Consider the following 72,089-nt stretch of genomic DNA (forward strand, 5'->3'; position numbering starts at 1 on the left):
CAGGCTGAGAAAGAAATTAGGGAAATGACCCCCTTCACAATAGCCACAAACAGTATAAAGTATCTTGGGGTGACTCTTACCAAACATGTGAAAGATCTGTATGACAAGAACTTCAAGACTCTGAAGAAGGAAATGGAAGAAGACCTCAAAAAATGGGAAAACCTCCCATGCTCATGGATCGGTAGAATCAATATAGTTAAAATGGCCATTTTGCCTAAAGCACTATACAGATTCAATGCAATACCCATCAAAATCCCAACTCAATTCTTCACAGAGTTAGAAAGAGCAATTATCAAATTCATCTGGAACAACAAAAAACCCAGGATAGCTAAAACTATTCTCAGCAACAAAAGAAATTCTGGGGGAATCAGTATCCCTGACCTCAAGCAATACTACAGAGCAATAGTGTTAAAAACTGCATGGTATTGGTACAGTGACAGGCAGGAGGATCAATGGAACAGGATTGAAGATCCAGAAATGAACCCACACACCTATGGCCACTTGATCCTCGACAAAGAGGCTGAAAACATCCAATGGAAAAAAGATAGCCTTTTCAACAAATGGTGCTGGTTCAACTGGAGGTCAGCATGCAGAAGAATGCGAATTGATCCATTCTTGTCTCCTTGTACTAAGCTCAAATCCAAATGGATCAAGGACCTCCACATAAAGCCAGACACTCTGAAGCTAATAGAAAAGAAACTGGGGAAGACCCTTGAGGACATCGGTACAGGGAGAAAGTTTCTGAACAGAACACCAATAGCGTATGCTCTAAGAGCAAGAATTGACAAATGGGACCTCATAAGGTTACAGAGTTTCTGTAAGGCAAAGGACACCATCAAGAGGACAGATTGGCAACCAACAAATTGGGAAAAGATCTTCACCAATCCTACATCAGATAGAGGGCTAATATCCAATATATATAAAGAACTCAAGAAGTTAGACTCCAGAAAACCGAACAACCCTATTTAAAAATGGGGGTACAGAGTTAAACAAAGAATTCTCACCTGAAGAACTTCGGATGGCGGAGAAGCATCTTAAAAAATGCTCAACTTCATTAGTCATTAGGGAAATGCAAATCAAAACAACCCTAAGATTTCATCTTACACCAGTCAGAATGGCTAAGATTAAAAATTCAGGAGACAGCAGGTGTTGGAGAGGGTGCGGAGAAAGAGGAACACTCCTCCACTGCTGGTGGGGTTGCAAATGGGTACAACCACTCTGGAAAGCAGTCTGGCGGTTCCTCCGAAAACTGGGCACCTCACTTCCAGAAGATCCTGCTATACCACTCCTGGGCATATACCCAGAGGATTCCCCACCATGTAATAAGGATACATGCTCTACTATGTTCATAGCAGCCCTATTTATAATTGCCAGATGCTGGAAAGAACCCAGGTATCCCTCAACAGAAGAGTGGATGCAAAAAATGTGGTATATCTACACAATGGAGTACTATTCAGCCATTAGAAACAATGAATTCATGAAATTCTTAGGCAAATGGATGGAGCTAGAGAACATCATACTAAGTGAGGTAACCCAGACTCAAAAGGTGAATCATGGTATGCAGTCACTAATAAGTGGTTATTAACCTAGAAAACTGGAATACCCAAAACATAATCCACACATCAAATGAGATACAAGAAGAAAGCAGGAGTGGTCCCTGGTTCTGGAAAGACTCAGTGAAACAGTATTTGGCAAAACCAGAACGGTGAACTGGGAAGGGGTGGGAGGGAGGACAGGGGAAGAGAAGGGGGCTTACGGGACTTTAGGGGAGGGGGGGGCTAGAAAAGGGGAAATCATTTGAAATGTAAATAAATTATATCGAATAAAAAAAAATCAGTGTACAAAAAAAAAATAAAAAAAAAATAAAAAAAAAAAGAATGGACATTGTCAACCAGATCTTCTCTGTCTCGGTGTTTCAAGAAGGATTCTTTCTGCTTTCTTAGATTTTTCTCCCAGGCTTCATGGGTTGCTACACTCTTGCTTCAGCAGTGACTTCAAGTTGGGGAAATCCTTTCATTTGAGCTTATACCTTATCACTACATGCATTTTTATAAACATTCCACTTCAAAGCTGAAGAGGTAGAATTATCAGTCATCTTTTGCCCTGATGTTGCTGTGTTTCTACTGTTTGAATGAGTTTTAGAATATATTTTTAAAATTTAAAAACATGGGTATTTTCTGAACCATCACTAACTCTCATTACAAAAAGAATGTTCAGTTGATAAACTGTCCTGAAACTATAATGGCCTCACTCTCTGGGGGTGCTGGAAGGGAGAACAAATGGAAGGATATGGGGAGCTGGGAGTGGGGTTTGCACAGTGTTGCCTTAAAGTAAGATGCTTTGGGTACTGGATGTTTTGAGCTGAAGGACATCCAAAGGGTCTCTTTCTGATCTCCCACCCCTTCTGCTTTTCTCCCCTCTTTCCTACAAGGCAGACCATAAAAGCTAAATTCCCTTAGGTAGACTATCATGTCGTCTGCAAATAATGATAGTTGGACTTCTTCCTTTCCAATTTCTATCCCTTTGACCTCCTTATGTTGTCGAATTGCCCGAGCTAGTACCTCAAGTACAATACTGAAAAGATAAGGAGAAAGGGGGCAGCCTTGTCTGATCCCTGATTTCAGTGGGATTGCTTCAAGTTTCTCTCCATTTAGTTTGATGCTGGCTACCGGTTTGCTGTATATTGCTTTTACTATGTTTAGGTATGGGCCTTGAATTCCTGTTCTCTCCAAGACTTTAAGCATGAAAGGATGCTGAATTTTGTCAAATGCTTTTTCAGCATCCAATGAAATGACCATGTGGTTTTTTTCTTTGAGTTTGTTTATGTAGTGGATTGCATTGATGGATTTCCGTTTATTGAACCAACCCTGCATTCACGGGATAAAGCCTACTTGATCATGGTGGATGATCGTTTTGATGTGTTCTTGGATTCGGTTGGCAAGAATTTTATTGAGTATTTTTGCATCGATGTTCATAAGGGAAATTGGTCTGAAGTTCTCTTTCTTTGTTGGATCTTTGTGTGGTTTTGGTATCAGCTTAATTGTGGCTTCGTAGAAGGAATTGGGTAGTGTTCCTTCTGTTTCTATTTTGTGGAATAGTTTGAAGAGTATTGGTGTTAACTCTTCTTTGAAGGTCTAATAGAATTCTGCACTGAAACCATCTGGTCCTGTGCTTTTTTTGGTTGGAAGACTTTCTATGACTCCTTCTATTTCTTTAGGCATTATGGGACTGTTTAGATGGTCTAGTTGGTCCTGATTTAATTTTGGTATTTGGTATCTGTCAAGGAAATTGTCCATTTCCTCCAGATTCTCCAGTTGTGTTGAGTACAGGCACTTGTAGTAGGACCTGATGATTTTTTGGATTTCCTCAGTTTCCGTTGTTATATCTCCCTTTTCATTTCTAAGTTTGTTAATTTGGATACTTTCTCTGTGCCCTTTGGTCAGTCTGGCTAAGGGTTTATCTATCTTGTTGATTTTCTCAAAGAACCAGCTCCTGGTTTTGTTGATTCTTTGTATGGTTCTCTTTGTTTCTACTTGATTGATTTCGGCCCTGAGTTTGATGATTTCCTGCCTTCTATTCCTCCTGGGTGAAATAGCTTCTTTTCTTCCAGGGCTTTCAGGTGTGTCATTAAGCTGGTAATGTATGCTCTCTCCATTTTCTTTTTGGAGGCACTCAGGGCTATGAGTTTTCCTCTTAGCACTGTTTTCATTGTGTCCCATAGATTTGGGTATGTTGTGTCTTCATTTTCATTGTGTTCTAAAAAGTCTTTAATTTCTTTCTTTATTTCTTCCTTGACCAAGGTATCATTGAGTAGAATATTGTTGAGTTTCCACGTGTATGTGGGTTTTCTGTTGTTTTTGTTGCTATTGAAGACCACTTTTACTCCAAAGTGATCTGATAGGAGGCCTGGGATTAGTTCAGTCTTCTTATATTTGTTGAGGTCTGTCTTGTGACCGATTATATGGTCGATTTTGGAGAAGGTACCATGAGGTGCTGAGAAAAAGGTAAGTGACCCAAAAAACTCCACTAGAGAGCTCCTACAGCTGATAAACAACTTCAGCAAAGTGGCAGGTTATAAAATCAACTCAAGCAAATCAGTGGCCTTCCTATACTCAAAGAATAAGCAGGCTGTGAAAGAAATTAGGGAAATGACCCCCTTCACAATAGCCACAAACAGTATAAAGTATCTTGGGGTGACTCTTACCAAACATGTGAAAGATCTGTATGACAAGAACTTCAAGACTCTGAAGAAGGAAATGGAAGAAGACCTCAAAAAATGGGGAAAACCTCCCATGCTCATGGATCGATAGAATCAATATAGTTAAAATGGCCATTTTGCCTAAAGCACTATACAGATTCAATGCAATACCCATCAAAATCCCAACTCAATTCTTCACAGAGTTAGAAAGAGCAATTATCAAATTCATCTGGAACAACAAAAAAACCCAGGATAGCTAAAACTATTCTCAGCAACAAAAGAAAGTCTGGGCGAATCAGTATCCCTGACCTCAAGCAATACTACAGAGCAATAGTGTTAAAAACTGTTGGTATTGGTACAGTGACAGGCAGGCAGATCAATGGAACAGGATTGAAGATCCAGAAATGAACCCACACACCTATGGCCACTTGATCCTCGACAAAGAGGCTGAAAACATCCAATGGAAAAAAGATAGCCTTTTCAACAAATGGTGCTGGTTCAACTGGAGGTCAGCATGCAGAAGAATGCGAATTGATCCATCCTTGTCTCCTTGTACTAAGCTCAAATCCAAATGGATCAAGGACCTCCACATAAAGCCAGAAACTCTGAAGCTAATAGAAAAGAAACTGGGGAAGACCCTTGAGGACATCGGTACAGGGAGAAAGTTTCTGAACAGAACACCAATAGCGTATGCTCTAAGAGCAAGAATTGACAAATGGGACCTCATAAAATTACAAAGTTTCTGTAAGGCAAAGGACACCATCAAGAGGACAAATCGGCAACCAACAAATTGGGAAAAGATCTTCATCAATCCTACATCAGATAGAGGGCTAATATCCAATATATATAAAGAACTCAAGAAGTTAGACTCCAGAAAACCAAACAACCCTATTCAAAAATGGGGTACAGATTTAAACAAAGAATTCTCACCTGAAGAACTTCGGATGGCAGAAGCATCTTAAAAAAATGCTCAACTTCATTAGTCATTAGGGAAATGCAAATCAAAACAACCCTGAGTTATCATCTTACACCAGTCAGAATGGCTGAGATTAAAAATTCAGGAGACAGCAGGTATTGGAGAGGGTGTGGAGAAAGAGGAACACTCCTCCTCTGCTGGTGGGGTTGCAAATTGGTACAACCACTCTGGAAATCAGTCTGGCAGTTCCTCCGAAACTGGGGCACCTCACTTCCAGAAGATCCTGCTATACCACTCCTGGGCATATACCCAGAGGATTCCCCACCATGTAATAAGGATACATGCTCTACTATGTTCATAGCAGCCCTATTTATAATTGCCAGATGCTGGAAAGAACCCAGGTATCCCTCAACAGAAGAGTGGATGCAAAAAATGTGGTATATCTACACAATGGAGTACTATTCAGCCATTAGAAACAATGAATTCATGAAATTCTTAGGCAAATGGATGGAGCTAGAGAACATCATACTAAGTGAGGTAACCCAGACTCAAAAGTTGAATCATGGTATGCACTCACTAATAAGTGGATATTAACCTAGAAATCTGGAATACCCAAAACATAATCCACACATCAAATGAGGTACAGGAAGAAAGGAGGAGTGGCCCCTTGTTCTGGAAAGACTCAGTGAAGCAGTATTTGGCAAAACCAGAAGGGGGAAGTGGGAAGGGGTGGGTGGGAGGACAGGGGAAGAGAAGGGGGCTTACGGGACTTTCAGGGAGTGGGGGGCTAGAAAAGGGGAAATCATTTGAAATGTAAATAAAAAAATTATATCGAATAAAAAAATTAAAAAAAATTTAAAAAAGCTAAATTCCATTTCTCTCAAAGTATAAAATATAAAGTAGAACCATTGTCCACCAAAGCCAGGCATAAACCCCCAGATACTACTGGTACTTTTTCCTAGCAATTTGTGTTCACAAAGAAATTTCTCCGGCAACCCTCACCTAACCAACAGACCACAGGACCTTCATTCCACAGGGGGTCCTGTCCCACACCCAAAAATATGGGTTGTTACAGTGAGTTGGCATGAGGAATCAGGGTACACCTTGCTGAGTTGCTTCTCTTTGACTGCTATCATCCTATCAGGCTCCTTTTGTCCAATCACATTTCTCTACAGCTGTCCATGGGGGAGGACAGGAATGAAAGGACCATTACCCAGATCTCTAGATCTTTCTTTATGAAGATCCCTATGTCACACAAAGCTTTGACTAAGCAGATATGCGTCATGTTTGTCTTATCAATCTACTTTTATTACATGAATGACAATCATGGTCCTATAATAGGAAAGGAAAGAAACCTTGCTGTGACCCTCTGAGTTTGATAGATTTCAAGAACAATTAATAAAAGAAATTATTACCTTCAGCAAACAGTGAGTGATATGCTCCTCTAGCCGTGTGGTGGTTACAACTCGATAAGGAGCCTTTTACTAGGTAAATGAAGACCTAGAAAAAAAGAACATTTTAGCTAGCATGTTGAGGCTTAAGGGACATCCAGAGATCAAGAGGGAGGAATAAATAATGAAGAAACCAAAGCACAAATAACTGAACCTCGCATGGTACAACTAAGTGAATAGAAAGAGAAACAAAGTCAGTGTATGTACATAGTAGACCAATGCCAATGTATAGTTGCAAGAATGGCTGAGTCTGATGCTCATTCCTCACACAAGGACCTCTTAAAAGAAGCAAAGCACCAAAGCTTGGCAACACTCCTTCATTTCAGAAGATGTAAACTTGAGCCCTCAGAGTTTCTACAGAATTGAGGGGCTCACAATCAAAGCTCACCACTCAAACACAATGAAACAAGGCTTCATGAATACGAGTCAACCAGAATCTTTGGAAATTCAAGATATTCTTGTCCATGAAATGTAAAATACAGTTACTTGGAGTCCCCATGAAAGAGAATTGAGAGAATGATGGACTTATTCCTACAAAAATAATGCTTGTAACTAGGTGTGGTGGATCAACACTTGAGAGGCTGAAGCAAGAAGATTGCTGTGAGCTTGAAGCCATCCTGGACTACACAGAGTGTTCCTGGCCAGTCTGAGTCAGTAGTGACATTACAGAAGTTGCCCATTACTGCATACAAAAGTGAATGGAGAAGAGAAGTTTACAGTGCAAGAAGAAATGACAAAGGTAACTCTAAAACTATGACTGCAGAAAACTCCACCAAGATAAAGTTCAAATTTAACAGTTATGGGGAAAGAATCATATAATAATGTCAGCATGTAAGCCACTCAGAGAGAGTGAACAGATTGTGTTCTTAGTGGGGAGTGTGTGTGTGTGTGTGTGTGTGTGTGTGTGTGTGTATGTATGTGTGTTGCTGTTGTTTATGTGTGTATTTAATTTCTGTTAGGGATTGACATGTTAATAATAGACTTAAACATCATTAGATTGTTAATATTTTAATGTAATGATTAAAAACTAAAAATAGCATGCGAACTAACAAGCAATCAAAATGGAGCTATTGAGATGGCGTAAAGGTAAAAACAGTTGCCATGCCAGGCTGACAACCTTCGTTCACTCCCTGCAACTCATATAAAAATGCTGACACACATCTGTAATCCCAACAATCCTACAGAGAGATGAGAGGCAGAGATATGAGAATCATCAAGGAAGTTTGTAAGACAGCTAACCTGTAGCATGTATTGCAACAAAAACAAGAGAGACCCTGCCTCAACAAGGCAGAAAGAACTTATTCCCCCAAACCATTCTCTGACCTCAATGTGTGTGCTGTGGAATATATACACTTGTATTCATACAAATGCACACACTGACGTATGCACACCTAGCAATGACTTTTTTAAGGAGGCCCAAACGTGATAGTATGCATGTTTAGTTCCAGCATTTAGAAACTGAAGCAGTAGGTGTACCTGTGAGTTTGAGACCATCCTAGTATACATATTGAGCTGCAGATCAGCTAGGGCTACATCATGAGACCCTGTCTTAAACAAATAAACAACAACAGCCAGGGTGGTAAGGGAAGAAAGAAGCAAAATTCACCTAAAGAAAAAAATCACTGGAAATAAAATTGACATCAGTTGATGTGCACATGATACCAAGAGAAAAACTGAGGAGGAATTTCAAATGTTGTGAGTAGGGACAGGCCAGACACGGCAGGGCCTGGAGGGACTGCAAGAGCAGCAGCACTTGACCAAAAGGAAGAACACTGGTGCTGCTGCTGCCACTGCTGCTGGTGGTGTTTGTTTGCTTGCTTGTGGGGAGACAGGGCTTTTCTGTGTAGCCCTGACTGTCCTGGAACTTGCTCTGTAGACTGGCCTCAAACTCAGAGATCCATCTGCCGCCACCTCTGCCCCTGCCTCTGCCTCTGCCCCTGCCCCTGCCCCTGCCCCTGCCCCTGCCCCTGCCCCTGCCCCTGCCCCTGCCCCTGCCCCTGCCCCTGCTCCTGCCTCTGCGCCTGTCTCTGCCTCTGCCTCTGCCTCTGCCTCTGCCTCTGCCTCTGCCTCTGCCTCTGCCTCTGCCTCTGCCTCTGCCTCTGCCTCTGCCTCTGCCTGGATTAAAGTCATGTGCCACCAAGCCTGACTAAAGTACTGCTTTTAAGACAAAGTCACTAAAGTGCTAGGAAAAAGAATTGAAGAAAGAAAAACAAGCAAGAACAACAAAAATCACTCATGAACAAGTTTTTTCTTGAGAAAGAATATCATAAATACCCATGGAAGTCTGTCCCTTTCTCTTGTTATAATCACAGAACGGGGAGCCTTCAATCGGTGATATCTACTTGAGAACTATCTACAGCCTCCTCAGAAAGTTTCTTCTCATTTAGTTCATGATAAGAAAATCCATCTCATTTTGGACAACATGCCAATCATACACAAAATTACTCTTAAAAAGATAAAAAATTAACCCCAAAATACAATACATGATTAAACAAGAAAAATATCTGTGATCTGAAAGTAGCAAAGAAAGGCAGCTATAAATATGTCCATAAGTAAAATGACAAAACAATAAGATGCAAATTTATAATACTTCTGGACATAAAAATGGAAAAACTGAATAAACCAAATACTCAGAGATGCCTATGGAATTTTGAGAAGGGAAATATCCAATAAAAAAGAAAATATAGTGAAAGAGAAAACAATAGAAAAGTATGAGAAAAAATGAAGGCAAAATAAAGGCCAGTGTGCCAGTGATTTGAGTACCCAAAATACGACTGATCAATAAAATATAAAAATGAATTAATTCAAGACATGTATGAAACAAGACTCAAAATTTCATCTAAGAATCCATTCTGCACAATCAGACAAAGCAAACCTTAATAAGTAAGTCCTAAATATTCTCTAAAAAAACCTAACTCCTACCCTACCCCTACCCCTAACCCTAACCCTACCCCTAACCCTACCCCTACCCCTACCCCTACCCCTAACCCTAACCCTAACCCTAACCCTAACTGTAACCCTAACCCTAACCCTAACCCTAACTCTAACCCTAACCCTAACCCTAACCCTAACCTTAACCCTAACCCTAACCCACAGTAGAAAATGAGGAGCCACAGTTTCTAATCAGTGCCTTCAGAATGGAAAAGGCTGACACAGGTGCTTCTAGGGTGCAGCACCCTGATGTAAGACCGTGTATTAGAAATAGAAATTGGTATGAGCAAATGAGCATGACCAGATCACAGTGACCATTTACAGCTATCCCTTGATACAGAATTATCAAGAACATTTTCCAGAGCATTCCTTGTAAATGTACACCTAGGGCCTTGAGGAGAATTCCCACAACCTACTTTACAGAGGTAAAAAACCAGAAGCTGTCTGAGCAGCTAGGAAGATGAGCAGTAAACCGTGATAATTTACATAATAGGCGATCCATTTCAGCAGGAATAAAGAACTCTTGACTAATGCAACAACATGAATAAATCATTTTAGAATCATAATATTGAGCAGGAAAGACACTTTTAAAGATCCTATTCAGTCTGATTCCAGTTTTTGTAGTGTTCAAAGCTGAACACAGAACTGCATACTGCTTAGGGAGATACTAGCTTTTTATATGAAAAATGAAAATCAAGGAAATGAAAAACATAACAACAGTCAAGAAAGTGATGACTCTTCTTGAAGGTGACAAAGAATATGAAGGAGAGGAGGAAGAGGGAGAAGGAGAAGAACAGGAAGAAGAAGAGGAAGAAGAGGACAAGGAGGAAGAAGAAAACTTCAACAGCTTTCATTTTTAAAAAGATCTCACTCTTAAGCAGGGAGTAAATTCATGGATGTTTGGCTTATTATCATGGTTTATAATACACATCTAATACATATTTGAAACTTAAAACAAGAGTTCTTTAAGGGGTTGGGTGTGTGTCCTAGCTATTCGGACTCTTGCCTTCCATGAACAGCAGCTTAAGTTTGTTCCCGTATGAACATAAAGTGATGGCACATGCCAGAAATTCCAGCACTCAAGAGGTAAACACAGGACCATCTGAAGTTCAGAGTCATCTATGTCTGCATAGCAAGCTTGAGGCCAGACTGGGACTCATAAATCTATGTCATACATAGATAGATAGATAGATAGATAGATAGATAGAAACTTTAAATTTGAAGGTACTACCTGGTCATAAAACCTACATGTAAACTAGTACTATCAAATTCAGAAAAAAAAATAATAAAATAGGCAACCTCTTCAAATAAGTAGCTGTTTCATTAGCCTTCACTAAATGAAGTGTGAGGCTTCATTTACTAATGTTAGTGCTAGACAATGTAAAATAAAGTTTGTACTTTCTAAAGACACACATCATGAGGCAGACACTGTGGTGGGTGTGTGTGGAGGGTTGTTGTCCCAAGAGCATATACACATATACAGTGTAAGGACAATCAACATTGAAAGTTGAGAATTTTAAAACCTTCTTAGCCTGGTGGTGGTGATACAGAGCTTGAATCCCAGCATTTGGGAGGCAGAGGCAGGCAGGTCTCTGTGAGTTTGAGGCCAACCTGGTCTACAGAGCAAGCTCCAAGACTGCCAGGGCTACACGGAGAAATTCTGTCTCGAAAAACAAAAGCAAACAACAACAAAATTTTGATCTCTTATGGAATAAGAAGGATTTGGCTTTAGAACTAAAATTGGCCAGATATTTGGAAGGCCAAGCCAATTGCTAAAGTTCTTGCTTTTAAATCATTCCTCAGAGGCGTGGAAAGAAGCCTGAAGCAATTGAGGGTCCCCCTTGTAACTGAGGGCAAGTACCCACACTCTTGCTCTTATACTGGCTTGGTGCCTTTCTGGTCTTTCTTGCTTGCCATCTGTAATGTCTTTTATTAGCAATATCCAATTTTTAAGTAAAAAATTAACACCATTCAAATTGATGTTTTGAGTTGTAGTAGTTACTGAATAAAACAGTGCAGCTAAAATTGCAAGTCACGTTCTTGATCTTTGGCTTCTGAGAAGGAAGAAGATAAGAAGGTGGATGAAGTACAACTCAGCTATTCAAAACAATGAATTCATGAGATTCTTAGGCAAATGGATGGAACTAGAAAATATCACCCTGAGTGAGGTAACCCAATCACAAAAGAACAAACATGGTATGCACTCACTGATAAGTGGATATTAGCCCAGAAGCTCAGAATACCCAAGATACAAATCTCAGACCACATGAAGCTCAAGAAGAAGGAAGACCAAAGAGTGAGTGCTTCCATCCTTCTTAGAAATTGGAACAAAATACTCATGGAGCAATTATGGAGTCAAAGTGTAGAGCAGAGAGTGAAGAAAAGGCCACCCAGAGACTGCCCCATCTGGGGATCCATCCCATAAACAGTTACCAAACCCAGACACTTGGGGACACCAACAAGTGCTTGCTGAAAGGAGCCTGATATGGTACTCTCCTGAGAGGCTCTGCCAGAGCCTTGCAAATACAGAGATGGATTCTTGCAGCCATCCATTGGACTGAGAGTGGGGTCCTCAATGCAGGAGTTAGAGAAAGGACTGAAGGAGCTGAAGAGATTTTCAAGCCCATCAGAAGAACAATATCAACCAACCAGACCCTCTCAGAACTCCTAGGGACCAAACCACTAACCAAGGAGTACACATGGCTCCAGATGCACATGTAGCAGAGGATGGCCTTGTCAGATATCAATGGGAGGAGAGGCCCTTGGTCCTGTGAAGGCCGGATGGTTGCCCCAGTGTAGATGATTTTGAGGGTGTGGAGGCAGGAATGGGTGGGTGGTTATGGCAACATCTTCATAGAAGCAGGGGGAGTGGGGATGGGATAGGAGGTTTCACGGGGGGGGGGCGGGAAAGGGGATAACATCTGAAAGGTAAAGAAAATATCCAATTTTTAAAAAAGGAGGTGGATGAAAAGAAGTTGGTCCTGCCTGATGCTCTGCAATTGGGGCTCATCTCTGATATTTGTCTCTGAGAGACATCAAGTGTTGCACAGCTGTCCATAAAACCTTCCATGTTTCTGACCCTGCTTGAGTAATAAGCATTCATGCTCACTCTATGGAACCACCTGCTTGCAGTCAGTTCCACAGTGGCATCAACCCATTGTGCATCAATTTCTGCAACTGCATGGCTGTTTCCTCTAATCTTGTCCTTACTGTTCATAAGATAAATAGAACACACATAAATGGAAGTTCAGATACTCCACACAAGTCTCATAAAATTAATATAATTGGCACCAACTAGGAAATCACTATGTGTACAGGAAATCCAGTTTCCTGTATCTTCAACTATAAAGACAATTAATAAAATTAAATGCATGAAATTTTGGCACTCTATAATGAAAGACAATGTCTATGAGGAAAAAGAAAAATTAGGGATTTTGTGTATCTTAACTTGTTTACAAAACAGTAGCAGTGGTGGTAGTTTACTAATACCTGGGATGTGGTATTCATTTCTTTATCCCTTTCCTTCTTCATCTTTCTTCTCTAAGATCTATGGGCATCCCTGTGGACTCCCACATCCAAAATGCACCCTGACTTTGTGTTTGGATTCCATCTTCCCTTCAAATATAGCAGAAGATTTGTTCTTCTCTTGTTTCAGACAGTTGAGGTGATCCTCAAAATGACCTTAATCACTTCCACTGTTATTCTGCTCAACTACAGAATAAGACTAGTATGAGTCCTGATCAGATTGGCCTATGCAACGTCAATGAGTTTTCAGACTCTGGGCAAGAAACTAATACGGACTTGATTGTATAGAACAAGAAGAGAGATGATCTCAACAATCAACTAAGGTCGAGCTGAGGAGCCTAAAGACCTCATCCTTTCCTGCTTACCTGCAAAGCTCCAGACTGCTTGACACATTTTGGAGGTATGTTCTCTTTTTCCTCCAGGCTACATTTTGTTTTAATGTTAAAAAGATTTCATAAAAAACAAAAGTGTGAGAGAAAATAGGTAGAAATGGGGTATACTGTATTGTTTTGTTTTCATTTTTTCCCAAATTATTTTCTTCTACAATATATCCTGATTATAGTTTCCACCCCTCTTTTCTCCTTCTACGCCCTTTCTACCCTCCCTCCCATTTGTTTCCACTTCCTTTCTGTCTCTCACTAGAAAAGAACAGGCTTCTAAAAGAAATTAACCAAGCATGATGAAATAAAATGTTGTAAGATAAAGGGAAAATCATCACATAGAGGCTGGGTAAGACAACCCAACAGAAGAAAGAGTCCCAAGAGCAGGCATGCGAACCAGAGACCCATTTGTTCATGCACTAGGGAGGGAGTCTAATAAAAGTACTAACCTGAAAGCTATAATATAAATCCAGAGGACATGGTGTAAGCCCATGTAGGCCTTTTGCTTGCTTCTTTAGTCTCTGTGAGGTCATATGTGTTGAGTTGATTCAGAGGGTCCTGTTCTCTTGGAGTCTTCCATCCTATAGGAATTTTACACTCTTTCTGCCTCCTTTTCCCTGAAGTTCCCTGAGGGGAGGGATTTGTTGGAGACATTCCATTTAGAGCTGTGTAAGGACCAACCCTCCCTCCCCCTCCCTTTCTCTCCTCCCCCTCCCCCTCTCCCTCTCTCTTTGTGATGTCTTGCTATAGATCTCTATATCTGTTTCCATCAGCTACAGGAAGAAACTTCTCTGATAATTACTGAGTAAGGAACTGATCTATGCATATAGCAAAATATCATTAGGAGTCTTTTTACTAATACTGTTTAAGGGGGGGTTATTGGTGGTGGATTTTTTTAGACCCATATGCTTGGTTTTAACCCAAGTCCCTCACCTATCTAATCTCTGGTTCTTGATTAACCAAGAGTGTCAAGTATGTGTTCTATTTCCTAAGGTGGGCTGAAAATCAAATTAGACAGTGGTTGAGTACTTCACAAATTCTGTGCTACTATTGTCCCAGCATATCTTGCAGGCAGAACAGATTATAAACCAAAGGTTTTATCACTGAGTTGGCATTTTCATTTCTCTTTTGGTAGCCTACAGAGTAACTTCCCACACAAAAGGCACTAGAATATAGGAGTAAGGGCACAATGTAGGCATCAGCCCTACTTCTCCATGTTCAGTTAGTTGTGTGGGTGTTGTCTTAACAATGGGACCCCTCTATTAGTTTGAAGAGAGCAACACATTGTCTTAGCAATAGCTAGGTTGTTTGAGGATTTCCATGGGAACCCCTTAGCCAACAACTAAATTAAATGAAACCTATTCCTGGTACTGGAAGCCTTGTTTTATGACAAGAACTGCCCAGGTGGTACTCCATAGTCGCCCATTAGGATCATCTACATGCATTTTAGGAAGTTTTGTTGTACTAGGTTTCTATATCATCCCTTATGTCCCTCAGTTCCATCTCTCTCCTTGCATTCTCTCCATCAGTCTTATGTCCCTTCCCCTTCCCACATTTAATTCCCATTGTCTTCCCCACTGCCCCCAGTCCACTAAAGTCTACCCAAGTCTCCCAGGGAGATCCACTTCCTCTCTATACCTAAGCTCTATGCATTGTACTTTTTATCATTTATTTAAAATATCTGCATAAAAATAAATATATACAATATTTATCTTTCTGGATCTGGGTTATTCCACTTGGGATGTTTTCTTTTCTAGTTTCATCCATTTGCCTACAAATTTCATGATGTCATTTTTCCAATAGCTTATTAATACCTTGTTATATAAATATATCACATTTTCTCTTTCCATTCTTCTATTGAGAGATATCAATGGTTTTTTCCAGTTTCCAGGTATTATATGGAGCAGCAGTAAACATGGTTGAGCCAGTATCTTTGTAGGATGAAGCACCCTTTGGGTATATTCCAGGAATGGAATACCTGGGTCTTGAGGTAGATAAATTCCCAAGTTTCTTAGGAAACACCATATTGATTTCCATAGTGGCTGTTCAAATTTGCACTCCCACCAGCAACAGAGGAGTATTCCCTTTACTATACATCCTTGCCAGCATGAGCTGTTACCTTTATTGTTGATCTGGAATAATATGAAATCTCAAAGTAGCCTTGATTTACATTTCTTTGACAGTTAAGAGTGTTTCTTTAAATATTTCTTGGCCTTTTGAGTTTTCTCTATTCTCCGTTTAGATCTATACTCCAATTGGATTATTTAGGATTTTAATATCTACTTTTTTAAGTTCTTTTCATGTATTTTGGATATTAGTCATCTGTCAAATGTGGGGAAGATCTTTTCCCATCCTGTGGGCTGCCCTTTTGTCCTATTGATGGTGTCTTTAGCCTTACACAAGCCTTTCAGTCTCATGAGATCCCATACATTAATTGTTGATAATAGTGATTCTACTAGAAAGGAGAGATTAACAGGAAAGGATGTATTCTGAATTTTCCTCAGTCCTCCATTCAAAGACAATCATAATCAGAAATGAAATGTCTCAAAATGCCTAGTGATGCAAGACAGAAAAGCTTCCTTCTCCCCAGGCTCAAGAAGGCATGACTGAGGCAGACTAGCACAGAGACACCCTCTATGACCAGGATGGAGCGTTTCAGCTGAAGAACAAGGATGTCATCTCAAATCATGTCATGCTGGGAGTGGAAACATCTCAATTGTCTCTCTACTCCAAGGACTCTGACAGACACCATGAATGAAAGTAATCACAAATTACCAGCCATGGTTCAAGGTTCTTTATAAACCAGAAAGAGTGGGAGCTCTGATTATTTAGGTATGGAAAGTGCTGATAAAAGCATGTGAGGTCATTGCAAAAATGAAGAGCCCAACGGTTTTTGGTCCTAAAAAGACAGAGAGCCAAGCTGGGAAGGAAGGTGACCCTGGATCAGCAACAGCAGTAATGAGGGACAAGGGGACCTAGCAAGGAGGGAAACAACTAAGAATCAGCTATTGCCCAACTTTATCTCTGACTTCTGACCCTTGTCTGAAGGAATTTACTTCTGGCCCTCCCAACTCTTCCAAGCCCCCAGCTGTCGCTGACCTGCTCTCCTTCTATGTCAATAGCCAGGCTCCTCTTTCAGGAAGAACCTGAAAAGGACATTCATTCTAAAAGCAATATTGTTGCTACGAGAAACAATCCTTCAATTGAAAAGAGAAACTTACTGGGAGGAGTTTACACATCAAGATATAAATGGAGGCCAAATTCTACATCTAAAGCAGCATCTTCCTACAGCATGAGTCCCTCCCAAGCCTTGCATCCCATTAGGACAGTGCCTGGGAAGACAGCTGGAGAATAAAAGCTATAGAACAGGCAGCGGAAAGAAGATACAAAACTGTGGATATAGTCAGGATGTGGTAATGGTGATGGTCATGGAAGTATGGTGATTGGCTGTTCTGTTTAGTTCTTCACCTTGGTAATGGTGCGTTGGTTTGGAACAGTAGTTACTGTAGTGGGAGAGCAAGTAGGTGGATATAGGGAGAGGAGAGATCTTTCCATGAATTCCTTATCTGTTTGATGGTTACACAGGACCTAAGCATATAAACTAGAAGCTATACACCTACCATCTGAGCCTTTTGCTTCGTGTCAATTACAAATAATTTTGAAAGTTAATTTTAAAAGTTAGCAGATGTTATCCAAAAGAGTTTGCCATTTTATCTAAGATCGAAAACCTACGTGCTAAATTTTTTTTTCTGGATTTTTTTTTTTTTTGATTTGGTGTTTTCAAGACAGGGTTTCTCTGTATATCCCTGGCTTTCCTGGAACTCACTCTGTAGACCAGGCTGGCCTCGAACTCAGAAATCCGCCTGCCTCTGCCTCCCAGAGTGCTGGGATTACAAGCGTGCACCACCACCGCCCGGCCTACGTGCTAAATTTTAAAGAAGTTAAAATTGAAAGCTAGCTTGCATATAATATCACATTTTCTAACTAACCAGTAACTGCTATAAAATGGCTAAACTAATTCAAAACTTCTAGATGTAAGGACTTGGGTTCAAAATAAGCATCAAAATATTAATAAGCATTCTGTTTTCATTTAATGCTAATATATCTCCTGCAGCGCTAAGCAATTTTCCCTAAAAGGCAGCTGGATATGTTTAAGAGATAGATATAAAACTCCCAAATCACCACTCCAGCCTCTCTTACCTGTAAAAATCCTGACATCTGGAATGGGGATTTGGCCATTTCCACAGTTTTTAGTATAATTTTCTGGCTTGCATAAGAAATATCTAATGTTTGACTTCAATGCTACATCTCAGTATTATCCATCTTAGAGACATTTGAACCCACAATTAAAAAAGAACTTGCAGTATGGTAGTTTGAAAAAATGGCCCCCATAGACCTATAGGGAGTAGCATTATTAAGAGGTATAGATTTGTTGCAATAAATGTTGTTAGAGGAAATTTATCTCAGTTCTCTTCCTGCTGCCTGTAGATACAATAACTCTTTTGCACCATGTCTACCTGCATGCCACCATGACAATAATGGACTAAACCTCCCAAACATAAGCCAGCCCCAATTAAAGGTTTTCTTTTATAAGAGTTGCTGAGGTCACGGTGTCTCTTCACAGCAATAAAACCCTAAGGCAGAAGTTGGCACCAGGAAGTAGAGAAGTGTGTAGATATCAGACAACAGAACTCAGTTAAGGAGGAATTAAATGAATCAGCTCTGCTGGAGGCTATACTTACACAAGCCCAAGGCCTTGGCAAGTCCTTTGCAATGCAATCCTCCACATGGTTGTTGGGAGTAGTCTAGAGAATGTCTAGGTGCTGATGTAAAAGGAAAGTTTAGCGTTAGCGTGGAGACTCAGTAAGTATAACACATAGTACCTAGTCTCACACTTTCATCAGCAACACTTCCCACTCAGTCTGCTGCCTATTGTACCTCTGAACTGTATTCAGAGAGAGCAGGAGCTCAGGAGCAGTTTGCAAACCTTTTTTGTTCTCAAAGCTTCATTTCTCTGCAGCTATTTGTCCTCACTCACCATGGTGCCCATGTTCCTGCCCATGTTCTTTGGTGATTTGTTTTCTGCCCTGTCTTACCTATTGAGATTCTTGCATATTATTTTCTCTTTTCTTTTTATCTCCCTCTTGTCCTTGGTCATCATACCTCACTCCAATGTCTAGGTTTCTAAGAATCTATACATTATGTAACAAAGAGAAAATGTGATAGGCTAATTTTCTGTTATCTCTGACAATAAGCCCTTTGTTTATAAAAGGAAGAAAGAAATGCAACTCTTGACACACACACACACACACACACATACACACACATACAGAGTTACTCACTTTGATCTAGTGATAAGATAAACACTGACCATTTCCACCCTTTGAGAGTTGTGTATAGAAATTATATATTTGAATTCCTACATAAATGATGTGTGGGAGGAAGGGTGACATGAGGAAGAAAAGAGAGAGACTTGAGCTGAGTGACAAGATTAGAGTTGATCAAAGACCTAACAGATGACAAAGTTGAAGGAAAGACTATCCAATATCTCCTGGCTGAGCCTCACCACTGCAGTTCTTTCCCAAGAATCTAGTCTAGTACACAGTTAATAAAGAGTATGGTGAAGCCCAACAAGTACTGCTCTGCACTCTGAGACAGTGTATTTATAATAGACTGCTGATACTCAAGTTAATAGTCTAATACTATAAATAACTGGTTAACCTACAGATGGTGCACATTTTATTTATTTCCCAGTAACAGGATTAGACCCACTAAACATTACTTTGTCTACAAAATGTTAAGGAAATTAATACAAATTAACTTTTTGTTGGTTTATTTGTTTGTTTGTTTGTTTTTGTTGTTGTTGTTTTTGAGATATCTTTAAGAATTCTTCTCAAATCATTTGTTTGCTGGGAGAATCAATTCTAATTTTAAAACAGAACAATGACGTATTAATTCCTTTGTCCTGGAGACAGGACCTAGAACCCATGCATACTTAGCAAGCACCCTACCTTTAAGCTATAACCCTGGACATTTGTTTTAGCTGTCCTTTTGAGATAGTCTGCTAAGTTACCTTAAACTTATGGTAAACTCATGGATCAGCCTCCTAGCAGCTGTGTTTACAGGGTGAGAGTTGTACCAGTAGGGCCCAGTGGGTTGCTATTTATTATCTGTCCTTGAGTTCCAATGTCCCACAGAAGAAATACAATGTAAAGATCGGGGTAGTGACTTAATGTAATGTCAATAACATTACTGAAGCCCTTTCATTTGTCAAAGCAGACTATCTCAATCTTCTGGAAAGACTGCTAGGAAGGGAGAAGCTGACAGGGTCTGAGACTGGACGTTCAAATTCATGAGCTTTGTCTGACCCGTGCTCCTGAAATTAAAAATGTGCAGAAGCCAAGAAGTAAAATAAATAGCAACCTGAAGATCAATCTTCCATGTAAAGCTCATTCAGTCCTCTGCCCACCATGCTCCAGGATCTCACACAGTGACAACCATGCAGGCACTGAATGGCAGCAGCTTCCCTCAGTGCCCACCATTACCCTCTTCCTCTTCTATCTAATACTCAGTGAATAACAAGGCCCAGAACCAGCAGACTATGTCAGATTCATAACACAAGAAGTCCTGGTGCTGCTGGCAAGGCAGGCACCAATGGGAGGAACTCTTCTTACAGAAATACCAACCACCCCATCCTGCATCTGATTTCCAGGAGAATGAACAGGCCACATTCCACAGTGATCCAACCATGTTTGTGTGGATTTGCCTCTAGGTGGTTTATTTTCTCATTCTTAGCTCAAATGCCTGTCAACGATAGACTCAATGTTCATACATCTAATTTTTTAAAGTGCTTCAAAGAGCAAAAATTTAGTTAGGATCTGCCTGCTTTGCAAACCCCTCAGAACTTCATCCAAAAAAATGTGACCCTGTGTTCCTGAAGCTACTGCTTCCCTTCAGAGCTGTCTGATCCAGACAAGACTGATTAGAAAAACAAAAGACATTATGGTGATGGGGAAGAAAAGAATGGGGAAGATTTGCTGTGTAGGGACTCAGAAATCACCAGGACAGAAAATGGTCTCATTAAGAGTGTGTGTTTTCTGAAAAGCAGCTCAGACAGAAATGCCAACAGGAGTAAACTTGCTGCTTCCCTGGGGCCAAGATTATCTGTAGTCTTCAGTTTCTAGCACTGCCATTTCAGTCCTAGACATTTCCCCTCATAAATCTGCCCTACAATTTTATTTACAGAGGAAATACTTTGATCTTTAAACTTTGCTGTTTAAATTTCATTCTCTGAGACATGGAACTCAACATTCCACACAGGATTGTAGAAAAATGTTGCAAACACAGTAGGTCAGGACTTTGAAAAGCCCATGCCCTGTGCAAGTGTGGCTGCTTTTCCCTGAGAATCTTTACTTTTCTCTCATCCTCCTCCTCTTCTTCTTCTGTTTAACCCTCAAGCTAAAAATCTACATTGTAATCTCTTTTAATAAACACCAACTCTGCTCCATACTGGCTTTGGCTGAAATTCTTTTCTGTGATGAAGCCAAGAGTCCAGCGTTTGTCTGCCTGGAGGTCCCTGCAGTGAAAGGGAACTCCACAAGCATTGCCAATAATGGCATGGAGTGGAGTGTCCACCCTGACCACTGCTGACACAGAGACTCCATGCTGCTCTATCGCCAGTACCATCACTCCTGTCTCCTCAAGTCTTTGCTTTCCTCTCCCTCTAGACAGTTTCTTTGGATAGTCTCATGCTTTAAGGGATTTACCCTCTTAAAACAACACCATCCAACCTACAAACAATTCTTTTCCCTCTTGTGGGTGTCTATATTCTCCAGGGATAGTCCTCAAACCCCTCAAGTGCCTACACACTGTCATTTCATCATTTACTTCAGGTCATTCATTCGTATGACTGCATGTTATACAAAGTGACTTTATATATATATATATATATATATATATATATATATATATATATATATATATATTCTTTGTTTACAATCCAAAAGCTTTCCCCTTTCCCAATTCCCCCCTCCCCATATGTCCCATAAGTCCTCTTCTATCCATCCATTCTCCTATCTTTCCCCCTCCCTTTTCTCTGTCCTGGTACTCCCCTACAATGCTGGATCAAGCCTTTCCAGGATTAGGGCCCTCTTCTTCCTTCTTCATGGGAATCATTTGATATGCTAATTGTATCTTCAGTATTCAGAACTTCAGAGCTAATTAATATCCACTTATCAATGATTGCATTCCATGTGTATTCTTTTGTGATTGGGTTACCTCGCTTAGGATGATATTTTCCAGTTCCATCCATTTGCCTAAAAAAATTCATGAATTCATTGTTTTTAATTGCTAAATAATACTCCATTTTTGTATATATACCACATTTTCTGTATCCATTCCTCCATTGAGGGACATCTGGATTCTTTCCAGCTTCTGGCTATTATAAATAAGGCTGCTATGAACATAGTGGAACATGTGTCCTTATTGCATGCTGGGGAATCTTCTGGGTATATGCCCAGGAGAGGTATAGCAGGGTCCTCCGGAAGTGTCATGTCCAGTTTTCTTAGGAACCACCAGACATGTCACTACTCTTCATAGTCTGTACTTGAGAGAATCAAAGAATCTACTTATATGTACAGCAAATGGGCAGTATAGGCTCTCAAAATCCACAGCTAACTTCTAAATCTTCTATTACTTAACAAAATGTGATTCCTTTACTTTGCAAGTCCTGCCCTCCATTTCTAAAAGCCATGTTCACATTACTTCACATGAAAGGTAGATGTCAGAGTGGGTTGAGCTCATTTTCCTAGTGAGCAATTCGGCGTTCCATTCATTTGATATATCTTCCTCCCTCTATAAACATATTAAGCAAGTCCAAAATGAGTAAGATCCTCTTCATGTTCAGGTTTTCCCCTTTTTAGACACTATGACTATAATAATTAAATTGCAAATGTTATGCCTTTACGTGGCTCTTTTCCCTAATATAACTCTAAAAAAGGCACCAGCATCTACCTTGTTTCCAGGATACAAAATATGCACCCTTTCTTGCGGAATGATTGATTGGGTGAATAGGGTAGTGAAGACAACAGGTACCCTTGGATAAGAAAGACAATGGTCTAATCAGAGAGAGGTTGTCAGAGAGTGGAACTAAACAGGTCTGCCTGGAGGATGGCTCGGGTTCCAGGTTCACCCCAAGGAAACAAAGCAAAGAGAAAGCCTGGGCGCAGCATGAACATAGATAGGAAGGAGCACAGACTCTTCCCAGAGAGTGCAGAAGCTGCCTGGGTACATTCCTCCAGCAGGAATAACTAACAACAGGGCTAGGAAGAAGGGCAGTGCTCCAGCCAGACAGGCAAGTTGTTCAAAGCTCCCATCAGCAAGGAGGAAAATGCAATCTCCTCCAGCTCATGGGTATCCCCATGACCTGCTAGGTGTGTCAAGCTACATCATAAATCACATTTTAGAATAAGGAACATCAAACCTGCGTTGTCTAAGCAAGTAGTAACACACTGTATTGAGCATATTAAGTGCATAGGCAGGATGAAAGTCAGTCCTAAACAGAGAATGTCGTAATGGAGCTTCAAGCTTCTAAAACTGACTGAGGCTGGCAGAGTAAAATCTTGCTAACAAAGGTGCTAATTTGAACACCTTTCCATAACTCAAGGCTAATGACAAGGGTGTTTATTCTCCAAATGAGATACCATCTGAGGAGCCGTTAACCTACAATGTAAAATACCCAGATCTCCTCTGAGAATTAATGATCTGCCATCTGCTTAAGTAGGAACCTAATCTCTGAGTCTCCACAGCCAAGGCCAGAAATAGATCCCCAAAGACTCTTATGCCCAGCACATTCTCTTTTAATGGGAAAAGGCATTCCCTTTATTGTTTGCATTACTGATTTTTGGATAAGCTGTCCATTCTGATGGCTATGTTAGTAAGCAGCAACTCCATTTGTAACAATGTATTTTATGAAAAATTACCACCAAAGCAAGGATTCTGGGTGTTATTATCAAAGACGCGATGCACAGCAGCATGGAGCAAAAATAATTTTTTCCTGAAGGAACACGCATGTGAAGGACACAAAGAAAGGAACCAGAGACATTCATCAAGTGGAAGACAAAAATGGGGGTGTCATTTCTGCAAGTGACATATACCTGGGCTTCCCCCGTGTCATTCAAGGGGCCTTCACAATGCAAGAAAAAAAATGACTCAAATATAAATCTCATACATCTTGCTATGCCTTAAGGAAAAGCCATTTATTTCTCTAGAGGTCTTATGTGTTTATCCAGTAAGTGTGGCTTTGTAGCAGGCTCATTGCTTGCTGCCTTTCAGTTCCTGACAGATAGCAAAGAGATGGTTAACAGGGACTAAACCACCAACCAAGGAGCACACGTGGAGGAACCCATGGCTCCAGCTGGGTATGTGGGAGAGGATGGCCTTAACCGGCATCAGTGGGAGGAGATGCCCTTGGTCCTGTGAAGGCTGGATGCCCCAGTGTAGGGGAATACAAGTAGGTGAGGTGGGAGTGGGTTGCTGGGTGGTGGAACATCCGCATAGAAGCAGGGGTAGGGGAGATGGGATAGGGAGTTTGCAGAAGGGAAACCAAGAAAGCTGATAACATTTGAAATGTAAATAAATAAAATATCCAATAAAAATTATAAACCTTACAATATCCACCTACCTTTTCAGCAATCTGACGGTTTGTCTGAGTCTGTAGGTAAAAATCCCAGTTTCCCCCTTCAAAACTCAGAGAACATCATAGAAGAGAAGGCGGGGAGAATGTAAATGCCAGGGTGGAGTGCTGTGGAGCACTGCCAGCCATGATTCTGCTGTGGCACTCTTGAACTCACAGTAACCATGGGTACCTGCACAAGAAACAAGATGGATCTGCCAATATTCTGTCAAAGAGAAGGCAGAGAATCGGGATGCCCCACGTGTCCCTGGGAATGAATTGCTGGGAAGAAGAGACATTCATGCTTAAAGTCTTGGAGAGAACAGGAATTCAAGGCCCATACCTAAACATAGTAAAAGCAATATACAGCAAACCGGTAGCCAGCATCAAACTAAATGGAGAGAAACTTGAAGCAATCCCACTAAAATCAGGGACCAGACAAGGCTGCCCCCTTTCTCCTTATCTTTTCAATATTGTACTTGAGGTACTAGCTCGGGCAATTCGACAACATAAGGAGGTCAAAGGGATACAAATAGGAAAGGAAGAAGTCAAACTATCATTATTTGCAGATGACATGATAGTCTACCTAAGTGACCCAAAAAACTCCACTAGAGAACTCCTACAGCTGATAAACAACTTCAGCAAAGTGGCAGGTTATAAAATCAACTCAAGCAAATCAGTGGCCTTCCTATACTCAAAGGATAAGCAGGCTGAGAAAGAAATTAGGGAAATGACCCCCTTCACAATAGCCACAAACAGTATAAAGTATCTTGGGGTGACTCTTACCAAACATGTGAAAGATCTTTACGACAAGAACTTCAAGACTCTGAAGAAGGAAATGGAAGAAGACCTCAAAAAATGGGAAAACCTCCCATGCTCATGGATCGCCAGAATCAATAGAGTTAAAATGGCCATTTTGCCCAAAGCAATATACAGATTCAATGCAATACCCATCAAAATCCCAACTCAATTCTTCACAGAGTTAGAAAAAGCAATTAACAAATTCATCTGGAATAACAAAAAACCCAGGATAGCTAAAACTATTCTCAGCAACAAAAGAAATTCTGGGGGAATCAGTATCCCTGACCTCAAGCAATACTACAGAGCAATAGTGTTAAAAACTGCATGGTATTGGTACAGTGACAGGCAGGCAGATCAATGGAACAGGATTGAAGAGTCAGAAATGAACCCACACACCTATGGCCACTTGATCCTCGACAAAGGGGCTGAAAACATCCAATGGAAAAAAGATAGCCTTTTCAACAAATGGTGCTGGTTCAACTGGAGGTCAGCATGCAGAAGAATGCGAATTGATCCATCTTTATCGCCTTGTACTAAGCTCAGATCCAAATGGATCAAGGACCTCCACATAAAGCCAGACACTCTGAAGCTAATAGAAAAGAAACTGGGGAAGAACCTTGAGGACATTGGTACAGGGAGAAAATTTCTGAATAGAACACCAATAGCTTATGCTCTAAGATCAAGAATTGACAAATGGGACCTCATAAAATTACAAAGTTTCTGTACGGCAAAGGACACCATCAAAAGGACAAATCGGCAACCAAGAAATTGGGAAAAGATCTTCACCAATCCTACATCAGATAGAGGGCTAATATCCAATATATATAAAGAACTTAAGAAGTTAGACTCCAGAAAACCAAACAACCCTATTAAAAAATGGGGTACAGAGTTAAACAGGGAATTCTCACCTGAAGAACTTCGGATGGCGGAGAAGCATCTTAAAAAATGCTCAACTTCATTAGTCATTAGGGAAATGCAAATCAAAACAACCCTGAGATTTCACCTTACACCAGTCAGAATGGCTAAGATTAAAAATTCAGGAGACAGCAGGTGTTGGAGAGGATGTGGAGAAAGAGGAACACTCCTCCACTGCTGGTGGGGTTGCAAATTGGTACAACCACTCTGGAAATCAGTCTGGCGGTTCCTCCGAAAACTGGGCACCTCACTTCCAGAAGATCCTGCTATACCACTCCTGGGCATATACCCAGAGGATTCCCCACCATGTAATAAGGATACATGTTCTACTATGTTCATAGCAGCCCTATTTATAATTGCCAGATGCTGGAAAGAACCCAGGTATCCCTCAACAGAAGAGTGGATGCAAAAAATGTGGTATATCTACACAATGGAGTACTATTCAGCCATTAGAAACAATGAATTCATGAAATTCTTAGGCAAATGCATGGAGCTGGAGAACATCATACTAACTGAGGTAACCCAGTCTCAAAAGATCAATCATGGTATGTACTCACTAATAAGTGGATATTAACCTAGAAAACTGGAATACCCCAAACATAATCCATACATCATATGAGGTACAAGAGGAAAGGAGGAGTGGCCCCTTGTTCTAGAAAGACTCAGTGAAGAAGTATAGGGCAAAACCAGAACGGGGAAGTGGGAAGGGGTGGGTGGGAGGACAGGGGGAGAGAAGGGGGCTTATGGGACTTTCGGGGAGTGGGGGGCTAGAAAAGGGGAAATCATTTGAAATGTAAATAAAAAATATATCGAATAAAAAAAAATGGATGTGCTGTTGTAACTAACCTTTCTCTCACCCTCTTATAAACAGCAATAACAAAGGGGATGGGGTGAGTGGGGAAATGGTGGACGGAAATTAGTTGGGAAGAGGAAGGGAATCAATAGGAGTGGAGGGAACAAGAGGAACAGAGGGTCAGAAAAGAAATCCAAGCTACATTATATATACATAGGACAATGCCATAAGGAAATGCATTCTGTTTTATAATTGATACATACAAGTAAAAATCTTAAGTCTCAGCCCCTTCCTAGCACTGCTAACTTACACCATCACCAAGTGTTGGCTTCCTTGTCTCTACTGGTGCAGTGTCTGCATGGCTTTGCTCTCTTCTGAGGCTTTGAGGTAGCCATAAGTTAAGCTCTTGCCAGTCACCCATGACAGTAGTGTGGCCTACCTTCCTCTCTCTTCTCAGTAAGCACTATTTTTTAGGAGGCACGAGTAATGGTTATTTACTAAGTAAGTAATCACTACAATGTTTTTTATAACAGAGCACTACTCTGCTAGTTATAAACTGAAGCCAGGGTCATGGAGAGCAAAAGCTTATACCACAATAGCACTAACAAAAAGAAATTTGTTTGCTCCTCAGTGACAGAAAGGGGCCAAGACACTTACAGGTATATTTGTGCTCCCTTGCAAGGGAGTAGAGTTGTTTGTAGAGTTGAGTTGTGTGGGAGAAGGAGAATGAAAAGAATTGAGTGAAGCCAAGAGCCAGCTCCTGCAAAGCAGGTGCTGGCCAGGCTACAGCACCCCTCACCTTTGTCCATCTTTTATGTGACTGTCACAAGGTAGAAACAATGCCTTTCTCTTAACTAACCTGCTCAGAGAAATACAGGGTTAAAGCAAGAGAGAATTCACACAATGTTGGGCCTTTCACAGGTCAGTCTCCACTGAGAGGATTCCACTTCTACTTTTAGAGAGAAAATGTAGCTGTAAATCTTCAACCCAAAAGACATCGCAAAGAAATCACAACTCAATTAATAGGAATACAAGCTACATGCCTAGATTGGAAACGATGAAACAGTATAAAGCTTGTATTCTAAGTGTTGCTGGTTATCTCCCAATAGTAGAATTGTAGCTGGTCTTGTTTTCTTTTATTTTAACTGGTAGTATCGCATCTTTCCTATGTGAGCTAATATCATCAGCATATCAGATAACACCGAGTCAGTCCTGATGCCCCAGAGCCAAAACATGAACAATCGTACAGACAACATCAACTCAGTCTAGCCTGGGTTCCCTCTCCTCTTCCTCTGCTTTCCAGAGCTGAGGCACAAGCAACCTTCAAGTAACAAAGTAAAGTGATGCTTGGTGACTCAAGTGAGCTCAGCAAATACAATTGTTACAGGACTCGTGTTAAAATGGACACAGAGGTTAATCAATTTTGAACACCAGCACAAGAACCTAAGCAGTGACAACCCCTGTAAATTCCCTAAGGAAAGACTAGAAACGCGCTGAGTGATGTGTAATAGCAAGCTTCCCAGAAGAAAATGAGAACCCATTTACGAAATCTTCTCATGTAGGAAGACTAATGTGTCTATTAAAAGCAAAAATGTGAGCTCCAGGTCCTCCCATTGGGGACTGATTTAAATGCAATTTTGCTAAATTAGCTATAGCCGAATGTGAAGGAAAAGGCTAGCAATAAAGTCATAGAAAGCAGCACACCATTGGTTGGAAAACTGTATGTTCTGGTGCTAACACAAAGAAAATGGGTTTTCAGAAACAGTTTTTAAAGGTGTTTCAAAGTAACAGAAAGGAGGCATTGTTTTTACCAAATCTACATCATATATGTAAGATGTTATTTTAATGTTCATCTTACCACTAAAAGAACAGCCCATTTTAATGAGGTCAAACATTAATGAAAATCAACTACATTGTGCAAGTGGAATGTTTGTCTACTAAATCTGACTTTAACCCTAGAAAGCCAGTACTGTGTGGCACTATTCCAGGAGAGATGTGGAAAGAGAGAAAAAAAAAAGCTATTCTCACTCCAGATGGGGAACTGGTGATGATACAGATACTACCAAATAGAGTACAGATACTACCATAGTCCAATTAGTGAACAAACAACTTTTATTAGGGCTGCCTACAGGAATATGGATTAGGGGTTAGTTACAGATACATAAAAGACACAAAGACATAACCAAGAGCCCCCTCTCCCAGCATGAGTGAGAATTCACAGTATCCTGAAACCTGGAGCACCCTCCACAGCCTTCAGGCCACTCAGAAGTTGGAGGGTGTCCCTTATTCATGGCTCTGCTGGTCTGAACCTCTTGCAAGTTGCTCAGCTGGTCTTTGTTTCTTCAAGGCACTTGAGCTGATCTCTATTTTCTGTCTATTCTGGTTTGTGAGGCTTGTCTAAAAGTGTTCTTTGCAGTTTTGCTTGTTTGGGAGTGACTTTTGGCAGTCTTTTCTGCTTATATAAGTCATGGAGAAGGAGAGGCCTAGTGAAACTAGTCTGTTTCAGGAACTTCCTGAAGCTATTTTGAATTACTTTTTATCTCCTGTCTTAAAGAGTTTCCCTCTAGGGTGGAGTGTTTGACTTCCACATAGGTCATCCAACTGTTTCACCTCCTTGTAAGCCTCTGGTCTTAAAATACCCTGCCATTTCACATTACTGTTAATCTCATGTTTTAAGAAGTTTCCCTCCAAGATGGAACATTTTAACATCAGAGGAAACTGATATACAATGGCCAGGAGTAAAGGCCAATAAAGTGATACAGAAATCTAGCAAATGAGTTCTAGCTCTTTAAAACAGACTCAGAAGAGATAAACACTAAAAGAATCATTTCCCACTCGATAGTCTAATCTCATTATTTGACCTAGTGTTTCATCCTTTGAAGAGTACTATGTGCCAATCACTTTGGCACTTTGGGTTAAGTTTGGTTTCCTTTGTGTCTGTTAAATAACAAACATAAAAGTTGATCAGAAACATGAAGAATTCTGCTTAGGGTTTCCATGAAGAAAATTAAAGAACAAGAGAGATGGCTCAGTAACTAAGAACACTTGTTGCTCTTGCAGAGGACCTGGGTTCAGTTCCCAGGAGCCACACAGTGATTCAAGCAATCCATAACTCCAGTTGTAACCTCCAGGGTACCAGGCATTTGCATGATACACATCAGTGTATACAAGCAAAATACAATACAATACAATACAATACAATACAATACAATACAATACAATAAAATGAGTAAATCTAAAAGAATTATGAGGCTTAATTAAGTAGGACAATATTTAGCAGAACAGAAATGATCTTTCTTAATCTAAGAACATGTGATGCTCCTTTAAAAGGCAAAACACAAACATGTGTTAATCAACCACCTCTCTTCATCTGTTACAATCAGAAAGCTCAGAGGATCTGTAGAACAATGAAAAACATACCCCAAGGTACATCGGATGAGAAAAGCAGTCAGTGCATAGGCGGCAGCAGCAGGTGGAGAAGGCATCCAGGGTACTGAGCTCAAGGCTATGAGCGGCCTCCAGTGTTTTCCAAAACATAAGACGGAGTTGGAGCAGATGGTTCTTGGCCACCAGAGAGGCTTAGGTACCACTCACGCCTGCCTACCCAGTGAAGCAAACACTGTGGCCCTGAAGAATTCGTATCTTCTGTTCAAGTATCTTGCTCTCTGTAGTCTCCCTCTGGAAATTTAAAAAGTAAAGGCAAAGCTGTTTTGCTGTGAAGAACTGCCCTTCAAGAACAGAGCTTCTGTTCTGTCTTTATGAAGGAAATCATAAACATAAGACATAGTACACGTTTAGGAATAAGGATGAAACTATAACTCGAGATAACATTCAAGAGCCTGGAGAAAACAAGCCCACGTCATTTGAATAAGGTACACGCAAGAAGTCATGCATCATTCATTCAGCTCATGAACATCTGAGGAGTGTCAACTGTGTGCTGGCATTGTCTCATTTGAAAAGATTCAGCCTAGGATATGGACAAGATGCTGGCCCTCAGGAAGGATAAGTCCTAATAGAAGAGACAGAAGAGTGCTAGGAATAAGCAAGACAAAACTAATTAGCCCAGAAGCCCTGAATACCCAAGGCACAAATTGCATAACAAATGAAGAAGTATGGAGAGGGTCCTGATCCTGGAAAGGATTGATCTAGCATTGGAGGGGAATATAAGGACAGAGAAAAAGGAGGGAGGTGATTGGAGAATGGGTGGAGAAAAGAAGGTTTATGGGACATATGGGGAGGGGGGATACAGGAAAGAGGAAATCATTTGGAATGTAAACAAAGAATATAGAAAATAAAAATATTTAAAAAAAAAAAAGAGTGGAGAAAACGCCTAGGCAAGAGGGAGCAGGGGCCTGTGCGCCCCCCCCCCCCCAGCATTCAGGTAAGTTTCAGGCCAGCCAGGTGTACGCAGTGAGACTCTGTCTCAAATAAAATGCAACAAAACAATATAAAATATTTTTTAAAAGGTGGAAATAAAGGACATTGGTAGCTATCTTCGACAGGGAACCTAGAGGAAGCCACATAATTTACTCCAGAAGGCCGACCTTCAGGGAGCTTGTAATAAGACTTAAGGTGTCCTGCTTGCAGAGGGTATGTTCACGTTTTAATTGAAATGAATATGTTCTGGACACAACCACTATGGTCAGACCACTGCCTTGTACTCTAGGGATGCATAGTCAGTGAAAGCCTCAAGTCTGAGGCAGGAAGCAGTCCTCAAGTAAACATCCAAAGAAACAGAGAACCTCCACTGATGGTCTGTAAACCCCATAAATATGGAAACTACATTTACCTACATTAAAATAAGAAAACACCAAAGAGGGATAGAGGGGTGACTCTGTGGTTAGAAGCACTTGCTGCTTTTCCAAAGGTCCAGAGTTCCCAGAGTCCCATCAGTGTCTTGAAATCTCAGTCCCACCTCAGTGTCTTGAAATCTCAGCTGCAGAGGATCTCATTTCTTCATCTGGCTTCTGTGGGCACCTGCATACATGAGGCACACGCATACAGTCTCCCAAGAAGTGAAAACTGACAGCAGAAATGCCCACACATCGGAGGGGCAGGGTCTGGACCGGCTCCAAACATAAGGATGCCACATAGTGGAGAAGAAGACACCTGCTTACATTCTAGTAGAGAAGTTACATGGAGACAAGAGTGCCTGGAAAAGTAACAGGCGTACCAAGGCTTGAGAGGTTCCCACAAAATAAAGTGGAGATGGGCCCGTGGATGAAAATGTTCTTGGACTGGAAGTCTTCTTAGAGGATGGCTATCTAAACCTGTAGCCATTTCCTAGGTGCCACAACAAAGCCCCAGAGAGGTTGCATAGCTTACTGAGGTCATGGATCTAGTCCCTGGGAAACCACCCAAATGCACTGCCATCCTCCTTGTAAGGAATGTTCACATTAACATTATTGTTATAGTTAGAACTCAAGATCAGGAGGGGTAATTTTTTTTTGTTTGATAAAAAAAATAAAAACAAATGAATTAGGACCTGGAATTTTCCAAGTGGACTCAGAACTATCATAAACAAAAACCTAGGGCTTCTCTCAAAGTCTTCTTTACAAAATATAATCAGAATTGTATTCTCAAATTAAATCAACCTCCAGACAAGGTAAGCGCTATATGCCTTCCTGTCAGGTGAGGGGTTTTCTGAGGCTCCTTAATTCCAAACAAGACTGTGCTCTGCCCAGCATCCTTCAGTGTGTGTTTTCATTTTTCTCGCTTGTATATTTTGGGCACAGAGCCCAGCTCTGAAAGACACCTGAGTCCAGAAACTTGGAGACCAACAGCTGCTGGCCTGAGTGCTGGAGCCATCCCACAGCAGGAAAAAAACTGAAGAGAAACTGCCGTGGGTGTCTAAGTGTAAGCCTTTTAGTTACTTAGAACGGTGATGCTCTAAATCGCTGAGGTGTTCTAAGTGGCCACTCATCTCCATTGCCCTGACAGTGAGTTGTCAGCACAGCCTGTTGGGGTGGAGAGGAGCTGGTCCAAGGGTGGGATACCTCCAGAGAAACTGAGGGAATGGGCTGGATTCCTGGCTATAGTCTACATGTGTCAAAAGACTGAGAAGGATTACTTATCCACAACTCTTTTGTAATACTTCTCATTGCAAGTAAATAACTTTAACGGTCACTAGTGAGGATCGGGTGCCCTGCTGAATCTGTAATTCAGCGTCAGCGGTCAGCTCTTCAGTCTGTTTCCATTGACTACAGGGCATGAGTGAGGCTTTTAGACAAGAGCAATGCCATTTACACTCTCCCTTTACCAAGGCATTTGTCTTAAAAACACCGAGGCTGGACTTCACAGAACGTTTGCCCTGTAAGCAAAGAACTTGCTTTTGATCTTCAGAACCCATGTAAATACAAAAGTCATCCCGCCAACATGGCGCACTCTTAGTCCCAGCTCTGGGGAGTCAGAGTCAAGTGGATCCTTGGTGCTCACTGGCCAGCCCATCTAGCCTTTTCATTACGCCCTAGGTGCACAAAGTGATGTGCATGGTGTCTGAGGGATGACAGCAAACCGCACACATGTTAGTATGAATACATACACACATTTGCTCTCCCATGACAAAAATGAAACCCTCCCATTTCTTTGGCCCTGTTGGGCCAAAATGTGATGTTAATGAGATAGTTTCTTCATGTGCCAACCTTTATGAGAACCATCAAGTCTCAGTTGGGTGCAGAGTCATGGCTCACGAGGACACACACATACACACACACACACACACCACCACCACCACCACCACCACCACCACCACCACCACTAAGGACATGCCTCTAGATACGACATGGCAGGGGACACAAAGCAGCTCCTGGTCTTTCCTGGTCCCCTTTTCCTGTCACTGTGCCACCAACACAAGGAATCATCATAGTACAGAACGCAGGCTTTGTCCTGCTAACATCCCTCTTCTCTCTGTTTTCCTCCCACCTCCCAAGACAGAAACGCACAGGCTTCATTTCCCTTCTCTTATCACCTTTACGTCACTACAACAAGATGTTTTTGCTCCTGATTTCTGGGGGCTTTCTGGGAGGGTTGTACATCATGACGGTAAAAGTGTGCTATAGGTCATGTTGGAGGGAGCAAAGAAAACAGAAAACCCAGAAATTGGTATAGCCTCCAAAGATATCCCCCCCAGTAGTCCCATCCCCTCCAGCTAGACACCTCATAAAGGTTCTACACCTTCAAAAGTAGCACCACCAACGGCGCAATAGATGTTCCAATTCACGAGCTTGCACACGATGCTGTAGATTAAGGCCATAGAACTCCTGGAATCTTGCCCAACAGAAGGAAAGAAAGAAGCCCAAGGCGCCCCTCACAAAGGCAAGGGGAGCTTCCGGGGTGGGGGGTCCCCTTGTTTGCAGGCGGGAGGTGATGACATCAAAAAACTCCACTTAGGCACATCAGCTTAAATAAATGAAGATGCTCGTGGACTTAGGAAAAGAAATTTAGAGGCACCACTTGGACATTTGGATGTTTCCTTTGCTATTACAGATGCGGCTGTAAGAAGGGGCAAGCCCTTCTACCTCCACTCGTGAGTTTGTCCAAAGAGCTGCCTAAAATGTTTACAAACTGTCAGGTCCACAGTGGAAGGCTAGGAGACATGAGACTGTTCTTCACATCATGTGGGAGAAGGGAACTGAGAAACATCAGGAGAACATGCACCCCAACTCCGCTCGCACTGCTCCACCAAAGGTACAATCCCGGGGAGGGGCTGGGAGCCCCTCTCGGCGTCACTGGCTCGGCTCACTCTCGCGCTTTCTCATTCAGTTCACAGTTCGAGGCTCCTCTAGGCCGTGCTGCTTTGCCCTTCATATTTGCTTTCCTTAAGATGTCTGAGAAATTTGCTGATTCTTTTACTCCGTGACGTCCTTCCTTCCCAAGCTCACGCCTTTGTCTTTCTGCTTTCTTCTACAACAAGCCACCAGCAGTGGACTGACGTGTCCCCATGGTACAATGGTCAGCTTTGCCCCTATGTGCCGTGCCTGAGTTTCTGACGTTAACCTCTCAGCCCCTGACTAAATCTCTTTGCTCACTGGTTGCCCTGGGCTTTATTCCTTTTCTGTACTGAGCTGTCTGTGGTGACCCACGCTGTCACCTCAGTAAACAACCACACAATCATACCAGTTGCTTTGTCATTTAGGTATAATTCTGCAGATACTGAAACTCTATCACACACTCCTCTACCTTCTTGCAGGCTTTGTCCCATCTTTATGTCAGGTCTGTAACTTAAGGAAGAAGCTGCTGTTTTATTCATCATTACTACTTATGGAAACCGTTTCTGTTGTGTGTATCACTAATAAAAATTTTTTTCAGGATTACAGACAAGACACGAGAAAGCAAAAGAGGCCTGTCTCAGCTTGATTTAAGAAGCTAAACCAGAGGAATACTACAGTCGACCTCTTCTTGTAGATGTCCTTAGATGCATTTACATCTAACCCTCTAATCAAAAAAATCAAGGGTCAAGTCAAAATTTTCAAAAATCGTAATGACTCAGTTCAAGAGGACACACTGCTGATGTGTAGATAATACAATTATCTCATGACAAGGACATAAACCTCTGAACCAGATGGCCTTACAATTGAATTTCCCAAGAAATTTGGGAACTTATTACAGGAATCTATCTGCACTTCCAGGAGGAGAGCAGAGTCTTCTACCGGAGTATGTCACAGAAATGCCTAAGTGATTGAGTTTTCTGCAAAGCAGATCACCGTACACTATGGCCTCTGCATCTCTATTTCCGGCGATGATGATGTAAAACCTCCAGGAAGGAAAGAAGAAGTCAGTTGGTTTTTACAAGACACTGGGCGAGAGCACTAATAGTCAGTGGAGTAGGAGGACAAAGAGAAGGAATAGGGAAGAGGTGGAAGTCCTTCCAAGGTTAGGTGCAGAGGCTAGATTGACTAAAATAAGGGAGTTCTTGGCCCTCTTTCTAGCACCATTCACATTTTATCAAGAACCTCTTGCCAAGCCCAACTCTTCAGCTTTGGGGGAGGCCAGAGGAGGCAGCTGACCCCTGGAGCTGGGGTTACAGGTAGATGGGAGTGCAGGAAGCAGAACTCAGGTCTGCAGAATATGGTCCACAGGGATGGCTCTTAACTGCTGAGCCACCTCTCCAGCCCTTATACGGGTATTTCTATACCATTGTTCCCTCCAGCTCTCTGATGATGTCCTGCTAAAAGTTCACCTCAGAGGCGAAGGGAAAGGTCTGTGTTGGTCCCTTGGCTTTGGCAGCCAGAAACTAAGTACAAAATGATTAACCAGCACCGAGCTAAAAAACAAACAAACAAAAACAAGCAAACCCTCATACTTACCATAGAGATGGTTTAGATGGTAAGGACGCTTACCACCATGCCTGGTGACCTGAGTTTAGTCCCTAGAACCTATATGATTAACAGAGAGAGAGGGGGGAGGAATGAAGAATAAGAGAAAGAAAGAAAGAAAGAAAGAAAGAAAGAAAGAAAGAAAGAAAGAAAGAAGAAAGAGAGAGAGAGAGAAAGAAAGAAAGAAAGAAAGAAAGAAGAAAGAGAGAGAGAGAGAAAGAAAGAAAGAAAGAAAGAAAGAAAGAAAGAAAGAAAGAAAGAAAGAAAGAAAGAAAGAAAGGAAGGAAGGAAGGAAGGAAGAAAGGAAGGAAGGAAGGAAGGAAGAAAGGAAGGAAGAAAGGAAGAAAGGTGGAAGGAGGGAGGGAAGGAGAGAAAGATGGGAGGAAGGAAGGAGAGGAAAGGAAGGAAGAAAAAATAAATAAAATAAAACCTCATGCTGACATTTAGCCTTGGGTACCATTCACAGCTGCATAAAAACAATATGCTCACCAGAATGCACACTCTCCAGTCAAGGCTTTGTGTGTCCGTAGAGCAGTAGGGACTTTGCCATTTCCCAGAATATTTTTTTTCACATAAACCAGGTCTACACGCAGCAGCAGAGGCTCTGACAGGAATGAACTCTCAGGGCTCTGTGGAGAGGACTCAACAAGAGCATCTTATCTCAACTCAAGCTTCTGGGCACTGTCCTCTAACCTCCTGGGGTGAGAGCAGACAACAGCAGGGACGCTTCTCTCATGCCTCACCAGAGTCAGAACCAGAGGTCCTTAGAGGTGAGAGGACATGTGTTTCCCACCCTCTCCTGGTTATTAAGAAACCCTCCATACCATTTAAAATGGGTAAATTACCCAAGTAAGGAAAAATAGAGGTGTCCCAGCATTTCCATGAAGATGGAAAATTTTTACTTTCATGCCGGTACCCCACTGGCAACTATGTCAGCAAGGATAGGACATAAAAAAAGAGGAGTAATTTCTTCATATTGCAAATCATAATTCATGCACATAATTATTGTTAGTATGCATTGCTATGTGAATACTGTCGATTCACTTAATATATCCAAAATTAGATGCATTTTAAGAAGGTATGCAAGTGTTAGTTATATAAATCAAAATGGCTGTGCCATTGCAAGTATAGTGCAAGAAAAAGAGGGCCACAAAATTTAAAGAAAATTGTTAATTAAATAATTATCAAAAATATAATACAAATAAATTAAGTAGCAATTGTGTTAAATCTTATGGATAGAATTCTGAAATAAAAGGAGAATAACAAATAAAATCTTTGGACTAGAAAATGAACCGGAATCTTGGGAAAGACTGAACAGCCAATGGTGTTTCCATAAAGAATCCTGCACAATGTTCACTCTGGGGAAGGTCAGGTTCAGATAGGTCTAAATAACAGACAAACAACCAACATCTTCCCAGTGCTGCTTGGGAAGAACAGAAGCCGTATCAGAAAGCTCCCCTGCTCTATGGGGCTAATACAGTGAATTCTGAAGCAGTTTACATGGTGTTGCTAACACAAGTTCACAGCCTCTGACCAGAAGAACCTCAAGCCAGCCCATGAGACCTCTGTCCTGTCTATAAAGAAAGGTGGCACCAAAGACCAGCAGCAGACCTAGGTGACATTGAGGTGGGAACTAGAGCACTGGAACAGATGCCACAGGAATCAGACTGCCAGAGGCCAGATGGGGCTGAGGCATCTCAGCAGATGCTGGCAGAGAGCGATGGGGACACTTGGAGAGCAGATGGGATGATGTTCTGTTCAGCAGACACCAGACTGGACAAATGAAATCCAAAACTCCGGTACTTCTTCTCACTCAGCACTGCTTAGAGGAATTGCTTCCTGAAAGGCATGTGGTGGGGAAAAGTTTGAATGGACAGAAAACAAGGGGATACTTGAATACAGGATCTACTGAGCTTTTGGAAGACATAGGACTGTGAACTAGATGATTCAAGAGAAGCATTGTTACATTGTTATATTGTTACATTGTTACTTCTACAGTAAAAACTAAAATCCTCCCATGCATGATATCCACCAGCTTCTTCAGGTAAAATGTGTTGGGAGTGTGTCACTGTGACTCTCCAAATTGATGGTTGTGGATCAAAACATTAGAGGAAAACAAACTTGAGGACTGGGAGATCTAAGAGAGGCACCAGTAGTGCAAGGGGTGCCTAGTTTGCAACCAGAACCTAAATGGCGGGGCTTGCCTACTGACTTAGAGCACACCACTGAAATGCTCCTGGCCTCCGTGTCCTCATCTATAGAGTACAGACAATGGAGATAAAGATTCTGATTTCACAGGGCTGCTGTGAGAATGAAATGCAGTCTGTATGGAACCGCGCCCTTCAAACTCTGAAAACCACAGTGATTCTTCAGCTTTATCATTGTCTGTAAATATGAAGCAGTCTTTCAGCAAGCATTTCTACAGATTCTGAACAGATGCTGGGTTTTGCAGTGTTCTACAGGGAGTATCTATCTTCCTTACCTGTTCTGGTTTGGTCCCTTTGGAGAAGTAATGCTATCAAAATCAATTATTAAATGAATGTATAAACACATCCTGGATAATAAAAATGAATTAAAAATAAAATCAAAAGCTTGTGCCTCTGTCTTTCATTCCCCACCACTGTGCGTGCATGGGTTCATCCGTGTGTGTGTGTGTGTGTGTGTGTGTGTGTGTGTGTGTGTGTGAGTGTGGGCTCACTCCTGCCTTGTTTGTGAGAGGAAGTCTTGTTCACTACCACATGACAGGCTTGTGCAAGCCTTCAGGATTGTCCCTCTCTCCACCTCACATCTTATCATAGACCATTGGGATTACAGAGGAATGCTTTAGCCTCCAGCTTTCTGTGTGTTCTGAAGATCTAGACATACAGCTTACCCCACAGAGCTATATTCCTAGTTCACAGCTTACTTTTAAATATGGAAATTCATCAAATCAATTCAGCAACATCCCTGCACATCCCCTAGGAAGAAATATTCACTCTACAAGCAGAAATTGGGCTCTTAGCCTTAGAACAGAGTTGAAACATCAGTATAAGTTCGTGTGAATCCATCCAATGAAAGCAATTACAGCAACTTGTTAAGAAGTAGGTGTGAATATTTTAAGCATAATGTAGCAGGGTATTTCCTCCTAGTCTTCATGCTATTTTCTAATTACCTATTTACTTTCTCTTAACCCTCAACTTGATTGCTAAGAACCCATAGGAAAAAACAGGTATTTTCATGTAAATACAGACTTCCAATATGTGTCATGAAATGTCCTCCAATGGTACATGAAAGTGTCCTCTGTCATTTAAAATCTTTTCCCACAACCTGTGGACTGCTTTCTTTTTTCCAAGTCTAATCCTTTCTTTAGAGGTCAATGCCCATGCAGAGCACTGAAAGAAATCCCTTGGCCCATCTATGAGCTTAAATGGTCCTGAGGCTCACAAGGAGAGCATCCCTTCAGCTCGGAAGACTCACTTTACATCCCAACAACATGGCTGCCGAACAGGACCCGAGCAATGGTGATATCGATAGGAAGGCTCCCAATGTGGGGAGAAATCTCAGAGTCCCACCCCTGACAAGGAACTTCAGAAATGAGCCCTTTCATGGGTCATCCAACCCTAAGCTCTCATCCCCAACGTCATACGTATATATGCAACACTTAATGGCACTTATGCATATATGTAATGGTAAACCAAGAAAAAGAGACCGTGAACTTGAGAGTAAATGAGGGGCTACAGACAAAAGATAAGAGGGAAGAAAGGGAGAAAATAATGTGATTATATTTTAATTCAATATATAGTTAAGAAAAATGTTTTTGAAATAGTGAAATTCCAAGTGAAAGAACTACACACACAGCAAGCATTCAGTGAATACAAAGCGTGGAGTAATTAGAGAACTGCTTTAATCCTCTTCTGCCGATTTAGTTCTTGGCACATCGTTGGCTCCTAATAAATACTGTGGAGTGAACTGTATTGGTTAATCAGCTCGGAGCTAAATGACTGTTTGCAGAATGAATAGCCTTTAAAAGCTTACTTCCCACATCATTATGGGCACCTTGGCACCTCCTCTGGCATCTGGACCATATCTCCAACTGCCCCCTGGACATTTCCACTCAGATGTTCCGAAGGCAGGCGGAAAGAAGGGGGTGCATTAGTGACTTAGAACGGGTGAAAACAGGTAATTGAATAAGGAGGTCTGAGGGGTCTCAGTGGGCGCACAAACTGCAGGTTGTCATGAGGAAGTCCTACACCATTCTGCCCTCAGAAAATCCTGGGCACAGCACTCAGGACTTCCCTCTTCTTAAAAACCATGACAGATGCATAGGCAAAAATGCAAACTAGAACATTAGATGTGATTTTATCTTTTTCGGTTAGCATTCCTTGTTTCTTGGAAGCTGCAGTTTTACCATTGGCTCTTCACGGTCCCTGTCTTGCTGTTCGTGTGAACTCCTGAAGGCTCGCACACAGGCCAGCTAGCGTGGGTGTGTGGCAGGGAACAGGCTGGGGCTCTGAGCTGCTCAGAGTGCAGCTTTCCATCATCCCGTTAGAGTTCTTTTCATCCAGGATCTCTCATGGTGTTAAGATTTTTTTTTTCTCTTGTGAATACAGGACTTGTCAAATGTGTCCAAAGCCTCATCGTTCACAACTATCATTTCCACTGTTGTTGTTTTAAAAAAAAATCCATAGAACACACACACACACACACACACACATTCTTGTATAGCCGTGCACATACATGCATGTGTGTGGAGGCCAGGGGATGATGTCAGGTGTGTCTTCCTCTATTACACTCCATTTTATTTACTGAGGCAGGATGTCTCAGTCAGAGTTTCTATTGCTGCAATGAAATACCGTGACCGAGAAGTTTACACTCCCAGATTGCTGCTCATCACCAAAGAAGGGCAGGACAGGACCTCACACAGGGCGAGAACCTGGAAGCAGGAGCTCATGCAGAGGCCATGAAGGGGTGCTGCTTACTGGCTTGCTTCCCCTGGCATGTCTTCTTATAGAACACAGGACTACCAGCCCAGGGATGGCATCACCCACAGTGGGTTGGGCCTCCCTCCACTGATCACTGACTGAGAAAATGCCTTACAGCAGATCTAACAGAGGCATTTCCTCAAGGGAGGCTCCTTTCTCTGTGATAACTCTAGTTTGTGTCAAGTTGACACACATAGCCAGCTAGTACACAGATTCTCTAGATAAACCCATCGCTCTCGGAATTAACTAGTCTAGTCAGCCAGTTTGCTCTGGGATTCTCTGTCTCCACCTTTCAAGCACTGGAATTGTAGGTGGGCCACCATGCTCACTCGGGTAGAGGCTTTTTGTTAACCTTTTACTGATTATTTGCGAGTTTCATTCACCTACCCCATCTCACTCATCTCTCCATCCCTTGAATCTGCCCTCCTCCCTTCTCACAACAAAAAGAAATAAATAAAAAAAGAACAAAAAGAAACAAAACAACATAGAAACCATCCCATCATGGAAGCTGTAATGTGTCACCATGTGTCTCACAGGATATCCCTCTGTCCACACATCTTCACTTGCAAATATTCACTGCAGTGAGTCATGGGTCTGGCTTCAGTGATACCATCAATATTGGATCCTCACCAGGCCTCCTCCCGGTTGTCCTGTTGTTGTAAAGATATTCTTAAAGCAGATTAAAGTAAAACAAGAGAGACTGGACAACACTTAAGCCTATACTATTAAATAATTCTTTAAATTTTGTTTTGTACCACGAAGTATTTCTCTACATGAGGAATGTAAACACTCATTTATAATCATTTTCTCGTAATATTTTGGGGACTTGGTGCTCTGTTTTTGTTTTTTCAAATCTTAGAGAATTCTCCTCATCAGTATCTCCTGGGGGTGGGGATGAAATTACACAAGTCTCAGATATTCAATGTTGATAGAAGATGTAATTCCCAAAATTAACCTGTAAGACCCACATGCCCAGGAGCCAGGTATGCTGGGAATTGTAGTTTGGGGAAATAACAAAGTCTCATGGGAAAGTGCAAAGGCCAGCAAGTTTGTCCTTATAAACCCTTGCAATACATGGCTCAAGGCCATTCTAGCCGGGAAATTCCCAAGAATGGTCCTGACCAAAGTCCATTTCTTGGTAAGCATTTAATATTTAATAAATGCTTGCTTTAAATTTGGCCCAAAATGGTGACATTGGTTTTCTGGTGAACTGTAGTGTTAACATATGGAGGAGGCCCTGGCAAGATGACTCCACCCCAAATTCACTCTTCACTCTTGATATGATATGAGAGGGGTAAGATATTGCAAACTTCCAAATTAAACAGCACACTTAGGAAAAAAAACTAAGCATTTTTTAGCTAACTTCCTCTTGGTTCCTGGATTCTGGTTAAGAGGCACCCTATCTGATAAACTGGAAGAACCTGATGGCATTTATACACCTTTGCTCAGGCAATTGGAAGACATCCAGTGGAACATTGGCTGTTTCTGGGTAATTGACAGTTCATTAAGAGATATCAGTTATTGTCTTACCTGCCTTGTAGGCCAGGAGATGCCCAGGGGAAACTGGGAGGCTGAGACTTCCCAGTAGCCCAGCCCTTTTGGCACCATCAATAGGGTTCTAACCTAGGCTGCACAGCGAAGCCAGGTATTCCTCAGGACTCCAGGCAGTCCAGAGGTTATGCAAGGTGACCTCTGAAACAACCTCCTATCCTTTAAATTCTCCTAGTCAGACTGGTGAGGCCTCCCTGTGACACTAACTCAACTATTACTATTACCATTGTTATCCTCTGTTTTGTGTCTTGTCCATGTCTGATCCATCTTTGTGTGTTTTGACTTGGGGCAACGAGTTCCTAGCATCTAGGTTGAAAGGTCTAGAAATACCCATCCAGGGTATTCCATGAATTTGGGAGCCAGGGCTGAAACTTTGGATAAGCCCAATATGGTTTGGGGAGCCAGGAAAGACTACAAACAGCCCCTCCTTTGATGGATTCCTAGCATCTGAGTTAAACAAGAAGAAATTGTTAAATGTCGTTGTCTTGTCATATATATACATGTGTGTGTGTGTGTGTGTGTGTGTGTGTGTGTGTGTAATCTATCTTTGTGTGTTCTTACTTGGGGTTGTAAGGCACAGCATACACACAGCTCCAGGTACCACCTAGCACCCCTCTCAACCTCAATCTAGCCGTAAATTTTAGGATAAACTTGCTGTCTATTTTCGTATGAAGATTCTGCTATTTTTTTCCTGTCTCTGTTTTCTGATCCAGCTACCTAGGTTGAAAATTCACCTCTGAGTTTTCTGAATCAAATATAATAGAGATTCAATGTTATTTGGGTATCTGAAGTTGGGTTATAACTCACCATTTTTCAGACTCAGGAATGCTTTTTTTTTCCGTTTTTTTTTATACGATATAATTTATTTACATTTCAAATGATTTCCCCTTTTCTAGCCCCCTACTCCCCGAAAGTCCCGTAAGCCCCCTTCTCTTCCCCTGTCCTCCCACCCACCCCTTCCCACTTCCCCGTTCTGGTTTTGCCAAATACTGCTTCACTGAGTCTTTCCAGAACCAGGGGCCACTCCTCCTTTCTTCTTGTACCTCATTTGATGTGTGGATTATGTTTTGGGTATTCCAGTTTTCTAGGTTAATATCCACTTATTAGTGAGTGCATACCATGATTCACCTTTTGAGTCTGGGTTACCTCACTTAGGATGATGTTCTCTAGCTCCATCCATTTGCCTAAGAATTTCATGAATTCATTGTTTCTAATGGCTGAATAGTACTCCATTGTGTAGATATACCACATTTTTTGCATCCACTCTTCTGTTGAGGGATACCTGGGTTCTTTCCAGCATCTGGCAACTATAAATAGGGCTGCTATGAACATAGTAGAGCATGTATCCTTATTACATGGTGGGGAATCCTCTGGGTATATGCCCAGAAGTGGTATAGCAGGATCTTCTGGAAGTGAGGTGCCCAGTTTTCGGAGGAACCGCCAGACTGATTTCCAGAGTGGTTGTACCAATTTGCAACCCCACCAGCAGTGGAGGAGTATTCCTCTTTCTCTCAGGAATGCTTTTTAAAGACTATGATTGAGGTCAAAAATTAAAGGGATTATTGGCTTGTAAATTAGTGAATATGGTTAAAAGTAGGTAATATCTATATGAAAAGGTTAACTTAAATCTCATAACTCTGGTTTAATAACTTAAAATCTATTCTTAAGTAACCTTTAACCATACGGTATGATTTTGTTCTGGGATATAAATAAGATGTGTCTGGTTGTCATCTTGTCTATGGGATAAAGAAGGCAGAGTCATGGCTTCACTGCTACCTTGATAATGAGCAACTACATGGATGACAGCCATATCTGTTACAGGTTGGAAAAGAAAAAACAAGAAAAAAGAAAGAAAGAAAGAAAGAAAGAAAGAAAGAAAGAAAGAAAGAAAGAAAGAAAGAAAGAAAGAAAGAAAGAAAGAAAGAAAGAAGGAAAGAAAGAAAGAAAGAAAGGAAAGAAGGAAGGAAGGAAGGAAGAAAGAAAGAAAGAAAGAAAGAAAGAAAGAAAGAAAGAAAGAAAGAAAGAAAGAAAGAAAGAAAGAGAAGAGAGCTAGAAAGAAAGAACAAAGGAAAGAAAGAGAAAGAAAGAAAGAAAGAAAGAAAGAAAGAAAGAAAGAAAGAAAGAAAGAAAGAAAGAAAGAAAGAAAGAAGAGGAGAGAGAGAAAGAAAGAACAAAGGAAAGAAAGAGAAAGAAAGAAAGAAAGAAAGGAAGGAAGGAAGGAAGGAAGGAAGGAAGGAAGGAAGAAAAAGGAGAGAGAGAGAAAGAAAGAAAGTCAGACATGGCTTCACTACCTGCCAGAATTTGCTTGGCCAGGTAAGGGACAGAATAGTTCCTGACCTGGAACAGAATCAGCAAGAGGGTGAATCTCCATGAGTATTGATGGTGGTTGAGGCATAAGGCTTGTTTGTCTAATAATGCACATATTGTCATGCAATACCTTTAAAGTATAGACTAAGAGAAAAACTGAAAAAGGAAACTTCAGTTGAGAAAAAATATCTCCATTAGATTGTCTAATAGGCAAAAAGTCATTGAGTATTTTCTTGACTAATGATTTACTATTGCAGGTGCCATCTCTGATCAGCTGGAATAAGAAATCAGTCTGCACAAGATAATAATTCTATTCCTTCATGACCTCTTCTTCAGTTCCTGCCTCCAAGTTCATGTTTGATTTCCTGTCCTGGCTACCATTCATAATGTACTGTAAGATATAAGATGAATAAACTCAAAAAAATTTTTTTAAAGCTATTATCTGTGGCATTTGAACTACAGAATGGAAATGGTCAAACCTGTCAGTTATACCAGTGCTGTTCACCCATGCTGATTGTTCTTCCCTCCCAGGTGCCATCAGGACCCTAGGGACATTTTTTATTGTTATGACCAAGAGTGCTGGCCACTTGTAGTAGGGAGCATCCATGGATCTTGGTTCAGCAACCACAGGTTACTTGGACAGAGAATGGCTCAATGAAGTGTTATGTGAAGGTTTAGAAACCCCACTTTTGGTACCAACCTCTGCCTTAGTTAGGGTTTTACTGCTTTAAACACGCACCATGACCTAGGCAACTCTTATAAAGACAGCATTTAATTTGGACTGGGGCTGGCTTACAGGTTCAGAGTTTCAATTCCTTATCATCAAGGTGGGAGCATGGCAACATCCAGGCCGTGCTGGTACAGGAGGAGCTGAGAATTACATCTTGTTCAGAAGGCAAACAGTAGAAAACTGGCTTTTGGGCAGCTAGGATCAGGTTCTTAAAGCCCACAGTAACAAACCTACTCCAACAAGGCCACACCTCCTAATAATGCCACTCTCTGGATCAAGCATATACAAACCATCACATGTAATTTCCTTTGAACTCAACATTCTAGCCTTTTGTTGCTATAGAAAGATAATCTCTGACTCTTTTAATGCTGGGGGTGGGGCAGCCATTGTCAGGGCCCAGGAAGGCTGGGTGCCTTTGCAGGTCCATGATGAGGCATCCCCCTGAAGTATCAGCCATATGACAGGCATAGTACAAAAGGGCATTTATTTGGGACCTGGGAAGGAAATCTGGAGGAGCAAGGAGAAGCAGAGAAAGAGAGGGGACAGGGAAGGACAAAGAGAGGGGAGAGAAAGAAGGGAAGAGGCTGGCTGGGAACACATGGAGAGAGAGAGAGAGAGAGAGAGAGAGAGAGAGAGAGAGAAAGGGAGAGAGGGGGGGAGGGAGGGAGAGAGAGAAGCCTAATCAGTTCTTATAAGCCAGGCTCCTGGCTTGTACCTGGTCATTGCTAGGTAACTGCTCTGGAGAGCCTAGAGGAAATGCTAATGTGGAATGTAGGTCCTAAGCTGTGAAGGGGAGAAACATATAATTCAAGGAACACTTGTATCTTTTTCAGCTGAGCCAGTCTGAAGAGACAGGAAACAATCACATTGGCTGGACTGGCTTGTACTGCCTTTCAGCAAGTCCAGGGCTCACCTAGAATTCTGGTCCTGATTCTTCAGGACCATCTTGGGTTGACATAATTCAATCCATTTTGGAGCACTTTGCAGGCCTCAGTTGATTCCTGGATGGCATCTGTTGTGCTGAGTGGGAATCTGCTGGGAAAGAGATAGACTAGGGACAGGAGGTAAAGTAAGAAGCTTAGGGGAAAAACCTTTATAGACTTGAAATATCCAAGTCTATGATCCTGTTAGCTGGTGGTGTGAAAAGGAATCCAAGATCAGGTGAAGGAGAGAGCCTATCCTCAGGGATAGGCAGCGGGGGGAAGCTTCCGCTATTGGCTGACAGGAGTATTTATCAGGAGGCAAGGGATACCAGAGTCCATCTGGCCTGGAACACCAGAGCCCATCTGGCCTAGGACAGGCAGATCAAAGTCATGACGCCCTGAAGTCATTTTCTTAAAGTCTACAAAAAATGATAAAAGTTTTAGATATATTTGCATGACCACTGTCTGTAATCTGCACTGACATCCCACTGTAGGAGAAGCAGTTAACAAGTGTCATAAGCATCTGGAGTGGACTCACGCCCTTGAGACGTTGCTAGACTAAGGCCTGAGAAGTTTTCAACATAACAAGGGTATTTGTGGATGTGTAGCTTGGATAAAGATATTTTCAGCATGATTTTAAGTCTATGTTTTGAAATTAAGAAGCAATCTTAAGTCTATACTTGGAAAACAACCAAAGCTTTGAGACTGTGACCAATAACATAGCCAGTGCTTTACCAGGGCTAGATTGACAGGTTATCTGAACTCAACTGATTAATATGTTAAAACTTTAGATCTCTTGAAATCTCTCCCATATGTATCATCTTTAACTCTCATTTGTCACATACCTTAAATCACTTCCTTGGACCTTTACAACTTGCATCAACTATTTCTTTTTTATGGAATCATCCAATTATTTACCAAAAGGCCTAAATACACAATTGCTGATAATAGTCATGGAATATCAAGTTCTTTAATATAAAGGAACAGAGAAAAGTAAACTTTGTTAGTAGCTTGAGCTATTTTTAGGCTTAACCTTGACAACATAGACCAAAGTTGTAGCTAGAAATGAGTTACATTTGTACTTTGAACAACTACAAACCTAGTTTTGAGCACATTAAAGTATTTGAGGAACTAGAGAGAGTCTTAGCTCAAGCAGTTAAGAGCACCTCTGCTCTTCCAGAAGTCCTGAGTTCAATTACCAGCAACCACGTGGTGGCTCACAATCATCTATAATAGGATCTGGTCTGTCTGAAGATAGCTACAAGTGCACTCACATAAATAAATAAATCTTTAAAAAAATAATCTGCTCATTTATAATCTGGTCATTAATTTGTTGTCTTATCTTTAACAGTTTGAAACAAGTTAAGAGCTGTTTTTTAAGATTCAGATTTTGCAGTTTCATTCCTCTTAAGTCTTAAATTTTTTAATTAAAGACTTAATTGAAGAGTCAAATGGCCTACTGGCCCAGGACAGAGATTTTGGAGGAAACTTAAACATGCATGCTTGTATCTGGAAAGGGAAGACCATAACCCAGTCTAGGGACTATTTTTTTTTAAATAAAGTAGAGCATCCATGTGACCATTTTTAATATTACCCATATGTAAAAGACATTTGTATTTCTGTAAAAACTAAAGCTAGCAATCAGAGGGAGGAACTGGAGAGAGCAGAGAAGGCTTAGAGAAGAGAGATTTTTGAGAGCAGAGAGCAGAGAAGGCTTAGAGATAAGAGATTTGGGGGTCATTTGTTCATCGGCAGAAGTTGTCACAATCCGTGAGGATTTGGAAATTGAGTGTGCCATCTATGGCCAGTGATCCCACCTTGTGATGGGACAAGAGAAGTTGCCTGATCCACCACCAGCATGACTTTTGTAGCTGTCGTCAGTTCCAGGAGCAGACAGTGACAGAATAGGCAACGGTGAGGTGACACTTACTGGTGGCAGAAGCCAGCAGAAACAAATGATCTGTACCTTTAAAATATCAAATTAACAGCTCAGTTCAGGTAGGAGAGGCCAGGCCCCTTGGAAGGCTGCCCATATTTGCCCTTTGGCGGCTCATGCATTCAAGAATCTAAACTTTTATTATTTTAATATTTATATTTTATGTGTGTGTTCACCTGCATGTATGTAAGTACACCACATGCATGCATTGACCACAGATACTAAAGAGGGTATGTGAACTTCTAAAGTTACAAACAGTTGTGAACTGCCATGTGGGTGTAGGGAACTGAAACTGGATCCTGTGGAATAGCAACCAGTGCTTTTAACCAGTGAGCTATCGCTCCACTCCCGTTTTCCCCTTATATCAATAAATGAATGTTGGGTTTTTTCTATTCATTTTATAGGTATTTTATCTGTATTTTTCACTGTAATTTAGAAGTTAGAACCTCTCCACATAAAAATTCATCCAATATTCACCTTTTTCAGTTGTTCTGCTTACATTACAAAGAATGGAGTTAGAGATATGAAGGCTGCAAATCCCAGACCACAGTGCCTACCTTCAACAAGCATGGAAAGTTGTCAGATAAAGCACTTACCAAAAGGACTAGTGACCAGTTATACCTGCATAATATTGGTCAACATTAATTGAATTTAGTCAATGCTGTAAAGATAGCCATATTTCTTAACTGAATCTTCCAAAGCATTATATAAAGGTTTCTCTTATTCTTCTCTATAAATGAGGTCAGGCTCATTAAATTATGGGCTTGGGATTCTTATTTATTTGGTTGATTTCCTTGGGTTTCTAAACAGGGTTTTATGTAGCCCAGGCTAGCCTCAACCTCACTATGGAGCCAAGGATAGCCTCAAACTTTTTACCCAAATGCCTCTGATTCTTGAGTGCTGGGATTATAGCAAACATCACCCTGTTTGGTTTAGAGGTTGGGACTAGACCAGCACCACTCACTGTAATGTAAAGGAATCTGACACAGAATGGCTGAGTTTATTTCCAGTGAAGTCTCTTCAATGTCAAGGTGAACTCTGATTCACAGCTGCACGAATAGCAACTCGTCACTTTCATTACCAAAGGCAATAAAAAGTCTTGTACCACATATAAAATAATGAAACACATGATGAACCCTGTATATGACAATACAGTTCACATTGACAAGATTGACAAGTTTGGATTTTACAGTAAAATGGAGGTGTATAATAGAAGTCCTGAAGGGTTTCAGACTGTGTGGCACCAGTTAAAAAAAAAATCAATATTAACCCTATTTGTGCTGGTTTCTAAAACAGGCTTAATAAAGGCATTATGCCTTGGCACATGATAATAAAACAAACCCAGCTTTTGCCTCTCTTGGCTGTCTAATAAAACCTAGAAGCTTCACGAACTGAGTGATATCAACTCAGCAGCTACAGGACACAGTTTTTGTAGAAAAAAAAAAGATTTTATTTCCAGCAATTAATCATTCCAGTAAAAATAATTTTATTTTCGTCTGGGATCCAACTTCCTTCCGTCATCTCCTATCTTTCCTTATATCCAGAGGGAGCACCAAGGCCTGGCAAACAGTACCACCCATTTCCGTGTTCTCAGACCAGGTTCAAAGGTGGACTTGACCCATGACCAACCAGACAGGACCAGGGAGTGGCTGTTCCAGGGCAATTGCTTCACCCACTCATCTTTCTAATCTAAACAAAAGAGTGTATGTCTTTGTATTGGTCTTTTATTGGGAAGAATCCTGGGACTAGAGTCAATGTAGGAGAGGGGGAGACAGAGGAAGGCAGAAGCACGTGACTAGAACCATAATTTAAGTGCTGAGTTCCAGATATCCCTGAACTCGGATACCGTTGAATCTCCAGTCTGTGCTGCTTACGTATGCACATGCACTTAAGTGTGCAGGAAGACACACCTTTCTGCATGTACAAGTTGATTTTTTTCATGCTGTCGTTTACACAATTCAAAAACTCAGTTGAAAGCATGAGGCTGTGGTATGGCTGGTGGATGAAAGGAGGCGATGTATCTCTTACCTGTATAGGCTTCTTTGGCTGGCTCCTGGAAATTAAGCTGACAAAAATCAGACTCAGAAAAAGAAAAACCACTCTCAGAGATGAATAACTCAGAGGCTGGCTAGACTTGGCCTTGTAGATCACTTTAGCAAAGAACAATAGGTTTGCAGCCCCATAGGAGAAGGAACATTATGAACCAACCAATACCCCCAGAGCTCCCAGGAACTAAACCACCAACCAAAGAGTATACATGGAGGGACCCATAGCTCCATCTGCATATGTAGCAGAGGATGGCCTTGTCGGACATCAGTGAGAGGAAAGGCCCTTGGACCTGTGAAGGCTCATTGCCCTAGCATAGGGGAATGCCAGGACAGGGAAGTGGGAGGGAGAGGGTTAGTGAACAGGGAGAGAGCGGGATGGAATAGAGAGTTTTCAGAGGGGAAACAAGGAAAGGGGATGACATTTGAAATGTAAATAAAGAAAATATCTAATAAAAATAATTTTAATATAACTAACAAGATAAATGAAAGAGATTTGAACCTTAAAGGGGCAACAAATTGCAGGAAGGCAAATATGTAAGGAGCTAATGGAAGAGTTAGTTGATAACATCTGTTTAAAGAAGCTAGTTCTCAGTGGTATCTTGTTTTCAATGACGAACTTGTATCCTACTCCTGGTCCTGGCGATTGTGGTAGACTGCTGAGCAGGAGGACGTTATGTGCCTTTTTGAGTGTATTGGGAAAGGCAAACAGTTCATACCATGTCTATGGCTTCTATAGTTCTCCAGAGAGTGGTGTATTTTAGAGCCGCACACTCTGATCTTCAGAGTAAGGCAAACAGTTCATACCATGTATATGGCTTCTATAGTTCTCCAGAGAGTGGTGTATTTTAGAGCCACATACTCTGATCTTCAGAGTAGAGGTAGAGTGTAGACTGAAGGACTGGAGTCTACTATCAACGCAAAACCGGAGAAAAGGAAGCTGTTGTCCTTTCCTCTTACGCTCTTCCATATGCTTACGCAAATAATTTGCATTTATAACCACAAGGACAGCCTTGCAGGGTAAAGAAATTCCTCCTAGACAGACAGACCAACACAGGAGTAGTGGTTAGTGATGCTGGAGTTAATGACTAACGTTTTATTCCTCTGTATCCTGTCCGCTGAACCATGACAAGCTGCTCCCAGTTTCTTAGGGAGCCCTGGCCTACTGTGTAGAAATTGACTGTCATTTAGAACCTCATTTCTAAAACATGGAGATATCATATATTTTAGTGGATTATACAGCCTTGTGACATTGTGGTGCTGGCTGTTACCATAGCTGCTCTCAGCAATCACAGGAGGCATTCACTATCACAACCTGCAAGAGAAAGGTGTCCTAAGTGACCCTCTGGCAAACAATACAGAATTCATGGAATTGGTATAATTATACTAATTTCAAGAGTCTAACGATATGAGTGTAAAAATAAAACAAAAATAGAAACCAGTACCTAGAAGGAAAAAATAGTTAGGGACAGATGGAAGAATAAAAGCCATTGTATTTACAAAATATGTTTGTGTCAAACTATAGAGGAACAATTCCTTATGTGATTTCAGCAGATTTTCTACCAGGGGATCAAAATGATACCTACTTTTAAAACAATCCAGAGAAGAATATGGATATTAAATATCTGTTTTAGGGGGTTGGACATTTGAAATCCTTTCATCAAAGACTTGTGAAAAGGTAACCACAAGATGTTGAGTCACCCTGGGTTCATGTGAACTTTCTATGTGATGTTAAATGTGTGTTTCTTCCTTTCCAGGCCTTTGCCAAATCTGCTATGGTGTTCCTACAACTCTACCATGCAATCTGGGAAGAAATTGTCCCATACACTCAACTTTAAGATTATCCTTTTATTTCCTCTAATCTATCTCTTATTGGATATTTCTTAATCTGGGGCTTATTTTCCAGGCCATCACTTCAATTTTCCAATGATTTGCAATCTTTGGGATTCTCATTAGAAAGCAGTCGGGTCTGTTAATCACCAGTTCTGCTTTACCTTATCTCTGCTTTGTATAACCTCAAAATGGAGCTAGTCAACTTTATAGTCATTACATTTATTCTTATCCCAAATGCATTTAACTTTTTATTAACATTTGAACAAGTCTGTTTAAGAGAACCAGAGAGACAGTAGCTAGAGTCTGAGGCGGGGGCATGCACCTGTGCTTGTCTGTCGAGGTAGAGAAGAGTTTTGGATATCCCCCTATTACTCTCTGCCTTCTTCCTTTGACGCAAAATGTCTGACTCGATCTAGAACTCAAGTTTTTCAGCTACACTGGCTGCCAGCAAGGTCCAGAATCCTCTTGGAGAGATGGCTTAGTGGTTACAAGTGCTTTCTAAAGTCACTAAAGTCACTACCAGCTGTGACTCCAGCTCCAGGAGAGCTGATGCCTACCCCCCTCCATCTCCTCCCTCCCCCCCCATGTCTCTCTCTCTCTCTCTCTCTCTCTCTCTCTCTCTCTCTCTCTCTCTCTCACACACACACACACACACACACACACACACACATATAGTTTAAAATAAAATAAATGTTTTTAAAAACCGGGAATTGCACTGGGCGGTGGTGGCACACGCCTTTAATCCCATTACTTGGGAGGCAGAGGCAGGCGGATTTCTGAGTTCAAGGCCAGCCTGGTCTACAGAGTGAGTTACAGGACAGCCAGGGCTACACAGAAAACCCTGTCTCAAAAAAGTCAAAAAAACCCAAAACAAAAAAAAAAGGCAAACAAAAAATGGGAATTCCCCTACCTCTGCAATTCCCCTGTCTCTGCAATCCTTCTACCTCTGCAATCCCCTGCCTCTGCAATTCCACTTGGTGCTGAAGGTATAGGAATGTGAAGTCTGTGCTCTGCTTTTATCCAGTTCCTCTCTTCATGTTTGCACAGCAGGTACCTTTAATCACTAGACATCTCTCCAGCTCTGCTTGAATCTTTATAGCATGTTATAGATTTGCATTTTCTTTTGAAATATGAGTTTCCCTTCTGAATCAGTCTCTCTCTTTCTCTCTCTCTCTCTCTCTCTCTCTCTCACACACACACACACACACACACACACACAAACACACACACACACACACACACAAAGATACATGACTATTACCCTTAAAATATTAAAGATGGTCGGGAGTTGTAAAGCAGTTTTCTATTTCTATATAAAGTCACAGAGTCAGACTCTAGTACCACATGCAGAAAATTAACAATTTAGTTAACTAAAAAGACTTTTGGACCTCATGCTGATCCTACTGAAACCCAATAATTTAGGAACAAGATCGAGAAACCTGCTAATCTGCCCAGCAAGATGTGATGCTAAAGAATTCGAGCAAAAGAACTAGAGGTATGTGTATTGGAAAATGTTTAAGAAAACTAAATGAAGCTGAAAAGACTGTTCAATGGTTAAAAGCATTTATGTTCTTGCAGAGGACTTGGGTTCTGTTCCTAGCACCTACAATGCCTGTAATCCCAGTTTCTGGTCTCCCTGAGCCTTCTGCACAAACATGCTTCACATAAACTCACACAGGCAAACACATGTACACATACCATAATATAAATAAATCTTTAAGAAGCAAAGTCAAATAATTCTCTTGTAGTAGAAGGAGTAAAGTGGTGACTACATATTAGTCAACATGTAAGTTATATTGTGCTGAATACTAACCTCCACAGCCTGGGGTGGAGGGGACTTCATTTTCTGTTCCATCTATATGTCCATCATGTATTTGTCATCTTTCCTTTTAATATTATCATTTATATATACAAATACATATAGACATACACATACACATATATCATATACATCATATACATCTACATACATATAAATCATATACATCTACATCATATACACATACACACAGTTCCTGAAGTTTTGGGCTGTGGTCACCTGTCTCCATTGATTTGGGCCTATGATGAGGTATAGCATCATAGCACGGACCATGTGGCAGACCAAAGTTGCTCACTTCACAGAAGTCAGGAGGCAGAGGAGAGGCACGTTCCTGATGAGGTACCTCAGTGGTCAACCTCTAGTGATCTGCCTTTCTTCCACTAGGCCCCACCTCCTGAAGGCCCCACCTCCTCCCAATAGGAGCACAGGCTGAGGACCAAATCTATAACATAGGAGCCTTTGCAGGCCACTTCAGAGCCCTGCTGTAACACACTGGTGGTTGGCGTGGGAGAAATAGCAAGACACCTACCTGATCCTTACTATCCCACTGGAGCTTGGGTGCTGAGCACTTCACTATCTGTAGCTCTCCAGTGTGAAGTAGTCAGCAAAAGAGCAGTGGAGAATTTCCACTAGTAGAAGAATGTTCTGGGTGGAAGATGATATGTTTTACTGACACCCACAGCTCTTTGGCCAATCCGTGTCTTGAGATTCCATGAAATTGCAAAATAAAGTAGAAAGTGTAGCCCTCCCATAAACCCTATAGAAGAAAAAACTCACTATGAATAACTGACGGGTCTCTGTTTCCACCACAGGAGAACATTACTGTGTTTCAAAGACCAAGCTTGAGGGACAGAAAAGTTAGTTCTTTTCACAGCCTACACTAAGGCACATACCCTATTCTCCTCTCTTCACTGTTTCCACCAATTTTAAGTAGATGCTCTTAAATTTTTCCTCCTTTTAACAGTTTTATTTAAGCTCTAGTAATCACAGAGGACAGACAGTATTAGAATCTATATGTAATCATTTTATATGTGAAACATACTACTTAATAGATAAACAGGGAACTGAGATCAATTGGCATCTTAATCAATCATCACTAGACTGCATTACATAGGTTTGTGCTGCCCACATCAGTGCGCTGTCTGGGGAGTTCAGTCAACTGTCACTTGAGCATCTCCTATGCTTCTCCAGTGGATGCTGGGTCCTTTCCGATGGCATCAGCAACAATTTTTCAGCTAGGCTTGCTCAATTCCCCCCTCATCTTAATATTTATTCTTCTTGGCATTTTAGTGTGCATCTCCCTGGATACCTGATTCTAGATATCTATAGCACTATCTCCAATTAGACACAGATGGACTCACTGCCTAGTGCTTCAAAAGCATTAGCCAGCATTGCAGTGTCTGCAACTTGGAGAGAGGTTTGAGGACATAATCAGAAATAGATTTACACAGAAGAAAGAAAGGAAGAAAAGATGAAGGAGACGTGGGTGTGTTTGTGATGCTGCCCCCTGGGAGGCCTTCTGGGATACATGGGCACATGGACAAAGGGCACAGCTTTGATGATGAAACATGCTGAAAGTGGGTGGCTTCTATTTTCATTGGTATAAGGTCCAGAGATAGCTACTGTGGGTTCAAATGGTGGCAGACCAGTCTTTACTTCTTCAGATCTGTGTTTTTGGGAAAGATGAAAAATGTTACTCATTTTTCCAATGATTACTGCAAGTAGCAGATTTCTTAATATATCTGGTTATAGCTACAGTTCCTTTCCTGTGAGCACAGATACATCCCTCTTTGTCAGAAGGAGTTTGCTGTTCAATCTGAACTTGTTTCTCAGCCTTCAGGACCCCATGCTTTCAATTATTTTCTCTAATGGCTTTTGATGGAAAAAATGACATAAGTGTTACCCTTGCAGCACCAGTAGCACAAAAATCACCAACATAATTTTATACGAAGCAAACAATTCTATCTACAGACTCTATTACTGCTATCCTGAAAGTCAGGTCTAGGTGCAAAGTTTTAGCTTTTTCCCATGCTATTTCCCTTTGTTGTATTACCTCTCATTATCCACACAAGTTTCCGCCATTTGAGTTCTAGTGCATTTCATGCTAAAGTCAAGCCTGACTGTTATACTGTCCTTGAGCCCATGGCAAAGAAGACTGTTTCAGCTGTAGCAGGGTCATATCTTTCCCATGTGTCTCCTTCCAATTAAGTTCAGATGTGCACACCCTCCTGCCAGTCCACATGACTCTGTAGTGAGGCCCTGGTAAATTTAGACTAAGAAACATGAGGCACATTCTGTGAGTCCTATTACCTTGGAAAGCATGTGTCTTCTATTCTTTCTAATACACTTGGTGCCTGTGTTTCATTATTAGAGACTGGTACTTAGGTGAAAATGGAGAAAAATAAGCTAAAGCATTTGTATTGATTTCTTTTGATCCGCGTTCTCAATCAAAGTGTAGATCTGACTGTTGCCGTTTCCAACATGCCTTTTAGCTGTTTGTCTCCTCTGTTCCTGGTCCAGAGGCCAGGCTCCTCACTTCCCACTGCCATTAAAAGGCTATTTCCTACTCTGTATATTTCTATAAACTGCAAAGTCAGCAAAGCCTTTTCCCATATTTTCATTTACTTTTCAATTAAATTTAGACATGAGATAAACCTTATTATGACTTTGACCTGAAAATACCACAGGACCTGGAAATAAATTTTTAAAGTTCTCTTTGCTCTGATGTCTATATTGGTTCCAATTGAAACAGCTAAAACCTAATTTTTTCCTGAGGAAAACAACATATTTTCACCAATTTTTATTCTTAGACCCTCCAGAAGTTTTAAATCGATTTTTAAGGGAGAGAAACCACCAAATACATCAGCAACAAACAAGTGCCTTGCGGAATCACAAACGCCTTCCTTGTCCTTGCTCCTTGGCTGCTGGGAAAGGGAACTTTGAAGAAAACCAGAGAACATTAGAGCTGAACAAGACCCCAGAAGCATCAGAGCAGCTTCAGCAGGCGCACGAGGAAGCTGGGCTCCTAAGGTATGGATGGGGTCATCAACTACAGGGAAAATGCCAAGGAAGCAGATGGTGAGACTCAGCACCCACCTGAGCCAGTCACGTTTGCCATAGCCCATTTCACAGTCACCATCAGTAATGGTGACTGGGGATAGGGGGCTACAATCAACTTCATTTTAAAGGCAAAAAGCCTTTAATACATAACAGGATGCTGGAAGAACTTCCAGTCACACAATGGCAGGACCAGATCTGAGTCTAGATCCCTCGCCTTGCCTCTAGTCTATCAGCTTTCTGGTTCCCAAACGAGCAAGAACTCCCTCTTCCTCCTTCCTTTAAAACTAGCTGAAAGAATGTAATTTCTATCTTTATCTCTTTTCATGGGCTGTCAAGATACTTCAGCAAGCAAAGGGCTTGCCACACAAATCTAGTGATCTGAATTTGTTTGCAGAACTCACGGTGGATGAAGGGATTCCTCAAAGTTGCCTGTTGGCCTCCACACGAAGCCATGTCACTTCTGCACACATACACACACACAGAGGCACATGCATACACACACACACACACACACACACACATCACACACACACACATGAATGCATACACAAACATATTCCAATAACTCATTAACTAATGAAAGCTTACATTTTAAATATTATTCCATACTAGTACTAAGATGATTCTTGTGTCTTGTACTGACAATCTTACAGTCACTCTTGATACGGGAGCTTATCATATGCTTAATTCAAAAGCCAGTCAGCCAGTCTGAGAATCTGTATGTCTTGATGTATCAAGATATTTTTAAGATTAGTGAAAAAATATACAAAACAATGTGACTCTCCTAATTTTCTTGTTTTAAAAGTATAATTGTCATGGTCTGCCAGAGCTGATAAAAGAGGAAAAAACCTTAAGACTAAGTAATTTATATATCAGCGAATTCATTTCACACGAGTCTTGAGGCTGGATAGTCCAAGATCAAATCTCCAGCAGGTTCAGTTTCTGACTAGAGTTGCTCTCTCCACCTCCAATATGGTGCCCAGTGCTGTGTCCTTAGGAGGTAAAGGGTAGAAAGGAAATGGGCGTGGTTGTTTCCCCCATTCCTTGAAAAAGGCATTGATCTTATCCATAAGGCCAGAGCTCTCATGGTCTGATCCCCTCCTAAAGGATTCACTTCTTGATATTGTTGCGCATGATGATGTAAGTTTCGACACGAGTTTGAGAGGGGACATGGACATTTAAACTATAGCAGTAATTGGTTTTCATTAAAAATATCTTATCTATGTTCAGAAGCAATGAGTCATTTACTTTTTGTTATTTTATGTGTATGAATGTTGTTCCTGCATGTATGTCAGTGTACCACATGCATGCCTGATGTCTGGGAGGCCAGAAGCCAGAAGTTGGTATCAGGCCCCCTGAAACTGGAGTTATGATTGGTATTAGGAATGGAACTTGAGTCCTCTGGAAATGTAGCCAGTACTCTTAACTGATGGACCCGTAGCCCCATGAGTTCCCTTTTAAATGAATTAACAAATAAGTGTTTTAATTTCACACATAGCAAAAATGAATAGATCCAAACACTATAATCTACAGTTCGTTAGAATCTTTTTTTTAATTTTTTTTTACTAAAAGTAGATGTTTTCATAAAATTCATTCTAATTGCAGTTTCTTCTCCTCCAAATACTCCCAGATCTTCTCCATCTCCCTTTCCACCCAAATCCACACACCCTAACTTCCTCTCCGTCATTTTTAGTGCAAATGGATTCTGTGAAGAAAATGTTTGAGTATCTACTATTAACTACAGCTCTGCTGCAATGTGATGTTTTTCTCCCTCTGACATCAGCTAGTACATATAGGACACACAGGATTCAATAAGCTTAGTACCAAATGATAATTAAGAAACAATCAACATGCAAAAATCCAGGATGTAACTACACTTGCTATTTTCCCATACATATAAAATGATAGTTTGAAGGGAACCTCACTTCTAGGGAAGTCCTTGGAACATCTAGCCATATAGCTTATACAATAATAATATCCTTAAAACCAAGAAAAGATTATACAACAGGGTAGGCTATGGCAGGAAAATTGTTTGGTGGTTAAGAGTACTTGCTGCTCTTCCAAAGGACCTAGGTTCAATTCCCTGCCCCTGCATAGTGGCTCACAACCAGCCATCTGTAATTTCCAACCCAGGGAATCCAATGTCATCTTCTGGCTTCCACAAGCACAAGGCATGCATGTGGTACACAAACATACATACAGGAAAACACCCATACACATAAAATTTCTATTTTGATTCCTGGTTTACTTCTTGGATTCTGAGATTTTTTTCACTATTGGTGACAGTGGGATAACTACAGAGTTGTATGACAGTTGTTCAGCAAATTAAGCATCTTAAAACTGACAAAGCAACAGTCCGATTTCTCCCTTCACACATTGCCCCAACACAGATTTTAAATCCCTTTTATCAACTGGAATGCCCAGACCATCTTCCTGACTGCTGCTTTCCATAAGAGAGATCTGACTATAGATCAAAAGCCCTCTCCATCCTCCTAAGTGCTGGGCCCTGCTTTTTCCAGAGTTGGGCATACTGATACAGGCCAGGCAAACACTCACGAAGTTTACTCTTGCAACTTGGAAAGAAGCAGTATTAGTCAGTTCTTAGATGGGATTTGGTTGGGCTTCTTACAGCCTTTTGACTGTATGGCGAATGTCTTTAGCTTCCCACACAATCTCATTATTCATTTACAAAGTAGTCCTGACTACTTCGGGGATTAGGGGGGATTAGGTACCAATGCTGTACTCACTCTTACTTTCCTTGCAACTTTCATAATGCACCAAGCTCTTCAAAATTGCAGGAAGGTATCTGGAGAAGGCAAACAACAACTGCAACCGTATTGTTTAGGGTGCGCCAGGCCACGCTGCACGGTTACACAGGTGTGATCTTATCCCCACCCCCAGGGGTCCCATAAGGCAACTGGGTCTGCTGCTCCTCCTTCCCAACAGGCGAACAGCAGCTTAGGCAGTGCAGCATCTTACTCAGACTAGAGATAGAGCCAGGGGGATTCTCTGCAGTGCAGAGACAAAAGTTAATGCTCACAACAATTAGTGCTTCCGATGCCCTCAGAAAGAAACCATTGTGACAGGGACAATCAGATGACATGACGTCAGACGTGAGATGCAGCCCTGCTGAGCTGAGTGATGGTCGCGATTCCTGGAAACTTTGCAAAAGTCACCACCGATAAGACTGATTACGTTTTCTCCTGAGTGGATTTTTGTGTTTCTGCTCATCTCTCACTGGCACTGCCATATATTTCTTGATTAGAACAGCACCAGACACTGTAATATCACTTTAAGTTCCACTCGGCGCTCCCTCGTTGGTCTTAATTCAATGGAAGAATGATTTATTTCCACAAGCAGCCTGTGCTCCTGTATATCAATGCCACCCTCACCCGCTCCCAGAAAGATTTAGTAGATACTATATATTAGAATAGCAATTATCACATAATGTCAGAACATTAAGCATTTTACATTTCCCAAATGATACATGAATAATTTGAGCCCTCTGTGTACACAGCCCTAATAAATCAAGCATTTAATTTTCAAACACTTTTGAAAGCTATAAACGCATCTCTTAACTTTAAAATGGTCCACAGACTTTGCCTTGGAGCCTGATTTATCTCTCCATAGATACATGATTAATTCCTGGTCCACAAACACATGTGCAAATACCTTAAATTTTTAATAATTTAGATTTATTTTAAACCATTCTCTAATATCAGAAAACACCAAATATTATTGAAGCGCTCAAATATTTATGATCACAACAAAAGGAATAAGCTTTCCAGGCAAAAAGGAATTGGGACAATTGTGTAGTTAACTGGATAAAAATCGGTAATGACAATTGGCAATGAATTTTGTTTCACCACCACAGAGTATGAGGAAAATAAACAAAATGCAGTTGTTCCCATTGACAACTTTAAGGAATGCGTGAATGAGTTTCATTGTTTGATATTGTCCTGGTTCGCTTCCCTGTTGCTGTGATAAAATGCTAATCAAAAACAACTTGGAGGAAAAAGGGTTTGTCAGGGCAGCTGCTCAAAGCAGGAACTGAAGCAGAGATCATAGCAATATGCTACTTACTGGCTTTCCTCTTCTACCATGTCCAGCTCTCTTACACAGCCCAGACATCTGCCTAAGGATGGCACTGCCCACAGCATGCTGGGTCCACTCCTGTGGTTAGTAATTACAAAAACAGCTCACAGACATGGCTGCAGGTCACTTTGGCGGAGGTAACTCCTCACCTGAGGTTTCCTTTCCTCAGCTCTCAAGTTGACAACCAAGATTAGCCACTGCAGATACTATGGAAAACTAGACAGACTGAAGGTTTTTGCTTTACTCTCTTTCTTATACTTCATAGGAAAATATCCATCAGTAAGCTTGATCTGAGCTGTGACACCACTATGGTGGGCTTTAAACATCTCCAAATGTCCAGTTAGGAATCACACTAATAAAGTAACAAGGAAGTCTTCCAATCACTTCTATCTTGTGACCAAATGTCATAGATTAGTGGACACATTCTGTTTTTGACCAAAGAAAGTAAAAGACACCATGGAAATTCCCATGTTCCAAGTAGTGGCACTTGGATATAGGTATTGTTTTATGTAAAGTTCCTCCCAGGTGGGTAAATCACAGTCAAGAACCAGGTAGGATTTACCAGTGTAGATACAACAGCACTTTTATATTTCATTTGATTTTTTGAGACAAGTTCTTTTGCTGAGGTCCAGCAGCTTTGAACCTGTGGCCTTGTGCCTGAGCTGAGCGTGTGTGTGTGTGTGTGTGTGTGTGTGTGTGTGTGTGTGTGTGTGTGTGTGAATATGTGAGTGCTGAAAGCTGGGGGGGACAGGGGGCAGGCTTTTGTTTTGTGTTACAATGCTGTTGTTAAACATTGAGTTGTAAACGGTGAAACAGAAACAGTCACAGGTAGCTATTAAAGAAGACTTAAAGTACAGTAGTTATAATATCATCTGTAAACTTTTATGTTCAAGTAAAAATCACATCACATATATCAAAGCAAACATCTCACATGTACTTCAATAGCCGAAACTTAAAAATTATATAAATGAAATAAGATCAGATTTCACAACATAGATAGTAAATATGCCCCAAATGAAATTTCCAAACTAGTCTGAACAAGAAATTTCTGGCTTCCAGGAGCTCTAGTGGTCCCTCAGTCAGTCTTGTCTGAACTTGAAGGAAAATTTACATAAAAGTCTCTAAAGCTTTCAAATAAGGGTTAAAATATTTTGCCTGGTACAGAATATCACTTTCTAAGCTAGCAAATGGAGTAACTTGGAGTAACCGGTGACCTCATAGGAAGAAGCCACCTCTATGCCTGTGAGCCTTCACATTCTATGTGATGTGATGGGACCATTGAGGTCCGCCCGCAGCTGCTAATTCTCACTTCCTGCTTCACTAGAAAACCTGGCAAACATTTATAACACTCCAACTATGAAACAGAAGCACTGACTAAGTGCAAGACGCCATGCAGAATGTCACAAAAAAAAAAAATACAAAAAAAAAAAAAACAACAACCCATAAGGAAGCAAAAGATGCAGTTCCTTGTCTCAAGGATCTTAAATATATACTGGAGAAACAAGAACCAAAAGTCAAAATTGGAATGCACTGCAAACAGCAGCTGTGGTCAGCCACTGAACGTGACTCAAGGCTCTACACAGAATCAAATCAGTGGGATGGACGGTGGAGCAGTCAGGAGCATGGAGACCACACGAAGCATTCAACAGAGGGTTTAATGTGAGGAATTAATGCTGGAGAGGGATGAGAGCACGCAGAAGGATGCTGGTATAACACCGAGATAATGGCAGCAAGAAGCAGCAATGGAAATAGCCTATGTGTCTAATATACACTGTAGGAAATAACTGTAAGCCGGCAGAGGAGCATGGAGGAAGAGAGCTGTGGGTTTGAAAGGACTGGAAAGGGTGAGCAGAGCCTGTCTGAGTATTAAAAATGGACCATTCAGCTGAAGCTAATATTTATATATAATACAAATAGATATTGATGCTTTTCCTAAAATTTAAACTATGAATTTATCTTTGGACATCAACAAACCTAGAAAAACCTAGTCAGGGCTTATTATAAGATTGCTGGACTTTGTTAAATATTAAAGAGAAGGGACCAACAAGATGGCTAAATGGGTAAAGGCACTTGTTGCCAAGGCAACCTTAATTCTAAGAACCCACTTGGTAGAAAGAAAAAACATGCATATACAAGCTGTCCTATGACTTCCACATGCATGCTGATGCCTGTGCGCATGTGCATACACATAAACACATGCACAATAAATGTAAAAAATAGAACAAAATATAACATGCGTATAATCTCAATTACAGAAATACATACTCAGATGAGAATAAATACACTACTTGGAATAGTACAGACTCAAACTATGACGTTTTCCAATATTTCCCACCTACAGGTTTTTATACAGTATAAAACATCATCATCAAGAGCTGGAAACTTACTTGGGCCTGGTAACTGCTTTGACCCATGGACTGTTTCACAAGTTCCATTGTTTCAAGCAGCCCTTATCTGGGCTCTGAGCTTTCTGTTCATTAAATTTTGGAAGCCAGTTACCATGAAAGAGTGGTCCTGTGTGACACTCAAGTTGAGCTGGGAAGATCCTGAAGGATGAGGCAGCTAGAAAAACAAACAAAAAGAAGTCAAGAAGCACCAAGGAATCAGGCATGTGTATCTGGGATCCAGATATTATATGTGGGAACCAGGTTTGCGCATCCAGAAACTAGGCATGCGCATTCGAGAACCAGGCATGCACATCTGGGAATCAAGCATTTTCTCAGCTAAGCCAAAGTTAAGCCTCATTGTTTAGAGCTAAGTCCAATTTGAAACTGTTCTGACCTACCAAATCACGAAGGAAATAAAATGCACATTTTAAGACCCTAAATGCTAAGGTTATTTGTTTCACAGAAATAAAAAGCTGGACAATGACTATGTGTTCAGTGATGGAGACAGTGATTACATAGTCATTGCTAGATATAAGCATCTTTATTTGAAACAGGAAAAATATTACATTCTCCCTTTTCAACAGAAGTCTTTGTCTAAAATAGCACACATGGGGTTGGGATAGCTAACCAAGATGTACCGGTTGACAAAGATATATTCTGTTGAAGGCTGAAACAACATGACCCCAGGTTCAAAATGACAGGAAAAGGCTTCTGTCTGATGGAAAGACACACGCAGGGGAATTGTGTGGTGTTCTTTCTAGCCCTTTGATCAGCATGCATTGGAAACAGTGTCAAAGCAGAGGATTCAGCGGGGATCTACTGATCATGGCCCCATGAAGGCCATGCTTCAGTGTTTCTCAGTTTAAACAGAGTGGGCAGGGCGTTTATACCATTTGCAGCTATCACAGAGAGAAACTGTGCCTGAGGCGTCCCCTTGGAAGGGCTTTGGCTGCAAGCTAGCCTACAGTCCTGGAACAGGCAACAAGCCCCAGAGGAGGGGGATGCCAAGAAAAGGTTCTGCAGAAGCTGGAGAAAAGCTCTTCAATCCTCAGAGGATCACAGTTGATGGGAACTTGGTAACGATTCTAACAGTGTCTGTTGCCTCATTATCCGGGTGTTCTTAAGTCCGGTGTACATTATAGCTCTTTAGGAAGTACTATGCAGCAGGCTTAAGTCTATCATTCTAGAATCAAGTGAATTCAGTTTGAATCCAGGTCAGCCACATGGTAACTTGAGACCCTGGGCATATTGGCTGTTAGAGCCCAGAAGAGTCCAGATAACCAACATGGCAGCCATAACCATATGTGGCTGTTGAGCACTCCAGATGCAGCTATTCTGAATGCAGAGGCCTTGTATGTGTGAAACACACACACACAATGCCTAAGTGAGTATTTTAAAAAGTTAATGTTTATACACTGATTAGCTATGGCATTTCAGATACTTTAAGTAAAATATCCAATAAATTAATTTTACCTTCCTTTTACTTTTTTAAAATATGGATGCCAGTGCTGCAAACACAGCTCAGTGGCTAATGTCACATGTCGCTGTTAGAGAAGAACTGGATTCAGTTCCCAATAGAGATACTGCAGCTTACAACTGTCTGCCAGGAGGTTAGCCGCCTTCTCCGGACTCTTCAGGTGCCAGGCACACGTGCAGTACACATAATATAATAAAATAAATAAACAGATAAATAAGCAAATAAGAATACCTAAGTTCTAAACACATATGTGATACACTTAACATAATAAAATAAATATAAATACCGTAAATTTCAAGTCATACTTGTATGTCATATTTCTGCCTCAAAGAGATCATAATAAATTCAGCTTAGGATAAAGGTAACCATTGGAAGCACCTAAAACATTATTTGTCTTACAAAAAACGTATCTTCCCTTCCTCCCTTTCCCCAATCTTGGTTTTTTTCCTTCTTTCCTTCCATCCATCCATCCTTCCTTCCTTCCTTCTTCCCTTCTCTAGTCATCCATTTATCCAGTAAAGATTAATTATGCCTGGCATTCTTCCAGGTGTTTGGATAACAGCATTGAGAACAGACAAGAAACAAAACAAGATAGAGTCTCTCTCAATGGTAATAAGAATTATTTATTTACACTCAGTCATTATTCATGTAAGGCAGTGCGCCTGCTCAATAATTCTGATAGATTCTACTGTCTTCTGTTCTTGGGTAACATTTCATGGAAATGTCTGTTGCTGTCCCTTGCTGTTAAACTTGCCTGTGAAGAGCCCGGCTGTTAGAGATCACAGGAAGGTCACAGGAAGGTATATCTTCCTGAGAATAGCGGCAGGCCCACAGCAGTAAAGATGCCAATCGCTGACCTTGTAAACTCGCAAAGCAAAATGCAGGAAGCCTTCAAAAAGATAGGTCAAAGGCTGCAGATCGGTGGGGAAAGTAATTAAGACAGAGGTGAGATGCAGAGTTGTGGGCTGCAGGATGCCTGGGGTGAAAGAGAACAAAAGGGAGCTTCAGCCAGCCCCTCCCTATGAATTACAGTGGATCAGCATGCAGGAGGGACTCCATCTTCCGTGTGAATGGCTTTTGCTCACATGCATGTGTATCTGGGAATCCATCTTCCCTTTTCCATGCTATCTGATAATTAGGAAGACAGTTCCCAGAATGGCAGAGAAGCAAATACCCAACCAAGCCTTACACAGACAGTTCATACTGGTCACCTTGTGATGAACTTGAACCTCTAATTTGTTCCCTCCAGTCTTCATCCATTCCACTCACCCAGTCTTTCCTGACACCTTCCACACTGTTACCCACACTGCTGGGCACAGACTCCCCAGTTAACCTCCAGTTCACTTCTGATTGCTCTCAGAATAAAGACCCGGGTCTCTGCTGTTGACAAATCCGGCACTCAGCAGCAGCTGTAACCAGGTCAGCCTTGGTGAGTGGAAGCCCACGTTATTGAGCCCGTTTATAATCCCTCATCTCTGCACTGTGGCCACTTCTTTCATGGGCCTATTGGGCAATGACAGGGATGGGCGGGGCAAGAGACTGGCCGTGCACAGAACGGATCATCTTATCTACTTGATTATTGACCTCCTCAGGTGAAGTCACCTTTTTATGAACATTTACATGAGACACAGATATCGTCACATCTACACACTTCTGTCCAAGATATCTTTCTCACCAATTTTCTAATCATGATCTTTACAAGTCTCTGATCAACTAACAAATCCATTGGCTACAGCCCATGAATCAGTCAACAATTGCACATCTGGCCATTTCTTTTTCCAAACAAAATGTAAGAACATTTGAGTAATATATGTAACTTGTTATGCCTCCTGGACCTGCTTGGGGCAGATCTCATATATATCGTATCCATGAGATAACAGACTGCTGCTGTGAACATCCTAAGATATGACTTGGTGGGTCATAACACTCAGCTCATGTTGGGTGATTCAGATCTCATGGTAACTTTGTGGCCCATTGTGAAATGATCAATTTTCTCTAAAGCCCAATGGGAGACAAGAGCTGTATCTAAAAGGGAGAATAGTTGTCTGCATATTATAATAGATCCTTGATCCTAAATTCCTAAGGTCTCTTCTATGATTCACCTAGAAGCCTGACAAAGACTCCAAACAGCAGCATCCTTACCTGCCACTGATATGCCAAATACCATCAGGTTGACAGGATCATATGGTCCAAATGACAGAGCAGCCTACACAATAGCCTAGACCTGTTGAAAAGCTTTCTTCTCTTCCTGGGCCAATTCAAAATTAGCAACTTTCCAAGTTTAGGTATATGGTCTAGAGTAACATACCCAAATGAGTTATATACTGTCTCCAGAAATCAAATAAGACCATTGGTTTCCAGTATTTTTTAATATTCATAATTTTTGATTAGATATATTCTTTATTTACATATCAAATGTTGCTCCCATTCCTGGTTTCCTCCCTGAAAATCCCCTAACACATCTCCCTTCCCCCTGCTCACCAATTGTCCCACTCCCGCTTCCCTGTTGTGGCATTCCCCTATACTGGGGCATCTAGCCTTCTCAGGACCAAACAAGGCCAGCCTCTGCTGCATATGCATCTGGAGCAAAGGGTCCCTCCATGTGTATTCTTGTGTTGGTGGTTTAGTCCCTGGGAGATCTGGGGATACTAGGTGTTTCATATTGTTGTTCCTCCTATGGCGCTGCAAACCCCTTCAGCTCCTTGGGTCCTTTCTCTAGCTCCTCCATTGGGGACCCTGTGTTCAGTTCAATGGTTGGCTGAGAGTGTCCCCCTCAGTATTTATCATGCACTGGCAGAGCCTCTCAGGAGACAGCTATATCAGGCTCCTGATAGCAAGCACTTGTTGGCATCCACAATAGTGTCTGGGTTTGGCAACTGTATATGGGTTGAATCTTTAGGTGGAGAAGTCTCTGGATAGTCTTTCCCTAAGACTGTGCTCCACACTTTGTCTCTGTATCTCCTCCTATGGGTATTTTGTTCTGCCTTCTAAAAAGGACCAGAGTATCCATACTTTGTTCTTCCTTCTTCTTGAGTTTCATTTGACCTGTGAATTGTATCTTGTGTATTCCAAGCTTCTGGGCAAATATCCACTTATCAGTGACTGCATACCATGTGTGTTCTTTTGTGACTGTGGTACCTCACTTAGGATGATATTTTCTAATTCCTTCCATTTGCCTAAGAATTTCATGAATTCATTGCTTTTAATAGCTAAGTAGTATTCCATTGTGTAAATGTACCACATTTTCTGTATTCATTACTCTGTTGAGGGACATCTGAGTTCTTTCCAGATTTTGACTATTATAAATAAGGCTGCTATGAACATAGTGGAGCGTGTGTCCTTATTACATGCTGGAGAATCCTCTGGGTATATGCCCAGGAGTGGTATAACAGGGTCCTCCAGAAGTGTGATGCCCAGTTTTCTGAGGAACAACCAGACTGATTTCCAGAGTAGTTGTACCAGCTTGCAATCCCACCAGCAGTGGAGGAGTGTTCCTCTTTCTCCACATCCTCTCCAACGCCTGCTGTCTCCTGAGTTTTTGATCTTAGCCATTCTGACTGGTATAAGGTAAAATCTCAGGGTTGTTTTGATTTGCATTTCCCTGATGACTAAGGATGTTGAATAACTCTTTAGGTGCTACTCAGACATTCAATATTCCTCAGGTAAAATTCTTTGTTTAGCTCTGTACGCCACTTTCTAATAAGCTTATTTGGTTCTCTGGAGTCTAACTTCTTGAGTTCCTTGTATATATTAGATATTAGCCCTTTGTCTGATGTAGGGGTTGGTAAAGATCTTTTCCAAATTATGGGGTTTTTTTTAAATATTTTTATTTTCTATATTCTTTGTTTACATTCCAAATGATTTCCCCTTTCCCGGATCCCCCCTCCCCATATGTCCCATAAACCTTCTTCACTCCATCCCTTCTCCAATCACCACCCTCCTTTTTCTCTGTCCTTATATTCCCTTCCAATGTTAGATCAATCCTTTCCAGGATCAGGATCCTCTCCATACTTCTTCATGGGTGTCATTTTCATGCAATTTGTGCCTTGGGTATTCAGGCTTCTGGGCTAATTAATATCCACTTATCAGAGATTGCATTCCATGTGTATTCTTTTGTGATTGGGTTACCTCACTTAGGATGATATTTTCCAGATCAAATCATTTGCCTAAAAATTTTGTGAATTCATTGTTTCTAATTGCTTTGTAGTATTCCATTGTGTAAATATACCACATTTTCTGTATCCATTCCTCCTTTGAGGGGCATCTGGGTTCTTTCGAGCTTCTGACTATTATAAATAAGGCTGCTATGAACATAATGGAGCATGTGTCTTTATTGCATGCCGGGGAATCCTTTGGGTATATGCCCAGGAGAGGTATAGCAGGGTCCTCTGGAAGTCTCATGTCCAGTTTTCTGAGGAACCTCAAGACTGATTTCCAAAGTGGTTGTACCATCTTACAGCCCCAACAGCAGTGGAGGGGTGTTCCTCTTTCTCCACATCCTCGCCAACACCTGCTGTCTCCTGAGTTTTTGACCTTAGCCAATCTGACTGGTATAAGGTGAAATCTCATGGTTGTTTTGATCTGCATTTCCCTAATGACTAATGATGTTGAGCACTTCTTAAGGTGCCTCTCGTCCATCTGAATTTCTTCAGGTGAAAATTCTTTGTTTAGATCTGTACCCCATTTTTAATAGGGTTATTTGGTTCCCTGGGGTCTAACTTCTTGAGTTCTTTGTATATATTGGATATTAGTCCTCTATCAGATGTGGGGTTGATGAATATCCTTTCCCAATTTGATGGTTGCCATTTTGTCCTTTTAACAGTGTCCTTTGCCTTACAGATAATTTGTAATTTTATGAGGTCCCATTTGTCAATTCTTGATCTTAGAGCATAAGCTATTGGTGATCTGTTCAGGAACTTTTCCCCTGTGCCAATGTCCTCAAGGGTCTTCCCCAGTTTCTTTTCTATTAGTTTCAGTGTGTCTGGTTTTACATGGAGGTCCTTGATCCACTTGGAGTGAAGTTTAGTACATGGAGATAAGAATGGATCAATTCGCATTTTTCTGCATGCTGACCTCCAATTGATCCAGCACCATTTGATGAAAAGGCTATCTTTTTTCCACTGGATGTTTTTGGCTCCTTTGTCAAAGATCAAGTGACCATAGGTGTGTGTATTCATTTCTGGATCTTCAATTCTATTCCATTGGTCCACTTGTCTGTCACTGTGCCAATACCATGCAGTTTTTAACACTATTGCTCTGTAGTATTGCTTGAAGTCAGGGATACTGATTCCCCCAGAATTTCTTTTGTTGTTGAGAATAGTTTTAGCTATCCTGGGTTTTTTGTTATTCCAGATGAATTTGAGAATTGCGTTTTCTAATTCTGTGAAGAACTGAGTTGGGATTTTGATGGGGATTGCGTTGAATCTGTAGATCGCTTTTGTCAAGATGGCCATTTTAGCAATATTAATCCTGCCGATCCATGAGCATGGCAGATTTTTCCATTTTCTGAGGTCTTCTTTGATTTCCTTCTTCAGAGACCTGAAGTTCTTGTCATATAGATCCTTCACTTGTTTGGTTAGAGTCACACCAAGATACTTTATATTGTTTGTGGCTATTGTGAAGGGTGTGATTTCCCTAACTTCTTTCTCAGCCTGCTTATCCTTTGAGGATAGGAAGGCAACTGATTTGCTTGAGTTGATTTTATAACCTGCCACTTTGCTGAAGTTGTTTATCAGCTGTAGGAGTTCTCTGGTGGAGGTTTTCGGGTCACTTAAGTAGACTATCATGTCATCTGCAAATAGTGATAATTTGACTTCTTCCTTTCCAATTAGTATCCCCTTGACCTCCTTATGTTGTCTAATTGCTCTAGCTAGAACTTCAAGTACTATATTGAAAAGATATGGAGAGAGAGGACAGCCTTTTCTAGTCCCTGATTTTAGTGGGATTGCTTCAAGTTTCTCTGCATTTAGTTTGATGTTGGCTACCAGTTTGCTGTATATTGCTTTAACTATGTTTAGGTATGGGCTTTGAATTCCTGTTCTTTCCAATACTTTTAGCATGAAAGGATGCTGGATTTTGTCAAATGCTTTTTCTGCATCTAATGAGATAATCCTATGGTTTTTTTTCTTTGAGTTTGTTTAGGTAGTGGATAGCATTCATGGATTTCCTTATATTGAACCATCCCTGCATCCTTGGGATGAAGCTTACTTGATCATGGTGGATGATCGTTTTGATGAGTTCTTGGATTCGGTTGGCAAGAATTTTATTAAGTATTTGGGCATCAATATTCATAAGAGAAATTGGCCTGAAGTTCTCTTTCTTTGTTGGATCTTTGTGTGGTTTTGGTATCAGCGTAATTGTGGCTTCATAGAACGAGTTGGGTAGAGTTCCTTCTGTTTCTATTTTGTGGAATAGTTTGAAGAGTATTGGTGTTAGGTCTTCTAGGAAGGTCTGATAGAACTCTGCACTGAAGCCATCTGGTCCTGTGCTTTTTTTGCTTGGGAGACTTTCTATGATCCTTTTTATTTCTTCAGGTGTTATGGGACTGTTTAACTGATCTATTTGATCCTGATTTAGTTTTGGTGTTGGATATCTGTCTAGGAAACTGTCCATTTCCTCCAGATTCTCCAGTTGTGTTGAGTATAGGCTTTTGTATTAGGATCTAATGATTTTTTTGAATTTCCTCAGTTTCTGTTGTTATATCTCCCTTTTCATTTCTAAATTTGTTAATATGGATACTGTCTCTGTGTCCTTTCGTTAGTATGGCTAAGGGTTTATCTATCTTGTTGATTTTCCCAAAGAACAAGCTCCTGGTTTGGTTGATTCTTTGTATGGTTCTCTTTGTTTCTACTTGATTGATTTAGGCCCTGAGTTTGATGATTTCCTGCCTTCTACTCCTGGGTGAATTCACTTCTTTTTGTTCCAGGGCTTTCAGGTGTGTCATTAAGCTGATAGTGTATGCTCTGTCAATTTTCTTTTTGGAGGCACTCAGGGCTATGAGTTTTCCTCTTAGCACTGCTTTCATTGTGTCCCATAGATTTGGGTATGTTGTGTCTTCATTTTCATTATG

This window comes from Apodemus sylvaticus, chromosome 4, assembly GCF_947179515.1.
Source record: "Apodemus sylvaticus chromosome 4, mApoSyl1.1, whole genome shotgun sequence".
Lineage (NCBI taxonomy): Eukaryota > Metazoa > Chordata > Mammalia > Rodentia > Muridae > Apodemus > Apodemus sylvaticus.